A 72,089-nucleotide genomic window follows, 5' to 3' on the forward strand; every position below is an offset into this window, starting at 1 on the left:
CAAAACACCTGCCTCTGATTGGGAACCATATTAGGCCAAACATAGAAACAGACAAACTAGACACACAACATAGAATGCCCACCCAGCTCACGTCCTGACCAACACTAAAACAAGCAAAACACACAAGAACTATGGTCAGAACGTGACAATGTCTCATTGGTTAGAACACATTAGTTTGTGTATTATTCCAATAACCAAAATGGAAAGGTAGTGTATCAATTTAATGTATGTATAAAATTGAATGAGACAATGATATCCAATCAGTTAAGACTGGCTTGATATCCTACAGCATAACCTGAATTATTTCACGGAAAATGACTGCCGATTCCTCGACAGAGGTTACTGATAGCGCAAGCTGAGATCTCACAGGATTCCCGCCTGGCGCGGAAATCCACTATGAACAGAGGGGAAAACAAAAATGGCTGCTCCCCTTTGTTAGTTTAGCATCTGGCGCAATGCTTAGCTTTCCTTGAGCGGGGTTTCCACTCCAACAAGGGAACAGGTTTACTAGGTGACGTCTCATGTTCAACCCTTAAACTCTTCACGTTACCAAACGCGAGAGGTAGAGAGATAATGACTTCGCTTCGGTCAAACGAATATATCTACTCCAATTTCCGTAATGGCTGGCTCATATGTCCTCTGCTCTAGGAATTGCTTATGACCGAGTCAGATCGCTCCTGAAAGCGATTGACAGAAATAACACTAAGTTGGGCCCAACTAGTATTATTCTCAGAATGCCTGCATCGGCTGGTACATATGCCCTAGCTCGTAGCATTCAGTAGACCCCCCCTACACACTGGCTATCGTCAGATATACCACAGAAAATTTGTTTTTATTGAGTTTCTATTTTCCAAATGAACTCAAAGAATATCAGAATAGCGATTTTACAACAGTCGCTAATTAATCAATTTCCTCTACAGTCTCATTCTGAACGTCGCATAATCCGGGAATCTGCACAAACCCGGGTCCCACCAATGAGTTCGTACCACACCCATTTTAGTTGATTATTTATTTACTAGAAAGCTAAAATGATGATAAAAGATACACATACACAACGCAGTCTAGGCTATTGATTAGAACTTAGTATAACGGGCCAACACACTATGGCGCGTGTTGGCCCAAAATGGGGATTTAAAAGAGAGAGAAAAAAATAAAGTACACGAGAGAAATATACATTTGGGTTCATTTGTCAGCTATGCTTATTTTAACCCTTGCCCCGAACTGCCGCTCTTATGGGTCAGAATAAAATGATGTAATTACGTGTTGGAGGTCTCAGATGGGAAGCTCCGCGTGGGTCGTTTAGGCTTCTCAATGACGCACTTCTCCGGCGCAACTCTCTGGTTGTCCTCACAATGTCAGTGTCCTTTTGGCTTAGTGGTCTGATTCCTTGCCCTTGCTCTGAAAGGGGTCTTCTGAGGACAGACAGCTCTGTAACGCAGAGCTCACAGCGTAGGAATGAAACAGCGTAGATACCACGATTCGATGGGTGAGGAGACCAGGTGTTCCAGCTTGAATTCACCCGCATAGACACAGCTACTCATCCGTAGCATGGGTAGAAAAACGATTTCTTTGTCCTCAACCTTGTGTTGCGTTTTGGGTTCGTTGACTTTTTAGACCTTGGCTGCAGCTTGGGTCACTTAGTCTGATATGTTAACTCTTAACTCACATGTCTTATACCCTCAGATCAGAAGTGGGCGTAACCGCCTTTAGGGCAATTCTCTGGGCGTACCAAGTTAAGAGGCAAGGTCTAGATTTTACTCAAATCCAATTTTAGACAACTAACTTCACATTTCATCTTTACCAAAACATTCTCATTGATTTGGACATTTTCCACACAACGTACAATGTATAAACATCAAGCATATACTGGGAAAACTCTTAAAGTTACAATGTTTTCATAATAACGTCATCTATTAACCTTTAATAACATAACAAAAATGACATACATTTTCATATTCCATCTATAGTCATGACCACCATTGTGGCTGACAGAAACCATTGTTCCAAAGTCCCTTTATTGCATGTTTAATGTTCTGAGGCTGGTTCTCCATAGTGAGAGGACAAAGGAATTTTGTCTGTGGCCTAAGATTTACCATGGGTGTGAGGGGTAAAAAAAAAAACACACATCTTCAGACCCCTAGATCTCTCCTCCTCTATTGGGGTTGAGAGATAATCTGTAGGGTTGTGGTCTCCTGTAGCCTGACCTGATCAGGACAGTCATGACAGACAATAGAACTCACAGGGCTGAGCTTGCTTTATGCATTTTTGCATCATGCAGGCCTATGCAACTGTTGGCCTAATTGAAAATTAACTCAGTCTGTCATCACATTTACATTTAAGTCATTTAGCAGACGCTCTTATCCAGAGCAACTTACAAATTGGAAAGTGCATACATATTCATCCTGGTCCCCCCGTGGGGAATGAACCCACAACCCTGGCGTTGCAAGCGCCATGCTCTACCAACTGAGCCACACGGGACTACCCGTGTGGTAGTCACCATTACCCGTGTGGTAGTCACCATTATGTTCATTCCAGTTAAGACATTCAAATCGCTTTGAGCCCCTGTACCAACTGTCTTCTGCTGGGGGCTTGGGTGTTCCCTCTATAGCTGTGGATGCCCCTCCAGATCTTCTCCCTGTCCTAGTCAATCAACTGCCTGGGCACAGCCTGGACCACCGCGGCACCCCTCGCTGGGCCGTGCTCTCTGGATCAGAGCTCTGTCCCTTTGGCTGTTGTGGCCTCCACGCAGCCGGCATCTCAGCAGCCCTCTTCTCAGGTGAGTTCTGTCACGCTCTGGCCTCGCAATCTGCTTCGAGACACGGCAGAGGCCCGGATCACTCCGGCGATTGTGATAGGGAGTTCGATGGTGAGGCATATATCGGTATCTGGGGCAAAGAATTTGTGTTTTCCTGGGGCAAAAGTTCAGGATATCACCAGGATGCTTCCCAAGGCTGTGAGTCAGTCAGCCGGGGCTGATAATGTCATGTTTCATGCGGGGTCAAATTACATTATGAAGGGCAGCTCAGAACAGCTGAAGATGGATTTTAAAGAACTGATTGGGTCTCTACTTGACACCAACAAATGCCCCATAATGTCTGGCCCTCTGCCCTCCCTAAATCGTGGCACTGAATGGTTCAGCAGACTTTTAGCCCTCTATAACTGGTTAAGAGACCATTAGAGCTCTGTTGGTGTAACATTTATTGACAATTTTGATACCTTCTGGAAACAAAGCTCATATTATAAAGAGGATGGGATACACCCAAATCATTTGGATTCCTGGTTCCTTCACAGCATTATAAGGTTGCATTGAGACAATAACTTATCAATGACTCAAGTCCAGCTCATTTAATCCCTACCATTGTGTCGCTGAGTTGTCATAATGCTTCAGCAAATGTACATTATCCAAGGGTCGTTGGAAGACACAATGTAAGTAACCTAATTTATGTCCCTCTTACTGCCCGGAATGCCTCTGCTGATCCATCAGCTATTGTATTCACTAATCATATGCCTATGAACCAGAGTAATACTGAAGCGGTGTGCCCTAGTAGGAAGTCCACTGTGTGCAGCTCACCCTGCACTAATACAAATAACCAGAGTATGTCTACCTCTGCTAAGCTTCCCAGTAAAGCAAGTCAAATAATCAAGCATCCCAGAAAAAGGTTAAAAATAGCCCATGTTAACATAAGTAGCTTAAGAAACAAGGCTCATGAAATCAATAATTGTCTAGTAACAGATTACATTCATATTCTGACAATCTCTGAAACTCGCTGTGATAATAACTTTGAACATACAGTGGTAGTTGCGGTCTATATTCAGAACCACATTCTTGTAAAGCTTAGAGAGGATCTAATTTTAAATACTGTTGAAGTAATATGGCTACAGGTTGACTTGCCTCACCTAAAGCCCATTCTTGTGGGAAGTTGCTATAGACCACCAAGTGCTAACAGTCAGTATCTGGATAACATGTGAGAAAATGCTTGATAATGTATGTGATATCAATAGAGAGGTATACGTTCTGGGTGATTTAAATATGGACTGGCTTTCAAACAGTACAGGAATGAAATCATCAACATGTATTGATCATATCTTTATTAATGCTGCAGAAATTTGTTTGAAAGCAGTATCCAACTCCATCGGATGTAGTGATGACAATATAGTAGCCATATCTAGGAAAACAAAAGTCTAATATTGTCTATAAGAGGTCATACATTACGTTTTGTAATGATTCCTATATTGTTGACTTTAAGAATATTTGTTGGTCCGTGATGTGTAATGACAAGCACCTTAAATTAAATTTAAATCAAACTCTGCTCCATCATTCATTGAATCAGAGGGCTCATTCACCACAAAACCCACTGTTATTGCCAACTACTTTAATTATTTTTTCATTGGCAAGATTAGCAAATTTAGGCATGACATGCCAGCAACAAAAGCTGACTACACATCCTAGTATATCTGACCAAATTATGAAAGACAGGCATTGTAATTTTGAATTCCGTAAAAGTAAGTGTGGAAGAGATGAAGAAATGATTATTGTCTATCAAATATGACAAGCCACTGTGTTCTGACAACTTGGGTGGAAAATTACTGAGGATAATAGCGGACGATATTGCCACTCCTATTTGCCATATATTCAATTTAATCCTACTTGAAAGTGTGTGACCTAAGGACTGGAGGGAAGAAAAAGTAATTCCCCCACCTAAGAATAGTAAAGCCCCCTTAACTGGCTCAAATAGCTGACCAATCAGCCTGTTACCAACCCTTAGTAAACTTTTGGAAACAATTGTGTTTAACCAGATACAATGCTATTTTACAGTAAAAAAATTCACAACAGACTTTCCGCATGATTATAGAGAAGGACATCAACAAGAACAGCACTGATGATTAACTGATGATTGGCTGAGAGAAATTGATGATAAAAAGATTGTGGGGGCTGTTTTGTTAGACTTCAGTGTGGCTTTTGACATTATCGATAATAGTATGTTGCTGGAAAAACCTATGTGTTATGCCTTTACACAACCTGCTATATTGTGGATAAAGAGTTACTTGTCGAACACAGAGGGTGTTCTTTAATGGAAGCCTCTCCAACAAAATCCAGGTAGAATCAGGAATTCCCCAGGGCAGCTTTCTAGGCTCCTTACCTTTTTCAATCTATACTAACGACATACCACTGGCTTTGAGTAAAACCAGTGTGTCCATGTATGCGGATGACTCAACATTATACACGAAATGACAGCAACACTTAACAAAGAGCTGCAGTTAGTTTCCGAATAGGTGGCAAGGAATAAGTTAGTCCTACATTTTTCAAAACTAAAAGCATTGTATTTGGGACAAATCATTCACTAAACCCTAAATCTCAATTTAACCTTGTAATGAATAATGTGGGAATTGAGCAAGTTGAGGAGACTAAACTGCTTTGAGTAATCCCGGATTGTAAACTGTCATGGTCACAACATATTGATACAACAGCAGCTAGGATAGGGAGAAGTCTGTCTATAATAAAGAGCTGCTCTGCATTCTTAACAGCACTATCAACAAGGCAGGTCCTACAGGCCCTAGTATTGTTGCAACTGGACTACTGTTCAGCCGTGTGGTCAGGTGCCACAAAGAGGGATTTAGGAAAATTGCAATTGTCTCAGAACAGGGCAGCACAGCTGGCCCTTGGATATACACAGAGAGCTAACATTACTAATATGCATGTCAATCTCTCCTGGCTCAAAGTGGAGCTGTCTGTTTGAACTACTGGCACACAGCTCGGACACCCATGCGTACGCCACAAGACTTGCCACTAAGAGGTCTCTTCACAGTCCAGAACAGACTATGGGAGGCGTACTGTATCTACATAGAGCCACGACTACATGGTACTCTATTCCACATCAAGTAACTCATGCCAGCAGTAAAATTAGATTTTTAAAAATATATAAAAATACACCTTATGAAACAGCAGAGACTGAGAAGCAACACAAACATAGACACATTCATACAAACACACAATAACATACGCACTATACACACGTACACATGGATTTTATTTGATAGATATGTGGTAGTAGAGTAGAGGCCTGAGGGCACACACTTAATATGTTGTAAAATGTGTTGTGAATGTATTGTAATGTTTTTAAAATGTATAACTGCCTTAATTTTGCTGGACCCCAGGAGGAGTAGCTGCTGCTACAAATCTGAATCTGAATAACTCTCCATACCCATTTTTTTGGTTTCATGTAGTGTATTCAACATTCCAATTTATGCAAATATTAGCTGACTTACTCGTATATTTGACGCATTTCTGGCTAGTTATCTAGCTAGCTCTGTTTATAAATTCAACATGAGTAGCTAAGAGTTTGCTAAATGCTTGAGCTAGCTAGGTTGCTCTGATTAGCTTAGCATGTTGCTGCTAGCTTGGTATATTTTAAGTCAGGAGACCAGTTGTGTCTTAGAGATATTGTACCATTTAGGTAACACTTTACTTGACACCCAGCGTCATAACACGTTATGACTAGGTCATAACCATGTCATAATATGTCATAACAGCTGTCATAACTTGTCACAACCTGTTATAATATGGGTATAACACTTTCATGAGACATATATTTAGACCTGTTGTGACATATAATGGATTACTATATGGCTGATAATGAGACCTACATAACAGTGTAAAAACCCGCAAAACCTACCACGGTAGTTATTTTATGGCTGGTTATGACACCTACATAAGAGTGTCTATGCCCACAAAACCTACCACACAAGGCAAAACATTCCATTACACCACTTTTTACAGTCCCGCACCCGTTCAAACATTCCACCTCCAGCTGCGTACCTCCTCTAGCACCTGGGTCAACACACTCTCAAATGTTTTTTTGTTGCCATCATTGTAAGCCTGCCACACACTCACTATACGATACATCTATTAAACATAAGAAAGAGTGTGAGTTTTTGTCATAACTCGGCTCGTGGGAAGTGACAAAGAGCTCTTATAGGACCAGGGCACAAATAATAATATAATAATAATCAATAATTTTGATCTTTATTTAGCCATCTTACATATAAAACCTTATTTATTCGTAAAAGATTGTTAATAACGCACCACAAGTTAATGAGAAGGGTGTGCTTGAAAAGATGCACATAACTCTGTTGGGTTGTATTGGAGAGAGTCTTAAATCATTTCCCACACACAGCCTGGGCCTGTATTTCGTTTTCATGCTAGTGAGGGCCGAGAATCCACTCTCACATAGGTACGTGGTTGCCAAGGACATCAGTATCTTAACAACGCGATTTGCCAAGGCAGGAAACTCTGAGCGCAGCCATCTGGCAGTGGCTTCTGATTAAATTACATTTTCATGGCCTCCCGGGTGGCGCAGTGGTCTAGGGCACTGCATCTCAGCGCTAGCTGTGCCACCAGAGTCTCTGGGTTCGCGCCCAGGCTCTGTCGCAGCCGGCCGTGACCGGGAGGTCCGTGGGGCGACGCACAATTGGCCTAGCGTCGTCCGGGTTAGGGAGGGTTTGGCCGGTAGGGATATCCTTGTCTCATCGCACTCTAGCGACTCCTGTGGCGGGCAGGGCACAGTGCGCACTAACTAAGGGGGGTGGGTGCACGGTGTTTCCTCCGACACATTGGTGTGGCTGGCTTCCGGGTTGGAGGCACGCTGTGTTAAGAAGCAGTGCGGCTTGGTTGGGTTGTGCTTCGGAGGACGCATGGCTTTCGACATTCGTCTCTCTCGAGCCCGTACGGGAGTTGTAGCGATGAGACAAGATAGTAATTACTAGCGATTCAATACCATGAACATTGGGGATAAAATGTATTTTAAAAAAATACAACAAAAAAATTATAATTACATTTTCACAGAACCGCTTGCAATTTCGATGAGGCTCTCTTGTTCAGATATTGGTAAGTGGACTGGAGGCAGGGCATGAAAGGCATAACGAATTCAGTTGTTTGTGTTGTACATTTCGGGAAAATACCTGCGTAATTGCGCACCTAGCTCACTCAGGTGCTTCGCTATATCACATTTGACATTGTCCGTAAGCTTGAGTTCATTTGCAAACAAAAAATCATACAATGATGGAAAGACCTGCATGTTGTCCTTGTTTATGCAGACAGAAAAGAGCTCCAAGTTCTTAATCATAGTCAAAATTTTGTTGAATATAGTTGCGGAGAGTCCCTGTAATCCTAGATTCAGATCATTCAGTCAAGAAAAAACATCACCCAGATAAGCCGGACGTGTGAGCAACTTGTGAGAAACAAAAAAAAATGTGTCAATACTTTGCCCCTTGATAACCAGGGCACTTCTGTGTGTTGTAAAAGCGTTACATGGTCGCTGCCCATATCATTGCATAATGCCGAAAATACATGAGAGTTCAGGGGCCTTGCTTTAACAAAGTTAACCATTTTCACTGTAGTGTCCAACAGGTCTTTCAAGCTGTCAGGCATTCCCTTGGCATCAAGAGCCTCTCGGTAGATGCTGCAGTGTACCCAAGTGGCATTGGGAGCAACTGCTTGCACACGCGTTACCACTCCAATATGTCTCTCTGTCATGGCTTTTGCGCCATCAGTAGAGATACCAACACATCTTGACCACCAAAGTCCATCTGATGTCACAAAGCTGTCCAGTACTCTAAAAATATCCTCTCATGTTGTCCTGGTTTCCAGTGGTTTGCAGAAGAGGATGTCTTCCTTATTTGACCTCCCATATACGTAAAGGACATATACCAGTTGCTGTGCCAGGCCCGCCACGTCTGTTGACTCATCCAGCTGTAACACATATAATTCACTGGCTTGTATGCGAACCAGTAATTGTTTCAAAATATCTCTTGCCGTGTCACTGATGCGTCGTGAAACAGTATTGTTTGATGAAGACTTTGTCTGTATAGTTTTTGGGCCTTTTCCCCCAGCATTGTCCCAGCCATATATGCGGAAGCAGGAAGAATTAAGTCCTCCACAATAGTATTTGGGCTTGCCTGTCCTAGCCACTCGGTAGCTCACCATATATGACTCTTCTAGTCCCTTCTTGTTAATGGTATCTGTTGCTTTAAAACATGTCTTACTACTCGAAAGTCATCTTTATTCTTGTTCTAAAAACTCCTGTGGCATATTTTTTTAATTGTCATGTTTCGTTTCTAAATGTCTGAAGGTCAAGAGTGAAGGTTTCCCATGAGAGAGTAATGTTTGATGTGATTGGATGTTCATTATTTGACTAGGCTACCTGTATTTGACATTATGTTGGTATTTCGCCGAACACTAGATGTTTCTTTTTTTAGAAACAAGACTACTCAGGGGAGAAAAAAAACTCACCCAAATATATAGCCCCGTTGGAAAATATAAATGTACTGTTTGAAAATGTGAATAATATATATATATATTTTTTTAATGTGAATCACATATTTATTTGGCGTACCCCCAACAGCATTGTGCGTACCCCCAGTACACAGTTTGGGAATACCTGCATTACACCATAACCTATGTGTCAACCGTATGTTTATGTTATATACAGGACCAGTCAAAAGTTTGGACACCTACTCATTCAAGGGTTTTTCTTTATTTTTACTATTTTCTACATTGTATAATAAAAGTGAAGACGTCATAACTATGAAATAACACATATGGAATCATGTAGTAGCCAAAAAAGTTTTAAACAAATCTAAATATATTTATATTATAGATTCTTCAAAGTAGCCACCCTTTATCCGCCAACCCGGATAAAGCACTAAATAAACTTCAGCTAGTGCTAAACACGGCTGCTAGAATCTTGACTAGAACCAAAAAATGTGATCATATTACTCCAGTGCTAGCCGCTCTACACTGGCTTCCTTTTCTTTACTGCTAACCTAGCTTCATTAAATAGTATCCACAAAACACCAGTCTCAACGTCAACAGTGAAGAGGCGACTCCGGGATGCTGGCCTCCAGTGTCTGTGTTCTTTTGCCCATCTCAATCTTTTTTTTGGGGGCCAATCTGAGATATGGCTTTTTCTTTGCAACTCTGCCTAGAAGGCCAGCATCCCAGAGTCGCCTCTTCCCTGTTGACGTTGAGACTGGTGTTTTACAGGAACTATTTAATGAAGCTGCCAATTGAGGACTTGTGAGGCACCTGTTTCTCAAACAAGACACTCTAATGTACAGTACTTGTCCTCTTGCTCAGTTGTGCACCGGGGCCTCTCACTCCTCTTTATATTCTGGTTAGAGCCAGTTTGTGCTGTTCTGTGAAGGGAGTAGTACACAGCGTTGTACGAGATCTTCAGTTTCTTGGCAATTTCTCGCATGGAATAGCCTTCATTTTTCAGAACAAGAATAGACTGACGAGTTTCAGAAGAAAGGCCTTTGTTTCTGGCCATTTTGAACCTGTAATCGAACCCACAAATGCTGATGCTCCAGATATTCAGCTAGTCTAAAGAAGGCCAGTTGTATTGCTTCTTTAATCAGAACAACAGTTTTCACCTACATTTACATTTAAGTAATTTAGCAGACGCTCTTATCCAGAGCGACTTACAAATTGGTGCACCTGTGCTAACATAATTGCAAAAGGGTTTTCTAATGATCAATTAGCCTTTTAAAATGATAAACTTGGATTAGCTAACACAATGTGCCATTGGAACACAGGAGTGATGGTTGCTGATAATGGGCCTCTAAATGCCTATGTAGATATTCCATAAAAAATCGGCCGTTTCCAGCTACAATAGTTATTTACAACATTAACAATGTCCACACTATTTCTGATCAATTCTTTCAAAAACAAAGACATTTCTAAGTGACCCCAAACTTTTGAACGGTAGTGTATGTCATAACAAGTGTAAATATATGGGTCATGACAGTGTTATGACCATATTATGATAGGTTATAACAAGTTATGTCATTTGTTATTACATATTATGACATGGTTATTACAGTGTCATAATGTGTTATGACACTGGGTGTCAAGTAAAATGTTACCAACATTTGTCTGACTAATGTAACACAAGAATGATTTCAAAATGATACAATTTGTAACTCAGGAAGGTTTTATTTACAACATTATCAGGTCAAACCGACGCCATGTTTTCAAAAGTTGCGCATCTGTTAAACTCCGCCCAATAACTTTTTTAGTAACCTATCGGATTTCTTCTGCCCTATTAAATCAATCAGATTATCTCTGCCTTTAGAACAAAGTTGACTACACTTTATGTCAAGCTGCAAGCCGGGAAGACAGGCTATGTGCACACTGCCCACAAAATGAGGTGGAAACTGACATGCACTTCCTATCCTTCTGCCAAATGTATGACCATATTAGAGACACATATTTCCTTCAGATTACACTGACCCACAAATAATTAGAAAACAAATCAAATTTTGATAAACTCCCATATCTATTAAGTGAACTATCACAGTGTGCCATCACAGCAGCAATATGTGTGACCTGTTGCCACAAGAAAAGGGAAACCAGTGAAGCACAAACACCATTGTAAATACAACCCATTTTATCTGTTTATTTATATTCCCTTTTGCACATTGTTACAACACTCTACATATCCATAATATATAATCTGGAATGTCTCTATTCTTTTGAAACTTTTGTGAGTGTAAACTTTACTGTTAATTTCTGATTGTTTATTTCACATTTGTTTTTGATCTATTTAACTTGCTTTGATAATGTAAACATATGTTTTCCATGCCAATAAAGCTCTTTAAAATTAAAGTTAGAAAGGGAGTGGGAGAGAGATTTAAGGAGGAGGGAGAGACAGATTCTTTATTTCCCACATCTTGGTATATTTGTCTGGGCCCCGAGAGAGGGAGTGGCTGTGGAGAGGGAGAGAAAGGATGTCCTTACTGAGAGGTTGTTTGGGGACACCACGCTGTGTGTGTGTTTGTGTGTGTAGTTTTATAGCCAATCTCATGCTATTCTACAAATTTTTTCATGAGGCTAAGAGAAAATGGTGCTGTTTTAAAGTACATTTCCTGTAATTTCTAAGCATTTTTGCCATGGTTTATGACATGTTCATACACTATCTGGGAAGGGGGAGCGACCTCCAGGGGGCCCCCAACTCCTTGCGAGGGCTGCGGGGGTGTATGTGTACATCTATTGAGAAGCTACACATACACACGCATTTCCATTGAGAATGGTATACATACACACACTCTACCAAATTCCCCTACTGTAAGCCTGTAATTTCCAGTCCGCATGTGCTGAAACAGAGGCCTGATTCAAACAAAACACATCTTGAGTGAGTTCGCTCCAGCCTTATTCCTGTGAGTGCCGCTATCATTCTCACAGCCTCCTCGCAGCTTAATGTCCCAGGCACGACCACCACAAAGCAGCCTAATCTGCTGGAGTGTGGGGGAGGGACAGGAGGGTGTGTGTGTGTGTGTGTGTGTGTGTGTGTGTGTGTGTGTGTGTGTGTGTGTGTGTGTGTGTGTGTGTGTGTGTGTGTGTGTGTGTGTGTGTGTGTGTGTGTGTGTGTGTGTGTGTGTGTGTGTGTGATTTTGGTTTTACTATCCTTGTGGGTACCAGAAGTTCTCACAAGGATGGTAAAACAAGGAAAAATTCAGAAATGTTGCCGATCACAAGGAAACCTACTATTTTAGGCTTAGAGGTTAGGTTTCGGGTTAGGGTTACAATTAGGCCTAACATTAGGAGTTTGGAGTTCAAATCAAATCAAATCAAGTTTATTTTATATAGCCCTTCGTACATCAGCTAATATCTCGAAGTGCTGTACAGAAACCCAGCCTAAAACCCCAAACAGCAAGCAATGCAGGTGTAGAAGCACAGTGGCTAGGAAAAACTCCCTAGAAAGGCCAAAACCTAGGAAGAAACCTAGAGAGGAACCAGGCTATGAGGGGTGGCCAGTCCTCTTCTGGCTGTGCCGGGTGGAGATTATAACAGAACTATGCCAAGATGTTCAAAATATTCATAAGTGACAAGCATGGTCAAATAATAATCATGAATAATTTTCAGTTGGCTTTTCATAGCTGATCATTAAGAGTTGAAAATAGCAGGTCTGGGACAGGTGGCGGTTCCATAACCGCAGGCAGAACAGTTGAAACTGGAATAGCAGCAAGGCCAGGTGGACTGGGGACAGCAAGGAGTCATCATGCCCGGTAGTCCTGACGTATGGTCCTAGGGCTCAGGTCCTCCGAGAGAGAGAAAGAAAGAGAGAATTAGAGAGAGCCAAGATTTTCAAAATGTTCATAAATGACAAGCATGGTCAAATAATAATCAGGAATAAATATCAGTTGGCTTTTCATAGCCGATCATTAAGAGTTGAAAACAGCAGGTCTGGGACAGGTAGGGGTTCCATAACCGCAGGCAGAACAGCTGAAACTGGAATAGCAGCAAGGCCAGGCGGACTGGGGACAGCAAGGAGTCATCATGCCCGGTTTGCCGTGACGTATGGTCCTAGGGCTCAGGTCCTCCGAGAGAGAGAAAGAAAGAGAGAACGAGAGAATTAGAGAGAGCATACTTAAATTCACACAGGACACTGGATAAGATAGGAGAAGTACTCCAGGTATAACCAACTGACCCTAGCCCCCCGACACATAAACTACTGCAGCATAAATACTGGAGGCTGAGACAGGAGGGGTCAGGAGACACTGTGGCCCCATCAGAAGAAACCCCCGGACAGGGCCAAACAGGAAGGATATAACCCCACCCACTTTGCCAAAGCACAGCCCCCACACCACTAGAGGGATATCTTCAACCACCAACTTACAATCCTGAGACAAGGCCGAGTATAGCCCACAAAGATCTCCACCACAGCACAAACCAAGGGGGGACGCCAACCCAGACAGGAAGATCACGTCAGTAACTCAACCCACTCAAGTGACGCACCCCTCCCAGGGACGGCATGAAAGAGCACCAGTAAGCCAGTGACTCAGCCCCTGTAATAGGGTTAGAGGCAGAGAATCCCAGTGGAGAGAGGGGAACCAGTGGAGTTAGTGGAGTGGAGTTAGAGTTAGGGTTGGGAGTTAGGAGTGGAGTTAGGGTTAGAAGTTAAGGTTAGGTTTAGGGTTTGGGGTTAGGGTTAGGGGAAATAGGATTTTGAATTGGAATCAATTGTTTGGTCCCCACAAGGATAGTAAAACATGCATGTGTGTGTATGTGTGTGTTTGAATATGGTCTATCCCAGCAGTTTAGCGGAGCCTGAGAAAAGTGGTGTCTCCCAGGTTTGTCCCAGGTGCTCTCCACAGTACATGTGCCCTTCAGTGGGAAATTTGCTGTGTTGTAACCACCAGTTTCATAAGGTCTCCAAATACTGTTTTGGTTTCAGTATTCGCCTGCTTGGCAACCAAGACAAAACAAGGCAACGCTCAAGAGTCTCTCTCGGTGAGCCACTACACAGAGCAGACATAATGATCAAAATTCATATGAGCAGGATATTGACAGCTTATGAAGTGTTCACTAACAAATACCAGGCTTCATTACAGGTCATAGACCAATGGCAAATGGCAAATGGCAAATGCTCCACAAAACACAATAGATCAAATAGACTATGCTGTGCTGACCAGACATTTTTAACTGGGGTTGCTTCTCCTTCTAATAATGGCTAGTTTCACGCTTGTTCTATAATGCAACTGGCAACCAATACAATAATTTACCAAGAATTTACCTAGATAAAGGGTGTACATATAGGTAACTACCAAAATATAGGAATCACTTGAGTAAATGTGGGATACAAAGTATATTGAAAGCAGGTGCTTTTGTACGTGTGAAGTTTTTGGTGTAAGTACAGCACAATGGCTAAAAGAGGGGTCCTCAAAGTACAGACCATTTCCAATGCATATTTGGAGTTTTGTGGACATGGACCATATCCAACACAAATTCTGAATCCAGATGTGTCTGGATATATGATATTGGGATTACTCTGAGTATCACACATGGACATTTCTTATGGGAGATATGTGACATCCTATTTTCTCTCTTCATATTGACAAATACTGACTCTCTACATAGCATATAAGTGTTTTCTCAGCACATTCAAGATAGAAAGCTATATTGAGTCCAGATATGTGGCATCTCGTGGCTGAAGTCCATATGCGGATCTTGATATGCTTTTGGATATAATGAAAATAAGAACGGTTTCTGAGTTTTCAGCACATGCTAAATATAATATTTGACAAATATGAAATCCATCCTTTTGGGTTTTTAAGCTGGGTTCTATATAAGCACTTTGTGGCATCTGCTGATGTAAAAGGGGATTTATACATTTGATTGATTGATGTTTTCTTTATCTTATAAATCAAGAAAGATAGCTAATTTGGCCAGTAGCCAGTAGGGCTAACGTTAGCTTGCTAGGCTAGCTAAAAACTAACAGGTAGCCTAGCTAGCTAACAAATAACGAAAAAGCTTGAAGCCTAAAGCTAACGTTTTAAAATGTTTAGGCATATTTTGTATTAACATTACTTTGTAATATAAGCTAACTTGCTAGCTAGATAACTAACTAGCAACTTGGCTAGCTAGCTAACATTATCTGATTCCAGTTTGTTTTCTTGTCATGAATGAAGCAGGTACAGTAGCTACATTGTAGTATGGTTATTTGAAATTACAATATTTTCTTGCAATATCGACACAGTTTTGATCATTGATTTATGCATTGACAGTTTGGAGTGGACACAGACCAACACTCTACCACGGCGTTGGGTCTGGACTGCGAGGGACTGCCGCAGATGACCCAATCTGCACCCATCAAATTGTCCACAACAACAAACTGGGCATGTAGGGGTATTGAGGGTGTGCAACTTTTATTTTCTGTTAAATATATATATTTTTTTAATTCGCAAACATTGGCCTTCTTTCCAGAAAACATGTGTTGTGGATTTGCTATGCTGCATTTTTCCCGTTGTTTGCCTTTACATGCCTTGCCTACTACTGAATATTGTGTAAATGTATGCATAGATATGTCACCTTAATGTGAAGAAGCACGATGATTTTCAGCGCCTTAATAACAGGTCAAATAATTTTAGCCCATTTTCGATCAGACATACCAATAAGGATACATAAATGATCAGGTATGACTACAGATAAGATACATTTCTGAATTCGTTCACGTCTGAATATAAAGGCTTAGATATGTCAGCATGCTGACACTTCCCCTTTCCGGAGTTAGAATATTCTACAAATATGTAAGCGGGTGCACGCCTATCAGGTGCGTGTGTTGAACATATCTCACCCCAGATATCTCCCTGGGAGATTTCAGAAGTCCAGATTGGATCATGTAAAAACTATCCCATTAAAGAGAATATCCTAGCTCCATATATCAAATTAAGGACATACATATCTGGAGCATGTGTACTCCAGTGGAGGCTCCTCAGAGGAGGAAGTATAAAATACAGAAAAATAATGAAACATGAAAAAGGTTTTACTTTTTAGATAAAACTATACGAAATATATTCACGTCACCAAATACCTGATTAAAACACACTGTTTTGCAATGAAGGTCTACAGTAGTCTCAACAACATACTCTAGGCTAGCACCATAGTGTAGCCAGAGTACAGCTATTTCCCGTCCTTGTCTAGCTACATTGACTTCAATACAAAACCTAGGAGCCTCGTAGGCTTAACCCTCTTCAATAGACCTACATGGTAATTATAACCACTTCCGGAGGACTTCCTCCAACCAATCAAAGATTTTGCAGTATGAACTGACATGTTGTCCATCCAATCATATGATTAGGGGCAGAGAACGAAACTAGTGTGGTGTATTGGGGTTGTGTCACAGAGCATTATGGGGGTTCTATGTGTTCAGAAGATTGGTGAATTGGTGACATATTGGATAGAGATTGAGAGTAAAGCATTAGTTGAGCATAGTTGAGCATTTTTAGGATATTATTTGAATATAATTATTTTCTACAAATTACAGGAGCTGAAGGATGGAGATGATATTGTTTTCTTGGTTTTAGAACTTTATTTGTATGTGGAGTTTTCAATTTTTTTCAATTTGCCTTGCTAACTTTAGTGGCAGGTAGCTAGTTACCAGAGTTTTCTCCACCAGAATGGCTAGCTAATGCTGACAACAATGTAGTGGATTTTTTGTTGAAGAACCCATTTCATTGCTCACATCATATTCAAGCTTCTTGGAAAAAGCAGCATTGGTCATATAATGGATGAACGTCTGCATATTCAAACTGCGCAACATAAAAAGAAGGTAAGAAGAAACAGGATCACAAGCAGTTTATCGGCAAAAGTTGGCTTTTACTTAGGGGCATGATGAGAGGGAAAGTTCAGCTAACAAGGGCAACTACAGGGAGCTTACAGTGGTAATTGCACGTTACGATGCTTTACTTGCTGAGCATGTGGAAATTCCCACTGTCTTCTCTGGGATGTTGAAATCAATTCAGAATGATTTGATCGCTTTCATTACATCATCCAATAAAAGTGAGATTAATAAGAAGACAGGCCACATATTTTTGCACGTGCCCAAGTAGGCTTTCCACTTCCCTTTGGTATGTATTTAGCCAAGGTGATAACACAATCACCCAGGACAGACACAAGCAAAAACTTTTTACATGCATTTTACAGCAGCCTAGGCTACACCTTAACATTAGAAATCTGACATGCTGTATGGGATGAAAACGGGATGATTTTTCAGTTTGATCAACTGTCGGCTACTAATAATAACAGCTGCATACAGCCTGTCCATCTGGCCTATGGTAAACAAATTGGTAATGTTATGTATTTATAGTCCATTTGTTTGTCAGGAGAAAAAGTGAATGTGATCAAATTTGGTTTATATTCAAACTTGGACTGGCTAGGCTGCCTATGCCTTTTCAATAAAATATGATTAAAGATGCCAATAGTCTCATAGAATCCGTATTCAGTTCAAGGCACTTGCTCAAATGTTTTATTTCTTCATGAAGAGTAATAATCCTTTCTTCAGCTGCATCAAGTTCAATACATTTTTCACAAATTAAGATACCCATCAGACCATTCCCCGTGACAACAACGAACATGTTGCAGATTATAAATATAAAATATAAAGCGAGAGAGAAGCGCATGGGGGCAGGTGATGTCTGAGTCGGTTATCAGTGGCAGGTCGCTGGCTGTTCCTTGCTACACAGCGGCCCAGCTGCGTGTTAGTGTTCGGTGTAGCCTCTCAGAGCTGATTCAGTGTTTAATAGTCACATGTACAGGGTTGCAGGTGTGCTTGCAGGGTACAGTGAAAATATTAGGCTCCGAGCTCCAAAGTCGATGTCACACGAAGCAATCTGGATGTTTATTTCTGTTGCTTGCAACAAAGTTGCATCTCAGTTGCTTTGTGTTTCACCCCCCCAAAATTGGCCAAAATTGCTTGCAGCTACGTTGCGTTGCATCGCATGACATAGAATTAAATTATATTTCACGCATCTGCTTGTATGCAATGTCCAATCGGTGAGCAGAAAAAGTAGCTAACATGACATGTCATATATGACCGTTGAAACATTATCTACGTTTAACTAGCTAACTCTCTATATACTTATCAGTATTCATTTGTTGGCTAGTATAATAATGGCGAAAATGAGCTGCCGTTGTCAGGACCTGGTTACGAACTCGGGTCTCCGGTGAGAGAAACAGTCACTTAGCAAACTGAGCCACTAATAGTCGGCAGAAGCAAGAAGATGAGGCAGACACAGCAGTACTTGAGACGGTGTTTTAATAAAGTAAAAAGGAAAGTTCTTCAGGCAAAAATATAAATCCACAACGTCAAAAGAAATTCCAAGAGAAAAAGCTAATCCTCCAAGTCAAAAGGTAAATCCAAAAGGTGGTAGGTACAGCAGAAAAAAGCCTCAAAAGATAATCAAAAATAAATAAACGAGAACAAAAACAGAGTACCACAAGAGAGTCCAACTGGAGCAACAAATGTTAACAGCATCGCTAGGGCTGGGTGCTAACATTCAAACACAGAGCAAAGAACTGAGGAAAACTAAGGGTTTAAAAACATTCAAGGGAAACGAGGCACAGGTGCAAATAATAACTGGAAAAAAGAGAAAACAAAAGGGTCAAAAAAGCACAATGGGGGCATCTAGTGGCCAAAACCGGAACAATCCTGGCTAAATCCTGACAGAATCCCCCCCCTAGGAACGGCTCCTGATGTTCCTACCAGCTTTCTCGGGGTGGAGGGCCACTGCCAGTCTATCATCAGGGTACCACCCCCGGAGTCAAACGGCCAAACCGAGAGGATGAATCAAGAGCTGGAAACCGCCCTCAGATGTATGGCCTCCAACAACCCGTCCACATGGTCGTCCTTCATTGTTTGGAGGAACTGTCGAATGAGGTCAGGGTCCAGTATGTCTTTGGCAGGAACCCAGGAGCGCTCCTCGGGACCTTAGCCTTCCCAGTCCACCAGATACTGCCAGGACCGCTGCACCCGGCGGGAATCCAGTATCCGATGGACGGTATAAGCCGGCTGGCCTCCGATGACACGGGGCGGAGGGGGAGGTCTGCCTGCCGGGACAAGGGGAGAAAAAACAACAGGTTTTAATAAGGAAATGTGAAACGTGGGATTAATCTTAAGGGATCTGGGTAAGTGCAGGCGATATGTAACGGGGTTCACTCTCCTGGCAACCTTAAAGGGACCGATGTATTTCTGGGACAGCTTGCGAGACTCCACCCGTAGCGGTAAGTTTTTTGTGGAGAGCCAGACTCTCTGGCCGGGGCGCAGGGTAGGCCCGGGACGGCGACGTCTGTTGGCTTGTCGTTGGCACCGCTGTGAGGAACGCAGAAGATTAAGACGAGTCTTCCTCCACGTAAGCCGACAGCGTCTGATGAACTTCAAGGCTGAAGGCACTCCGACTTCTGCCTCCTGGTCCGGGAACAATGGAGGGGCATAGCCAAACTGACTCTCGTGCGGGGACATACCAGTGGAGGAGGAGCGCAAGGTGTTGTGCGCGTACTCGGCCCAAACAATGAAGGACGACCATGTGGACGGGTTGTTGGAGGCCATACATCTGAGGGCGGTTTCCAGCTCTTGATTCATCCTCTCGGTTTGGCCGTTTGACTCCGGGGGTGGTACCCTGATGATAGACTGGCAGTGGCCCCTATGAGTTGGCAGAAGGCCTTCCAAAACCTTGAGGCGAACTGGGGACCTCTGTCGGAAACCATATCTTGAGGAATGCCGAAGACTCGGAACACATGGTTAATTACCAACTCAGCCGTTTCCTTGGCAGAAGGTAACTTAGTCAAGGGGACGAACCTGGCCGCCTTAGAAAACCTGTCGATGATGACTAGGATAGTAGTATTACCATGGGACGGAGGAAGGCCAGTAATAAATTCCAACGAGATATGGGACCAGGGTCGATGGGGAATAGATAAAGGGTGAAGGAGTCCTTGAAGGCAGAGGTGAGAAGATTTGCCCTGGCAGCACACGGGACAGGCCTTGACGAAAGTGGCAACGTCTTCTTTTATGGTGGGCCACCAGAACTTTTGCTGGATGAACTCCAAGGTGCAACCTACGCCCGGGTGACAGGTGAGGCGAGAGGAGTGCCCCCACAGAAGGACCTGGGTCCTCGCTGCCTTGGGGACAAACAACCGATTGGCAGGACCTCCTTTCGGACCCGGTTCGATAGCTTGAGCTCGTCTCACGGTATCCTCAACTTGCCACGAGAACGGGGCCACAATCTTAGCGGCAGGAAGGACAGTCATGTCAGTATCTTCTCGAATGGCAGGAGCGTAGACTCCTGGGCCAATAGGTCAGGATAAACTGGAATCGATTGAAGAAAAGAGACCATCGAGCTTGTCTGGAGTTCAACCGCTTCGCCTGCTGGATATACTCCAGATTTTTGTGGTCCGTAAGCACTTGAAATGGTTGAGAAGCCCCCTCGAGCCAGTGTCTCCATTCCTTCAATGTCATCTTAACCGCTAGGAGTTCACGATCCCCCACATCGTAGTTCCTCTCGGCCGGGGTAAGCCGGTGTGAGAAGAAGGCGCATGGGTGGAGCTTCTTGTCTTCACCCCTCTGAGACAGGACAGCTCCAACACCAACCTCTGATGCATCTACCTCCACCACAAAAGGTTCATCCGCAGTCGGTAGTGTCAGGATGGGAGCAGATAGGATGCGCTGCTTGAGTCCTTGGAAGGCCATCTCAGCTTCTTTTCCCCACAGAAACCTTGCGTTGCCACCCTTGGTTAAAGCTGAGAGAGGGGCTGCCACCAAGCTGTTCTTGATGAACTTGCGGTAAAAGTTTGTGAAGCCCAGGAAACGCTGAACTTCCTTAACGGACTTGGGGGGGTGGGCCAATCCGCTACCGCCCCTACCTTCCTGGAGTCCATTTGGACTCGACCGGGTTCCACTACAAATCCCAGGAATTGTACTCGGGAGGAATGGAATTCACATTTTTCCGGCTTAACGTACAAATGGCTGTCTAGGAGGCGTTTGAGTACTTGTCTGACATGCTTTGTGTGTTCTTGAAGGGAGCTCGAAAAGATGAGGATGTCATCCAAGTAAACGAACACGAAGATGTTAAGCATATCCCTAAGCACATCGTTTATGAGCGCTTGGAACACAGCCGGGGCCGAAGGGCATCACCAAGTATTCGTAGTGACCAGTAGGCATGTTGAAAGCGGTCTTCCACTCGTCACCATGTCTGACCCGCACAAGATGTTATGCGTTCCGCAGGTCAAGCTTAGTGAAGACAGCTCTTTCCTGGAGCAGCTCAAATGCTGTGGCCATAAGGGGTAGCGGGTAGCGGTTATGGACGGTTATGGCATTGAGTCCCCGGTAGTTGATGCAAGGACGTAATCTACCGTCTTTTTTTGGCCACAAAGAAAAACCCTGCTCCCGCGGGCGAGGTGGACGGATGAATGAGGCCTGCTGCCAGAGCGTCCTTGATGTAGGTATCCATAGCAGCTCGTTCGGGAGGATATAGGGAAAAGATCCGGCCCCTGGGGGGACAGGTGCCCGGAAACAGGTCGATGGGGCAATCGTAAGGTCTATGGGGTGGTAGCATGGTGGCCCTCTGTTTGCTAAATACCGGTTTGAGGTCATGGTAACACTCGGGAACTCGGGACAGGTCGATGGATTCTAGAGACTCGGGAGGAGAACTCGGGGAACTCGGGAAGATACAAGTGGCTTGGCACGTAGGACCCCACTGCTTGACAGTGCCCACAGACCAGTCGATGTGACGGTTATGGCTGTGAAGCCAGGGGTAGCCAAGGACGAGAGGGAACTCGGAACAGGGGATCAGATGAAAGTTCATCACTTCCTGGTGTTGGGAAACTGAAAGTCGCAAGGGGGTAGTGACGCGAGTGACAAGTCCAGATCCCAGAGGGCTTCCATCCAATGTAGTAACCCTCATGGGGTCCCTTAGAGGTTCAGAGGGGACGCCATTCTCCTTCGCCCAGATACCATCCATGAAGTTTCCTGCAGCTCCAGAGTCTACCAAGGCTTGAAGGGGAAGCTTGTGGTTGTCCCAGGAAAGGGTGACTGGAATGAGCAGACGGGAGTTGGACGGATGGGAGGAGGTTATGTTTCCCGTTACAGGCCCCCCAGGCCTGCACGGGACAGTGCGTTTCCCTGGAGCCCAGGACACGTGGAGCGGAAATGGCCCGGTTTGCCGCAATATAGACAGCACCACTCCCTCATCCGGCGGTTTCTCTCAGCCTGGGCGATGCGTCCAATCTGCATGGTTTCCGTTGAAGCCAGCGAGGATAAAGGTGGGGACTCGGAGCTGGGACCGATAGGAGCTAGGGCGAGAGGTCTACGGTTGAGTTCTTTCTCTCTCAGACGCTGGTCTATGCGTGAGGCCAATTTGATCAGGGACTCAAGGTTGTCCGGTGGTTCCCGAGTGGCCAGTTCATCTTGGATGGTGTCGGAAAGACCCTTCAGAAAGCACACTGTGAGCCACTCGCTGCTGCCACCGTGCGGAACTGGATGGCATAGTCCGTCACGGTGCGTCGACCTTGGCGGAGAGTCAGGAGCTGTTTGGCTGAGTCAGGACCGCTGGTAGGACCTTGAAACACTCGCTTGAATTCCTCAGCAAAGGCAGAGTAGCTGGCACAGCAGGGACTTTGGGCATCCCACACAGCAGTAGCCCAGGCCAGGGCTTTTTCCGACAGCAGGGTGATGATATATGCGATCTTGGACCGGTCGGTCCACATCAATGATGTTATGGAAGATGACCAGGGGCCAGCGGGCAGTCATCCTCCTGCAGCTGTAAGTTCCAATCACCTTGTCCAGGTTGTCCACGCCTCCTTTGTTGTGGTTGTAGTCCAGGATGATGGCTGACTTCCTCTCCTCACGATCACTGATCTCAGCCATTTTGTGCAGTGTGGTCAGGAGGACCACATTCTTGTTCCTCTGTGGGAGGTAAGAAACTTGAGTGGTGGTGGGGGTGAAGGCAAACTTTGATGAGAAGGCCTCTCTCCCCCTTGTTGCGAGGTGTGCAGGGGGGAGCTCAGGCTTGTTCTTTCTAACTTTGCCAACCATGGTGATCTTCCTCTTCAGGACCTGCTAGCTGAGTTCAATCAGTAGCACACATAATCTCAATTTCTCATTGTGTGTGTGTGTGTGTGTGTGTGTGTGTGTGTGTGTGTGTGTGTGTGTGTGTGTGTGTGTGTGTGTGTGTGTGTGTGTGTGTGTGTGTGTGTGTGTGTGTGTGTGTGTCTTTGTGGTTTTTGTGGTGTGTAAATTATTTTATAACTGCTGGGTCAAAATGACCCTATGACAATCTTTGTTCCCTGGTGATGTACAGCTTTCATGGAAATATGAACAAAGGTGATGTTTCACTTTTTCTAATGTTGGGGTCACTCTAGGAAAAGTCATCAAATTTCAAGGTGAAAAAATATCATTTAGGGGCTTTTCTCTGCTGTTAAACATAGTGGCGGGTAATTTTTGACCCATAAGACAAGTGTTAAATAATTTTCCAGAAACAGTCTGTGCCTGTATTTAGTTTTCATGCTAGTGAGGGCCGAGAATCCACTCTCTAATAGGAATGTGGTTGCAAAGGGCATCAGTGTCTTAATAACATTGTGATTTGCCAAAGCAAGAAACTCTGAGTGCAGCCCTATCCAGAAATGTGTCAGTGGCTTCTGATTAAATTACATTTTCACAGAACCGTTGCTGCAATTTTGATGAGGCTCTGGTGTTCAGATATCGGTAAGTGGACTGGAGGCAAGGCATGAAAGGGATAACAAATCCAGTTGTTTGTGTCGTCCATTTCGGGAAAGTACCTGCGTAATTTCGCACCCAGCTCACTCAATGTGAAATGTCAAAATAATAGTAGAGAGAATTATTTCTTTCAGCTTTTATTTCTTTCATCACATTCCCATTGGGTCAGAAGTTTACATACACTCAATTAGTATTTGGTAGCATTGCCTTTCAATTATTTAACTTGGGTCAAACATTTCAGGTAGCCTTCCACAAGTGTCCCACAATAAATTGGGTGAATTTTGGCCCATTCCTCCTGACAGAGCTGGTGTAACTGAGTCAGGTTTGTAGGCCTCCTTGCTCGCACACACTTTTTCAGTTCTGCCCACAAATTTTCTATGGGATTGAGGTCAGGGCTTTGTGATGGCCACTCCAATACCTTGACTTTGTTGTCCTTAAGCCATTTTGACACAACTTTGGAAGTATGCTTGGGATCATTGTACATTTGGAAGACCCATTTGTGACCAAGCTTTAAATTCCTGACTGATGTCTTGAGATGTTGCTTCAATATATCCACATAACTTTCCTGCCTCATGATGCCATCAATTTTGTGAGGTGCACCAGTCCCTCCTGCAGCAAAGCACCCCCACAACATGATGCTGCCATCCCCTTGTTTCACGGTTGGGATGGTGTTCTTCGGTTCGCAAGCCTCCTCCCTTTTCCTCCAAACATAACGATGGTCATTATGGCCAAAGAGTTCTATTTTTGTTTCATCATACCAGAGAACATTTCTTCAAAAAGTATGATCTTTATCCCCATGTGCAGTTGCAAACCGTAGTCTGTTTTTTTATGGCGGTTTTGGAGCAGTGGCTTCTTCCTTGCTGAGTGGCCTTTCAGGTTATGTCGATATAGGACTCGTTTTTCTGTGGATATAGATACTTTTGTACCTGTTTCCTCCAGCATCTTCACAAGGTCCTTTGCTGTTGTTCTGGGATTGATTTGCACTTTTTGCACCAAAGTACGTTAATCTCTAGGAGACAGAACGCGTCTCCTTCCTGAGCGGTATGATGGGTGCGTTGTCCCATGGTGTTTATACTTGCATGCTATTGTTTGTACAGATGAACGTGGTACCTTCAGGCGTTTGGAAATTGCTCCCAAGGATGAACCAGACTTGTGGAGGTCTACAATATTTTATCTGAGGTCTTGGCTGATTTCTTTTGATTTTCCCATGATCTCAAGCAAAGAGGCACTGAGTTTGAAGGTAGGCCTTGAAATACATCCACAGGTACACCTCCAATTGACTCAAATTATGTCAATTAGCCTATCAGAAGCTTCTGAAGTTATGACATCATTTTCTGGAGTTTTCCAAGGTGTTTAAAGGCACAGTCAACTTAGTGTATGTAAACTTCTGACCAACTGGAATTGTGATACAGTTAATTAAAGGGTGAAATAGTCTGTCTGTAAACATTTGTTGATAAAATGACTTGTGTCATGCACAAAGTAGATGTCCTAACTGACTTGCCAAAATTATAGTTTGTTAAAACTTCTTCGGGATCGGTGTCCCTTCCATGGGACGGTTGAGCTAACATAGGCTAAAGCGATTAGTATGAGGCTGTAAGTAACAAGAACATTTCCCAGGACATAGACATATCTGATATTGGCAAAAAGCTTAAATTCTTGTTAATCTAACTGCACTGTCCCATTTACAGTATGTTTTACAGTGAAATAATACCATGCTATTGTTAGAGGAGAGTGCACAATTTTGATCATGAAAAGTTATTAATAAACAAATGAGGCACATTTGGGCAGTCTTGATACTAAATTTTGAACAGAAATGCAATGGTTCATTGGATCAGTCTAAAATGTTGCACATACACTGCTGCCATCCAGCGCCAAAATCTAAATTGCACCTGGGCTGGAATAATACATTATGTCCTTTCTCTTGCAAAACAAAGATGATGGTACAAAAAAATACAAAAGAACAGTTGGTTTTTCTTTGTATTATCTGTCACCAGATCTGTTGTGTTATACTCTCCTACATTCCTTTCACATTTCCACAAACTTCAAAGTGTTTCCTTTCAAATGGTACCAAGATATGCATATCCTTACTTCAGGGCCTGAGCTACAGGCAGTTAGATTTGGGTGTGCGATTTTAGGCGAAAATTTAAAGAAGGGGCGGATCCTTAAGAAATTTGTGGAGTGGTTGAAAAACAAGTTTTAATGACTCCAACCTAAGTGTATGTAAACTTCTGACTTCAACTGTAGTTGCGGAGCATCCCTGTAATCCTAGATTCAGATCATTCAGGCGAGAAAAAACATCACCCAGATAGGCCAGTCATGTTAGAAACTCGTCATCATGCAAGCAGTCAGACAAGTGAAATTTATGGTCAGTAAAGAAAACTTTAAGCTCGTCTCTCAATTTAAAAAAACGTGTCAATACTTTGCCCCTTGATAACCAGGGCACTTCTGTATGTTGTAAAAGCAATACATGGTCGCTGCCCATATCATTGCATAATGCCGAAAATACACGAGAGTTCAGGGGCCTTGCTTTAACAAAGTTAACCATTTTCACTGTAGTGTCCAAAACGTCTTTCAAGCTGTCAGGCATTCCCTTGGCATCAAAAGTCTCTCGGTAGATGCTGCAGTGTACCCAAGTGGCGTCGGGAGCAACTGCTTGCACGCGCGTTACCACTCCACTATGTCTCCCTGTTATGGCTTTTGCGCCATCAGTAGAGATACCAACACATCTTGACCACCAAAGTCCATTTGATGTCACAACGCTGTCCATTATTTAAGAAATATCCTCTCATGTTGTCCTGGTTTCCAGTGGTTTGCAGAAGAGGATGTCTTCCTTAAAACTTCTTGTGGCTGAGATCCCGTTAACGGGATGGACTTGACAACAGCCAGTGAAAGTGCAGGGCGCCAAATTCAAACAACAGAAATCTCATAATTAAATTTCCTCAAACATACAAGTATTTTACACCATTTTAAAGATAAACTTGTTGTAAATCCAGCCACAGTGTCAGATTTCAAAAAAACTTTACAGAAAAAGCACACCATGCTATAATCTGAGTACAGCGCTCAGAGACCAAACAAGCCATACAGATATCCGCCATGTTGTGGAGTCAACAGAAGTCAGAAATAGTATTATAAATATTCACTTACCTTTGATGATCTTCATCAGAATGCACTCCCAGGAATCCCAGTTCCACAATAAATGTTTGTTTTGTTCGATAACGTCCATAATTTATGTCCAAATACCTCCTTTTTGTTTGCGCGTTTAGTTTCAAAATCCAAATTGATGACGCGCAGGTCAGACGAAAAGTCAAAAAATTCCATTACAGTTCGTAGAAACATGTCAAACGATGTATAGAATCAATCTTTAGGATGTTTTTAACATAAATCTTCAATAATGTTTCAACCGGAGAATTCCTTTGTCTTCAGAAATGCGATGGATTGCAGGTCGCTGTCACGGGAGCACGCATGATTAGCTCATGCCAGACACCTGACTCAGAGAGCTCTCATTCCCTCATTCCTCACAGTAGAAGCATCAAACAAGGTTCTAAAGACTGTGGACATCTAGTGGAAGCCTTAGGAAGTGCGATATGACCCCATAGACACTGTATATTGGATAGGCAAACCTACAAACCTCAGATTTCCCACTTCCTGGTTTTATTTTCTTCTCAGGTTTTGCTTGCCATATGAGTTCTGTTATACTCACATACATCATTCAAACAGTTTTAGAAACTTCAGAGTGTTTTCTATCCAAATCTACTAATACTATGCATATATTAGTTTCTGGAACTGAGTAGCAGGCTCTGGGCACCTTATTCATCCAAGCTACTCAATACTGCCCCCAACCATAAGAAATTAATTGACCCCACATAAATGTAACGGACATATACCAGGAGCTGTTCGAGGCCCTCCACATATGTTGACTCATCCAGCTGTAACACATATAATTCACTGGCTTGTATGCGAAGCAGTAACTGTTTCAAAACATCTCCTGCCGTGTCACTGATGCGTCGTGAAACAGTGTTGTTTGATGAAGGAATTCTCTGTATAGTTTTTTTGGCCTTTTCCCCCAGCATTGTCCCAGCCAGCAGGAAGAATTAAGTCCTCCACAATAGTATTGGGGCTTGCCTGTCCTAGCCACTCGGCATCTCACCATAAAAGACGCTTCTAGCTCCTTCCTATTAATGGTATCTGTTGCTTTTATACGTCTTACTACTTGAAAGTCGTCTTTATTCTCGCTCAAAAACTCCTGTGGCTTATTTTTGAAATGGTCATCTTTCATTTCAAAATGTCTGCGCAAGAGTGAAGGTTTCCCGTGAGAGAGTAACGGTTAATATGATTGGATGTTAATTATTTGACTAGGCTACCTGTATTTGACCGTGTGTTGTTATTTCGCTGAACACTAGATGGCGAGAAGAAAACCTCACCCAAATGTATAGCCCAGTTGGAAAATATAAATGTACTGTTTGAAAAAGTGAAGAAAAATAAATAAATATGTATATATATATATACAATACTGTGCAAAAGTTTTAGGCAGGTGTGAAAAAGTGCCTTAAACTAAGAATGCTTTCAAAAATTGACATGTTAATAGATTATATATATCAGTTAAGTACATGCAAAGTGAGTGAACAGAAGAAAAATCTAATCAAATCCATATTTGCTATGGCCACCCTTTGCCTTCAAAACAGCATCAATTATTGTAGGAACACCCACACAAAGTCAGCGATTTTGTAGGCATATAGTCAGGTGTATGATTAAACAATTATACCAAACAGGTGCTCATGATCAAAAATTCATTATGTAGGTTGAAACACAATCATTAACTGAAACAGAAACAGCTGTGTAGGAGGAATAAAACTGGTTGAGGAACAGCCAAACTCAGCTAACAAGGTGAGGTTGCTGAAGACAGTTCACTGTCAAAGTCATACACCATGGCAAGACTGAGCACAACAACAAGACACAAGGTAGTTATATTGCATCAGCAAGGTCTCTCCCAGGCAGAAATTTCAAGCCAGACAGGGGTTTACAGATGTGCTGTCCAAGCTCTTTTGAAGTAATACAAAGAAACGTTGAGGACCGTAGACGCGGTGGTCGGCCAAGGAAACTTACTGCAGCAGATGAAAGACACATTATGTTTACTTCCCTTCGCAATCGGAAGATGTCCAGCAGTGCAATCAGCTCAGAATTGGCAGAAAACAGTGGGACCCTGGTACACCCATCTACTATCTGGAGAAATCTGGTCAGAAGTGGCCTTCATGGAAGACTTGCGGCCAAAAACCCATACCTCCGACGTGGAAACAAGGGGAAGACACGTAACTATGCACGAAAACACAGGAACTGGGGTGCAGAAAAATGGTAACAGGTGCTCTGGACTGATGAGTCAAAATTGGAAATATTTGGCCGTAGCAGAAGGTAGTTTGTTCGCCAAAGGGCTGGAGAGCGGTCCACGAATGAGTGTCTGCAGGCAACAGTGAAGCATGGTGGAGTTTCCTTGCAAGTTTGGGGCTGTATTTCTGCAAATGGAGTTGGGGATTTGGTCAGAATGAAGGAATGGTCTCCTCAATGTTGAGAAGTACAGGAAAATACGTATCCATCATGCAATACCTTCAGGGAGGCATCTGATTGGCCCCAAATTTATTCTGCAGCATGACAACTCCCCAAACATACAGCGAAAGTCATTAATAACTATCTTCAGCGTAAAGAAGAACAAGGAGTCCTGGAAGTGATGGTATGGCCCCCCCACAGAGCCCTGATCTCAACATCATCGAGTCTGTCTGGGATTACATGAAGAGAGAGAAGCACCTGAGGCTGCCTAAATCCACAGAATCTTGGGCCAACCTACCTGCCGAGTTCCTTCAAAAACTGTGTGCAAGTGTACCTAGAAGAATTTATGCTGTTTTGAAGGCAAAGGGTGGTCACACCAAATATTGATTTGATGTAGATTTTTCTTTTGTTCACTCACTTTGTATTTTGTTAATTGATAAATATAAACGATTAACATGTATATTTTTGAAAGCATTCTTACTTTACACAATTTTTTACACCTACCTAAAGCTTTTGCACAGTACTGTATGTATTTATAAACAAAATGTGAATCACATTTGTATTTGGCGTACCCCTGACGGCATTGCACGTACCCTGGGGTATGCGTACCCAGTTTGGGAATACCTGATCTAGACCAATAGCAGAGTGATAGTCCATGGCCTATGATGTTGTTCCATGGCATATGGACTTCTTCATATGCAGTCAGGGGTAACAGCCATGCTGGTAGCTAACAGCTTCTGTTGAAGTAGTCACACAGCTCCAGAACTGCCTAATTGCCTTGGCCTCTTGGGAATGGTGGATCCCATCGTTGACTCTCACTGATGGTAGAGAGGCCTTTTTGCACCACTGACCAGGTATGATTACACCGGTCTCCAAATCTTCACAATCTACCATCTCTGGTGGTGTGTAGACCAGCCTGGATACCTTCTGGAAGCAGAGGTAATTGTGTAGCGCAGTCACGGCAAGGACAAGATCCCTAACCTTCTATGGATCCAAATTGATGGTGGTCCTGAACACACACCAGCGGTTTGCAAACACTCCAAATGCATTCTCCACACACCTTCTAGCCCTGGACAATCTGAAATAAAAGTAGTCATGAGTATACATAATAATACACAGTATATAGTGAGCATAAACTACACATTTTTACTAGATTTAGGTCTGTTTTTTATTTTTTGCATAAGAGCTTTAAGAAATATCTCTGTGGTCTCTGAGGCCAGTTGGCCCCTTGGGTATGCCTTCAGGATGTTCTTGTTCAAGCCGAAGCTTCATCGGTTACTACCACATAGTGGACAGGTGTAGTCCACGATGGGAGGGCAGATGGTGGAGGGATATTTAGGGACTCGTCCTGTAGTGCCTGGCCGAGGGAACACTTGTTCCAGACCCCCCATCACTCACTCTACCAATGACGCCGACATCCACATAAGTACATTTGAGGTCTGCATCCACTAGAGCCATTAGTACAATGGAGTGGTTGCCCTTGTAATTGTGGTACTGGGATCCACTGTGCTCAGGGGGTTGGATGTTGACGTGTTTCCCGTCCAAAGTGCCTATGCAGTGTGGAAATTGCCAAAGCTCCTGATACTTCTTTGCGACGCCCTGCCACTCTGCCTCGGTACGTGGCACTGACAGGTAGCCACCTTTTAAGCACTTTGTATAGTGCTTGCCATGTTTCCGTCACTATTTCAGAAAGGGCTTGCCAACTGATTCTTAACATGAAGGACCGGGAGATTAATGTCTCCCTGGTGGCCAAAAATCTCAAGATGCTGGGCTGATTGCTTCCCTCATGACTGTGTCTTTCTTTTTAATTAGAGGTGTCACCATCATCACAAACGCCTCAAAACTTCCCAGATCCATCCGCATCCAAAATCTCAAAAACAAACAAACAAGAGATACATGAGTTATGATCATTGTTTTATTTTGATGATATCACTCAAGATTAAACTAGGTGGATAGATGGAGTTCAAGTAGGCTTAAAACAACCTTGGTATGTAGCTAGTTGGATCCTCCTCTTTAAGCTCCAGTAGAAGATTATTGAAGCACCCTTTTTCATCCTACCTTCTAAGCCATCTCCACACCCATTCCTTTCTTTTCTTAGGTCTGTTCCCTTGCTCTTCCATAATGTCTATTAAGATTTGTGCACTTCGTGCACACTTCTTCTGCACTCAACATTGTTAATCTTAACCCACAGCACCTGTCTGATTGCTTGTTGTAACAGATTTGAACTGTCATGGAACACTACATATGTCATAATTCATGTGATATCCTATGCTTATTTTTAATTAGATAATGCTTGAAGTTATTACACTTTTAATTGCAAACTAATTGCATTCAAATTGCATAGTGTAGCAGTCAAATTGCATGCAATCACATTGCTTCGTGTGGCAGGCTCAACATGCAGGACTAAGTTAAATAAAATAATGAAAATGGTCATAAAAAACAACAACAATAGAAATAGAAATAGCACTATATACATCATAACTGTAGGAGTGAGGGATAAATACATGTACACTGGGGTGGAGGCAGAGTAAAAGTCAGTTGGTGGGGTGGGTGGAACATGTCCATAGCATGTAAGCATGTAAGGTATGTGACCGTTGAAGGAGGTGGTGGGGGGGTGTCCCTAGGTGAAGCAGCAGGGAAGGTAATTGACCTTTGAGGGGATTTGAAGCGGGAAGAACAGAGCATGGCTTGGGTCACCCTCCGAAGCGCCTTGCAGTCTGTGGCGGTGGAGTTGCCATACCAGGCTGTGATGCAACCCGACAGTATGCTCTCAATGGTGCTCCTGTAGAACACTGTAAGGACACTCGGGGACAAGCTGAATTTCTTCAGCATCCTGAGGTTGAAGAGTCGCTGTCGTGCATTCTTTACCATGGTGTCCGTGTGGTTAGACCATTTCATCTTCTCTGAGATGTGTACGCCGAGGAATTTCAAGTTATTGACCATCTCCACGGCGGCCACATTGATGAGGATGGGGGTGTGTCCAGCCTGGATCCGCCTGTCGTGTCATCAGTGAACTTGATGATGGAGTTGGAACTGTGTAAGGCCAAGCAGTCATGGGTATACAGGGAATACAGGAGGGGACTGAGAATGCACCCTTGTGGGGCCCCCGTGTTGAGAATCATTGTCGAGGAGGTAACGTTGCACACCTTTACCACATGGGGGCGGACCATCAGGAAATTCACGACCCAGTTGTTTAGGGAGGAGTTAAGACCCAGGGCTGTGAGCTTTGTAATGAGCTTATAGGGCACTATGGTATTGAAGGCCTAGCTGTAGTCGATGAACAGCATCCTCACATATGCATTCCTTTTGTCCAGTTGGGTAAGGGCATATTTCAACGCAATAACGATCGTGTCGTCCGTGGATCTGTCAGGGCGGTAGACGAATTGGAGAGATTTGAGTGTGTTTCATGATGATGGAAGCACTTCATGATGACCGAAGTGAGTACTACTGGTCGGTAGTCATTCAGTTCAGTTACTTTCCCTTTCTTGGGCACAGGGATTATAGTGGACATCTTGAAGCAGGTGGGTATAGCGGCCTGAGCTAGGGAGAGATTGATAATGTCAGAACACATGCAGAGCACGGCTAGGGATGCCGTTTGGGCCGTCAGCCTTAAGAGTGTTAACACGTTTGAATGACTTACATACATCCTCCAAGGAGACTGTGAGTGTGTAATCCACGTTGTCACCCGGGGCTCTCCTTTGCAACTCAGGGTCATTGTACTCAAATCGTTAGAAAAAGGTGTTTAGCTCCTCCGGTAGGGTGGCGTTGGTGACTGCAATGTGGGCAGATTTTTTTTGTAATCCATTATTGCCCCAGGGGAAGCCACGTAAGATGTTAAGCTAAATAGAGCTAGTTCAAATCAAATCAAAGTTTGTTTGTCACGTACGCCGAATACAACAGGTGTAGTAGACCTTACAGGGAAATGCTTACTCACAGGCCCTAACCAATAGTGCAAAAAAGGTATTAGGTGAACAATAGGTAGGTAAAGAAATAAAACAACAGCAAAAAGACAGGCTATATACAGTAGCGAGGCTATAAAAGTAGCGAGGCTACATACAGACACCGGTTAGTCAGGCTGATTGAGGTAATATGTACATGTAGATATGGTTAAAGTGACTATGCATATATGATGAACAGAGAGTAGCAGTAGCGTAAAAGAGGGGTTGGCGGGTGGTGGGTGACTGGACACAATGCAGATAGCCCAGTAAGCCAATGTGTGGGAGCACTGGTTGGTCGGCCCAATTGAGGTAGTATGTACATGAATGTTTAGTTAAAGTGACTATGCATATATGATAAACAGAGAGTAGCAGCAGCGTAAAATAAGCGGTGGGAGGGCACACAATGCAAATAGTCTGGGTAGCCATTTGATTACCTGTTCAGGAGTAAAAACTGTTGAGAAGCCTTTTTGTCCTAGACTTGGCACTCCGGTACCGCTTACCATGCAGTAGTAGAGAGAACAGTCTATGACTGGGGTGGCTGGGTCTTTGACAATTTTTAGGGCCTCCCTCTTGACACCGCCTGGTGTAGAGGTCCTGGATGGCAGGCAGCTTAGCCCCAGTGATGTACTGGGCCGTACGCACTACCCTCTGTAGTGCCTTGCGGTCAGAGGCCGAGCAGTTGCCGTTCCAGGCAGTGATGCAACCAGTCAGGATGCTCTCGATGTTGCAGCTGTAGAACCTTTTGAGAATCTCAGGACCCACGCCACATTTTTTTTTGTTTCCTCAGGGGGAATAGGCTTTGTCGTGCCCTCTTCTCGACTGTTTTTGTGTGTTTGGACCATTCTAGTTTGTTGTTGATGTGGACACCAAGGAACTTGAAGCTCTCAACCTGCTCCACTGCAGCCCCATCGCTGAGAATGGGGGTGTGCTCGGTCTTCCTTTTCCTGTAGTCCACAATCATCTCTCTGTCATGGTTACGTTGAGGGATATGTTGTCATTCTGGCACCACCTGGCCAGATCTCTGACCTCCTCCCTATAGGCTGTCTCGTCGTTGTCGGTGACCAGGCCTACCACTGTTGTGTCATCTGCAAACTTAATGATGGTGTTGGAATTATGCCTGGCCATGAAGTCGTGGGTGAACAGGGAGTACAGGAGGGGACTGAGAACGCACCCCTGGGGAGCTCCAGTGTTGAGGATCGGCGTGGCAGATGTGTTGCTACCTACCCTCACCACCTGGGGGCGGTCCATCAGGAAGTCCAGGATCCAGTTGCAGAGGGAGGTGTTTAGTCCCAGGATCCTTAGCTTAGTGATGAGCTTTGAGGGTACTATGGTGTTGAACGCTGAGCTGTAGTCAATGAATAGCATTCTTACATAGGTGTTCCTTTTGTCCAGGTGGGAAAGGGCAGCGTGGATCAGTGGATCTGTTTGGGCGTTATGCAAATTGGAGTGGGTCTAGGGTTTCTGGCATAATGGTGTTGATGTGAGCCATTGCCAACCTTTAAAAGCACTTCATGGCTACGGAAGTGGGTGCTACGGGTCTGCAGTCATTTAAACAGGTTGCCTTTGTGTTCTTGGGCACAGGGACTATGGGGGTCTGCTTGAAACATGTTGGTATTACAGACTCAATCAGGGACATGTTGAAAATGTCAGTGAAGACACCTGCCAGTTGGTCAGCACATGCCCAGAGCACAAGTCCTGGTAATCCGTCTGGCCCCGCAGCCTTGTGTAGGTTGACCTGTTTAAAGGTCTTACTCATGTCGGCTACGGAGAGCGTGATCACACAGTCGTCCGGAACAGCTGATGCTCTCATGAATGCCTCAGTGTTGCTTGGTTCGAAGCGAGCATAGAAGTGATTTAGCACATCTGGTAGGCTCGTGTCACTGGGCAGCTCGCGGCTGTGCTTCCCTTTGTAGTCTGTAATAGTTTGCAAGCCCTGTCACATAAGATGAGCGTCGAAGCCGGTGTTATATGATGTGTGTGGAGTACAGGTGATCTTGAATTGTTTTTCCCTCTGGTTGCACATTTAACATGTTGATGGTAATTTGGTAGAACTGATTTAAGTTTCCCTGCATTAAAGTCTCCGGCCACTAGAAGCGCCGCCTCTGGGTGAGTGGTTTCCTGTTTGCTTATTTGCTTATACAGCTGACTGAGTGCGGTCTTAGTGCCAGTATCTGTCTGTGGTGGTAAATAAACAGCCACGAAAAGTATAGCTGAAAACTCTCTAGGCAAGTAGTGTGGCCTGCAATTTATCACAATATACCCTACTTCAGGCGAGCACAATCTAGAGACTTCCTTAGATTTCATGCACCAGCTGCTGTTTACAAATATGCACAGACCGCCCCCCCCTCGCCTTACCGGAGTGTGCTGTTCTATCTTGCCGGTGCAGAGTATATCCCGCTAGCTGAATATCTATGTCGTCATTCAGCCACGATTAAGTGAAACATAGGATATTACAGTTTTTGATGTCCCGTTGGTAGGATATTCGTGATCGTACCTCGTCTAGTTTACTGTCCAATGATTGCACATTGGCGAGTAGTATTGACGGTAACGGCAGCTTTCCCACTCGCCTTTTCTGGCTCCTGACCAGGCATCTGGCTCTTTGTCCTCTGTACCTGCGTCGCTTCCTCTTGCAAATAACTAGGATGTTGGCCCTGTTCGGATGTTTGGAGAATGTCCTGTGCGTCTTGCTTGTTGAAGAAAAAATCTTTGTCTAATCCGAGGTGAGTGATCGCTGTCCTGATATCCAGGAGCTCTTTTTTGCCGTAAGATACGTTTGCAGAAGCATTATGTACAAAATAAGTTACAAATAACTTAAATAGTTGGCTAGTAGATAGCAATATCTTACTAATGTCGAGTTTTAGAATTAAGCTAGCTAGGTCTCAAATATATCAGTATATCAGCTCCCACTTACAATGAGTGTACCAAACATTAGGAACACCTTCCTAATATTGAGTTTCTCCTCCCCATTTTTCTCTTAGAACGGTCTCGGTTCGTCAGGGCATGGACTCTACAAGGTGTCTAAAGCGTTCCACAGGGATGCTGGACACAGGGATGCTGGCCAACTTGTGTCAAGTTGGCTGGATGTCCTTTGGGTGGTGTTATTTGGGTTAACCTCTTAATTAAGAATCGGACCCCTTTTTTCAATTTTGACTGAAGATTACTGAATGTAAGTACATTATTTACCTTCAGAGGTGAATGTATCAAGCCAGTTGCTGTGAAAAAAGTTTTTTGCTGTTGTGCACTCCTCAAACAATAGCATGGTATTTTTTTACTGTAATAGCTACTGTAAATTGGACAGTGCAGTTAGATTAGCAAGAATTTAAGCTTTATGCCCATGGGAAAGGTTCTTGTTACTTACAACGTCATGCTAATCACATTAGCACTCGTTAGCTCTTAGCTTAGCATTTTACATTGCTGCCCCAGGGGCAGCATGACTGACCATCCCCGTTTTATATAGATGATTAAATTTAACATTTCAATAAAGCAAATGTTAGCTAACTTACTTGTATATTTAACACCTAGTTAGCTCTATTTATTGCTTGCTCTGATTAGCTTGCTACATAATTATCTTGAGTTTTCTCATGATTTGGTTTGGTCTAATTGTGTTGCTGTCCTGCGGCTCTGTGGGGTCTGTTTGTGAACAGAGCCCCAGAACCAGCTGGCTGAGGGAACACTTCTCTAGGTTCATCTCTTTGTAGGTCAGGGTTTTGTTATGGAAGGTTTGGTTTGGTTGTAGAACTTACTGGCTTTTCTGGATTTTGATCATTAGCGGGTATTGTCCTAATTCTGCTCTGCATGCATTATTGGGTGTTTTACGTTGTACACAGAGGATGTGTTTGCAAAATTCTGCATGTCTCAATTTGGTGTTTGTTCCATTTTGTAAATTCTTGGTTGGTGAATGGACCCAGCCCTCACAATCAATGGGTTCTATAATTTATTCAAGTATTTTTAGCCAGATTCTAAAAGGATGTCGAATTTTATGTTCCGTTTGATGGTGTAGAAGGCCCTTCTTGCCTTGTCTCTCAGATTGTTCATAGCCTTGTGGAAGTTACGTGTTTCTGATGTTTAGGCCAATATAGATATAGTGTTTTTGTGTGATCTAAGGCATCGTAACCAGATGGGGTGAATACATGCTCTGTTGTGCGGTAGTTTGTTAAAAAGCCAATTTGACATTGATTTCACTGAGAAAATGTAGTAGTCTGCTGTTAATGATAATGCAGTCCTTGATCTCTCTCTCTCCTATCCCAAATCTTTTTTTATTTTTTTATAAACAATTTATATATAGGTGCTACCATGGCATGTGAACTCTGTGGTATCTGAGTAATTATGAAGTTAACGGAAGTTAAAGGGCACTTAAATGTCATTGCCAGGCCGACCTGTGTGATGAACTTATCGTTAGGAGGCATGGTGACATTTGCTGGTGTAAAGCAACACGGGCAAAATGTATGCTGCCTGTGTACCTGTGTGTGTGTGTGTTTGTGCTTCTGCTTGTGTATGTGTGTGTTCATGATTCTGTGCATGTGTATTCACAAGGGCAATTCCCCATTTGCAATTGCAAAACAAATCTGCTACCAAATGATCTCAACAGTAGACAACAACTCACGTCACAATTAAATACTGGCACATACTGTTCAATATTTGAACTTTGAGGTCGAATGGTTCTCATAAGAAATAGTGTACTTATTTCACAAAGCCAGTGGCCTTTAACAGCCTGTTAGATCCATGAAACCCAATGTTGTGGTTCGGGGGTCCAGTTTCAAGTACAATTAGTTTGACCACAGACTCAGCAATGAATAGGCTCTAATAGGGAGTGATCTAACCTTCCAGACCAAACTCAACCTGTAAAAAAAAACATTATTAGTCAATTACGTGGGAGAAATGTGTTAGCGGTGTGCTAGCACGGCGTAATTCCACTTGTGAAAAATCCAATTACAGGCACCTCGAAATGAGCTTTACGAGCTCTTTTACACATTTACCATTTCTTTGCGCCTCACGGTGGTTCGTATGTAAAACAGTCCTGTTCCGAGCTGGACTGAACATAGGAGCATTTCACCAACAGCATATGAAGATTTTGGCCTGATGAGTAGATACCTCTGGCATAAGGTACAGTAATGTTACCCGGTTGCACGCCTAACTGAACTACAACCCAGGAAATCTTTAAATCAGATTTTCCTATCTTTTGGCAGCACTGTGGTCATTTAGCTTCTGTCAAGAAGATATTGTGTTTGCACAAGCCAGATCTTGTATGTAATGTGGCGTGATTGTAAATCCAGTATTTCTATATCAAAACGAGTTATTGTATTAATATACGGTTAGGTTTTAGAGAACATATTAAGATTTCAGGCTTTATAGTTTAGCCCAGATTTTCTGCCAATATAGCCTGAGAGAGAGAAGCCAACAGGCTTGGAACTGGCAGTAACCTGTGTTCGCTCTTTCTACTCACTGTATAACCACTGGTCCTAGGCAAGCTAAATCATTGAGCTCATGATAGGTAAGGTTGTGGTTTGAATGGAGGAGCGGCTCCTGTATGAGTATAGGTCTAGGTTGAACTTCAGTTGGTTTAGCTGACCTGCCAGCTTTGTCCAATGCATATTCTCAAGCTCCTCCACTTTAACGGTGGTACATTTATCCGTTGGGCCCAGTCATTACCTTTCTTTGGCCAGAGTAGTCACTTGGTGGTGGTATCCCATGCCCTGGGAAGCGATAATTTAAGCCTATCAGCGGTGTCACACTCTGTTAGCGTCAATCTCACCACGACGCCCTGCCGTGGGCCGACCCAGTGCCTTACGACCTACCACTCTGTTATGTCTAAGGTCACCACCCAGCGTCATCATCCAGCGTCATCAAGGAAGGGTAAAACTAGAACCAGTAGAATGGACTACGCATGAACTAGAATCAATAGAATGGACCTTCCAACTGAAAGCAACATATTCCTTGGTGACTGGACTGGTGGCCATTTTGGGTGTACCATTTGGAATGGTTCTAATTCTATGGCTAAATGACACCTGTAATTCTCCCTAACCTGGTAACACATGCACAATAAACAGGCAACCGTATGAGTTAGGACCTTTGATTGACATGACAGGGTTCATGCTGGAGAGATGAGGGACACAACAGACAGTCTTCCACTTCAGGTACAACATCAAATTCTGTTGAATCGTCCCTTTAAATCTTTCAAGACTTCCCAGTGAGTGAAGGTCTTGTCTGGACTTAACCAGGGAGTACATTTTTGCTAGAACCACCTAGAACCAATCTCCAATGTAAAGCCGAAAAAGTAAGCTACCATTATGTCAGATCGTGAAATGCGCATTCAAAAACATTTTTACCCATCCAAATGATTAGATCACCTGCAAAACAAAACAATAAGATGTTTATTTTTAACGCACTGCAGAAATGAGAGGGGACCAGAATGTATGCGCTCTCCCCACTAATAATTCTTTCTGCAGTCAGAATTATTTTGTAACTTATCTGCAGATAATAGTTACAGTATGTTGAGCTCAAAATGCAGTAGTAGCAAACTGTTCTCAGGGGGTACAATCTGGAGAAATTCAGGGTGAGTGGTTCAGTTCAACCTGCGGTCTGACCACACATTCCCTTTATGGAAATACAGTAGCTCAAGGACGGTTTAAATGGCTTCAAACTAAAAAAACAGAAAAAAACGACAAATAAATAAAGACAGCAGAGCAGACTGTTAGTTGCTCAATACCTCTATGAAAACGTGTTGAGAGGGAAAGAAAGAGAGAGAACCCTTCTGGTGATGACAACTCTCTCATGGTCTGATAGAGAAGGGTTGAACATCATTTTTTTTTTACTGCGTTCCCAATAAAAAATAGTTCACATTGTGTATGTTTTAATTTTGCCTGTGGGGTAAACTGTGTAGTCATTGATGTTCTCTTTTTCCACCTGGTTTATCACTTGAATAAAAGTTTCCCTCGGTTTCCCCCTATTGTGCTCTGATATTTTTGTATTTTTACCTGCGATGTCGAGGGGTAAAATGGTAGAGTACTGTGGGCTATTATTTGCTAATGTGCTGTTTTTTATTAGAATTTTTGTCTGGCTATTAATGTCACATTCATAAGGCTGTCATCAGGAGCACAACAATGGAGCACATACGGTAACACAGCCAGAGGTTGCCAAGGGGACAATGATACACACACACACATGCAAACATTCTCACACACAAGCACATACTCGCATGCACACTCTGACACACCCTTGTGTACACACAAATGCATGAAGATAGGCACATGCACACGTTCACATGCACACATACACTCTAAGGTGGCAACTGAAGCAAGTGTTTATGTAAGGGATAAATGCCGACATTCTGTACATTACCTTGGAAATAATGGATGACACAGTGGGATAAGGCCCTAGCCAAATCTCTCAGCGGAGTTAATTAGTTCCAAGTGTAACAGTATAACTTTAGACCGTCCTCTCGCCCCGACACGGGCGCAAACCAGGGACCCTCTGCACACATCAACAACAGTCACCCACGAAGCGTCGTTACCCATCGCTCCACAAAGGCCGCGGCCCTTGCAGAGCAAGGGGAACAACTACTTCAGGTCTCAGAGCGAGTAACGTAACCGATTGAAACGCTATTAGCGCGCACCACCGCTAACTAGCTAGCCATTTCACATCCGTTACACAAGGTAAAGTATGGAACGCAGGCGTTTATCCCGCTTTACCACAGTTGCCAAAGAAAACAATACTTGTGCACATGTTTACCTGTAGAAATTATATATTTTTATTTATTTTTTATTTTTTTCTAAGTAAATTCATATCATCCGCCCACCAAACCTGGCTGTTAGCCCATTGCCAGAGACACAACCCAGTTGTTAATTATTTTTGTTTTATATCTATGTACACGACCCAGTAGTTTGTTCTTTTTGTTCCATTTCAATGCTTGCTGGCAAAGTTCTTATCCCTTGCTTTCTAGAAAATACTTTTGCAAGCAAAGGTCAAATTGAAAACATTATTGGCATTGTTGAATTTGATTTTCAGAATGGCAAGCTAGGACTGATAGTTTGGTTAACTAAACTAGCAAGTCTGTTTGTTTGGTTACCACAACAACTACTGTAGCTATCTAGTAAACTTGCTAGCTACTTCAGTGGATGTTGAACATATTTCTACCGTCAAATGAACAGATTTCTAGTGGCACATTTGTTTAATTATAGCCATGGCATAATCAACTCGGGGATCTATGCTATCTCTGGAAAATAATGCAACTCCTTGGAAGGCTAGTTCCACTCCGTTAGCCCGTCGTCGAACACACCTTCCACATAGTTCATAGCCCCTCGTTGATTATCCCTTAATTATCCACCTCATTTTTGAACACTTTTAAAAAATGGAAGCCAAATGCGGAAACTATGGGTACAACTTCCTCCGTGCTCACGCATTATCATAACAATTTGTGTACACTAGCACATGGTAAATTGTGGTAAATTGCACTTGCTCGTGGTCGTGCTGGCAGCATAAGGCAGTCTATAGCAGCAGTTCGGCTGTCCATCAAGAATTCAGCATACCGGGTTTTTATTAAGTTATTAAATGGGTAAATAGTTTAATCAATTATTTTGATTATAATTCACTGTATCACAATTCCAGTGGGTCAGAAGTTGACATACACTAAGTTGACTGTGCCTTTAAACAGCTTGGAAAATTCCAGAAAATGATGTCATGGCTTTAGAAGCTTCTGCATTTCACATTCTTAAAATAAAGTGGTGATCCTAACTGACCTAAAACAGGGAATTCTTACTAGGATTAAATGTCAAGAATTGTGAAAAACTGAGTTTAAATTTATTTGACTAATGTGTATGTAAACTTCCGACTTCAACTGTATATGTGCACATGGATCTATCTATCCAATATTAACATGATTTGTTATAAGAGATATTATACTTTAGTAATCCACAATGACCTGCTGATGTAAACATCTAATAATGACATTATCTTCCATATTCGTACAGAAACTGTACCTTACAACTGGAGATTCCTTCAAAACAATTGCCTACAGTTACCCTGTAGGGCACTGCATGGTTAGGTGACCAGGGCCATCAGGGACTGCCTCTTGGGGGAATTCAGGCGTGTGTGAAGCCTACCTGGGTCCCACGAAACATCATGAGGATTGACACGAGGACCAGGAGGGGACCTACAGCTCGCCGTCATGTGCCAGAGGATAGGTCTGCTGCTCTGCAGGATGTTGCAAGGATGGGGGCCAACAACGCAGCACGAGAGGCAACACCATAGACTACACTATGCACAACTAAAGGGTATTTTAAGAGCCACCTGTCACGCCCTGACCTTAGAGATCCTTTTTATGTCTCTATTTTGGTTTGGTCAGGGCGTGAGTTGGGGTGGGCATTCTATGTTCTGTGTTCTATGTTTTGTATTTCTTTGTTGGTTGGCCGGGTGTGGTTCTCAATCAGAGGCAGCTGTCTATCGTTGTCTCTGATTGAGAACCATACTTAGGTAGCTCTTGCCCACATGGGTTTTGTGGGTAGTTGTTTTCTGTCTCTGTGTCTGCACCAGACAGAACTGTTTCGTGTTGGTCTATTTTTGTTATTTTGTCTTAGTGTTCTGAGTTAAAATAAATATTAACATGGACACTTACCACGCTACGTTTTGGTACACTCCTTCTTCCCAGGACGATCGTTACACCACCCACATTGCAATAAGTGCATTCTTCCATTTATTTAGCGACAGTTGAAGTCGGAAGTTTACATACACCTAAGCCAAATACCATTAAACTCAGTTATTCACAATTCCTGACATTTAATCCTAGTAAAAATCCCTGTCTTAGGTCAGTTAGGATCACCACTTTATTTTAAGAATGTGAAATGTCAGAATAATAGTAGAGAGAATGATTTATTTCAGCTTTCATCACATTTCCAGTGGGTCAGAAGTTTATATATACTCAACTAGTATTTGGTAGCATTGCCTTTGAAATTGTTTAACTTGGGTGAAACGTTTCAGGTAGCCTTGCAAAAGCTTCCCACAATAAATTGGGGGAATTTTGGCCCATTCCTCCTGACAGAGCTGGTGTAACTGAGTCAGGTTTGTAGGCACACGCTTTTTCAGTTCTGCCCACAAATTTTCTATGTAATTGAGGTCAGGGCTTTGTGATGGCCACTCCAATACGTTGACTTTGTTGTTCTTAAGCCATTTTGCCACAACTTTGGAAGTATGCTTGGGGTCATGTCCATTTGGAAGACCCATTTGCGACTAAGCTTTAACTTCCTGACTGATGTCTTGAGATGTTGCTTCAATATATCCACCATTTTTCTCCCTCATGATGCCATCTATTTTGTGAAGTGCACCAGTCCTTCCTGCAGCAATGCACCCCCACAACATGATGCTGCCACCCCGTGCTTCACAGTTGGGATGGTGTTCTTCGGCTTGCAAGCCTCTCCCTTTTCCTCCAAACATAATGATGGTCATTATGGCCAAACAGTTATATTTTTGTTTCATCAAACCAGAGGACATTTCTCCCAAAAGTACGATCTTTGTCCTCATGTGCAGTTGCAAACCGTAGTCTGTTTTTTTTATGCCGGTTTTGAAGCAGTGGCTTCTTCCTTGCTGAGCGGCCAAATCAAACATTTATTGTGGAACTGGGATTCCTGGGAGTGCATTCTGATGAAGATCATCAAAGGTAAGTGAATATTTATAATGTTATTTCTGACTTCTGTTGAATCCACAACATGGCGGATATCTGTATGGAGTGTTTTGTGTCTGAGCGCTGTACTCAGATTATTGCATGGTGTGCTTTTTCCATAAAGTCTTTGTGAAATCTGACACAGCGGTTGCATTAAGGAGAAGTGGATCTAAAATTCCATGCATAACAGTTGTATCTTTTATCAATGTTTATTATGAGTATTTCTGTAAATTGATGTGGCTCTCTGCAAAATGACCGGATGTTTTGGAACTACTGAACATAACGCGCCAATGTAAACTGAGATCTTTGGATATAAATATTAACTTTATTGAACAAAACATACATGTATTGTGTAACATGAAGTCTTATGAGTGTCATCTGATGAAGATCATCAAAGGTTAGTGATTCATTTTATCTCTATTTCTGCTTTTTGTGACTCCTCTCTTTGGCTGGAAAAATGGCTGTGTTTTTCTGTGACTAGGTACTGACCTAACATAATCGGGGGGAGACCCATGATGAAATCCAGGGATATGTGGGACCAGGGACGGTCATGGACAGGCAGTGGTTGCAGAAGACCAGCTGGAGCTTGCCGAGGAGTCTTGTTCTGAGCACAGACCGTTTAGGCGGCAACAAACGCAGCGACATCCAGAACCATAGTAGGCCACCAAAAGCGTTGTCGCACGAAGGCCAGGGTCCGACGGGAGCCCGGGTGGCAGGCAAGCCTGAAGGAATGGGCCCACTCCAGGACCGCGGAGCGGACAGCATCAGGCACAAACATCCAGAACACTGGGCCCCCCTAGGGTTCGGCTGGGACCGTTGGCTCTCCCGGACCTGTTAACCCTATACCCCAGCTGAGTGCCGTCACCAGGTACGAGGTGGGAAGGATGGTCTCGGGCTCCGGGGTGGTAACAGTGGGGCTATAGCGGCGAGACAGGGCATCTGGCTTGACGTTCTTGGACCCCGGCCGGTAAGAGAGGGAAAAGTTGAACCGGGTTAACAGCAGGGCCCATCTCGTTTGCTTGGTGCTCGGAGGTGTGGAGATACTCCAGGTTTTTGTGTTTGGTCCACACAATGAATGGATGTTCAGCCCCTTCCAGCCAGTGCCTCCATTCCTCCAACGCCATCTTTTCACAGCGAGAACCTCTCGATTTCCCACATTGTAGTTCCTCTCCGTGGCATTGAGGCGGTGGGAGAAGAAGGCGTAGGGAGGCAGCTTAAGGTCCAGGGCAGAATGTTGGGACAGGACAGCCCCCACTCCAACATCCGAAGCATTGGCCTCCACCACGAACTGATAGAAAGGGTCAGGATGAACCAAGATTGGAGAAGTGGTGAAGCGGTGTTTGAGGTCCCGGAACACCCGGTCAGCAGCAGAGGACCACGTGAATGGAACCTGGAGCGGCTCGAAGGCCGAGGAAATGAGTGGTAGCGGGTAACGGTTCTTAACAGTAATGTCATTAAGTCCCACGGGCTCATGGTCTTGTCCTTTATCTCCACGAAGAAGAACCCTGCGCCGGGAGGAGAGGAAGAGGGATGGATAAATCCTGCAAATAGGGAGTCCCCAATGTAGGTTTCCATAGCCTTGGTCTCCGGTCCCGACAGAGAGTACAAAAGTCCCCAGGTGCTAGTGAGAAGGTCAATCCCGCAGTCATAGGGTCGGTGCTGCAGAAGTGAAGTGGCCCAGGCCTTGCCGAACAACTCCCGGAGGTCTTGGTACTCCGCGGGGAAGGTGGAGAGGTCCGGGGCAACTTTCCGAGCCCCCAGGAAGACGTCCCGGAGCAGGTTGCTCTGACTTCAGACAGTGGGCGTGGCAGAACAGACTCCAGCCCATGATGGCACCTGTAGACCAGTTGATGAGGGGATTGTGTCGCTGGAGCTAGGAGAATCCAAAAACCACAGGAATCTGAGGAGACTTGATGAGCAGAAATTGAATAGTCTCGCTGTGATTCCCTGACACCCATAGGTTGATGGGAGTGGTATTATGAGTGACCCGGCCTTAGAGCACTCGTCCGGCGCTCTAACATTCATGGGAATGGAGAGGGGCTGAGTGGGAATGTTCAGCTCTGAAGCCAGGGTAGCGTCCATAAAACTCTCATCGGCCCCAGAGTCAATGGAAAGATTTAGACTGGTTTCCCCACAGCAGAATGGCATGAAATGGGGTGCGAGCAAGGGAAGCAGAAAAGTTCTCCATATGGCCCACCAGAGTTCTCGCTCATACCGGTGAGCTTGGTCTTTTTAAAGGATAAGAGGACACAAAATGACCAAGAGTCCCGCAATACAGACAACTCTTCGTGTTGATCCTGTATTGCCGTTCCGCTGGCGACAGCCCAGCTCTGCCTAGTTTCATATGCTCGGGAAGCGGTGACTCGGCCATCTTTGGCAACTCTCAGGGGGGGGGGCAGGAAGCCTCAGGTTCTCTCGGCAACGGGACCATCGGGGACTTGCGGGATGACTTGGAGGCCAGATATAATCCCTGGACGTGCGAGCGAAATCGAATTTCCTTTCCCTCCGTCATTCCCATAATCGCCCATCAATGCAGGTGGTCAACGTGATGAGGGAATCGAGATCCGTAGGTAACTCCTGAGCAGCAAGCTCGTCCTTGACCTCCTCCGAGACGCCGTGCAAGAACATATCGAACAGTGCTTCCTGGTTCCAAGCACTCTACCCTGCCAACGTGCGGAAATCCACTGCATAGTCTCCCACAGTGCGGTAGTCCTGCCGAAGCTGGATTAGCTTCTGGGCAGCTTCTCTCCTGGAGAACGGGGCATCAAAAACCTTCTTCACCTCTCCCACGAACCCTTCCAGACTAACGCATATGGCCGACTGTTGTTCCCATACAGCAGTAGCCCAGGTGAGAGCCCTTCCGGACATCAGCGTGATGAGGTAGGCTATGTTGGAGTGATCTGAGGGGAAGGAGGAGGGCTGAAGCTTGAAGACAAGGGCACATAGAGCTATAAACTCCCAACAGGTGCTGTGCTCTCCATTGAAGCGTTACGGGGAAGGTAAGCGGGGCTCCCGAGAAGGTGGAGTGACCGATGAGACGGCGCTGCTAGCAGCTGAGTTACCGAGGGGCTGTGGGGTTACCACTGTGGTAGACTGCCTCCCAGACAACCCACGGTATTGCTCCAGCAAAATGTCCAATGCCCGGTCATGGCGTTCAGCCAACATTTGGACCCCCTCCATAAGGCCACAAAGCAATTCCTCGTGCCTACCGATGGTGGCTCCTTGGAAGGAGATGGTGTTGCGCAGCTGACTCGGGTCTGCTGGGTCAGTCATGACCAGTTCATACTATCACGTTTCAAGGTAAGACCCAAATGCAGACAACGTCGAATTAACAACAGTTTATTAACTTCTTGCCGCACGGATCCCTTTAGCGGGATCTTTTTCGTAAACAACCACTGAATTGCAGAGCGCCAAAAAAATAAAATAAACTACAAATATTTATAGTCATGAAATCACAAGTGAAATATACCAAAACACAGCTTAGCTTATTGTTAATCCACCTATCATGTCAGATTTTGAAAATATGCTTTACAGCGAAAGCAATCCAAGCGTTTGTGAGTTTATCAATCACCAGACAAAACAGTAAGAACAGCTAGCCTCAAATTAGCTTGGTCACGAAAGTCAGAAAAGCAATAAAATGAATCGCTTACCTTTGATAATCTTCGGATGTTTGCACTCACGAGACTCCCAGTTACACAATAAATGTTCTTTTTGTTCGATAAAGATTAGTTTTATAACCAAAAACCGCCATTTGGTTTGCGCGTTATGTTCAGAAAACCACAGGCTCGTTCCGGTCCTGAAAGGCAGACGAAAATTCCAAAAAGTATCCGTAATGTTCGTAGAAACATGTCAAACGTTTTTATAATCAATCCTCAGGTTATTTTTAACATACATAATATTTCAACCAGGCGGGAACCTATTCAATACTACAGAGAAAGAAAATGTCGAGCTACATCTCTCGCGCGCAGGAACTAATCAAAGGACACCTGACTCATTTTTCAAAATAAAAGCTTGAAACTATGTCTAAAGCCTGGTCACAGCCTGAGGAAGCCATTGGAAAAGGAATCTGGTTGATACCCCTTTAAATGGAGGAGGGGCAGGCTACGGAACAGGGATTGCTCCAAATAAAAGGCACTCCGGGTTGGATTTCCTCAGGTTTTCGCCTGCAAAATCAGTTCTGTTATACTCACAGACAATATTTTGACAGTTTTGGAAACTTTAGAGTGTTTTCTATCCTAATCTGTCAATTATATGCATATTCTAGTATCTGGACCTGAGAAATAGTCTGTTTACCTTGGGAATGTTATTTTTCCAAACATAAAAATTCTGCCCCCTAGCTGAAAGAAGTTAATCTAAATGGGGTAGGCAAAAGACAGGTCCAGGGCAGGCAGGGGTCAGTAATCAAGATAGGTGAGGCAAAGGTAAAGCACGGCAGGAAGGCTCAGGGTCAGGGTAGGCAGAGGTCAGTAATCCAAATACTGTAGGTGGGGCAAAGGTACGAGACGGCAGGAAGGCTCAGGGTCAGGGCAGGCAGAAAAGGTCCAAACCGGAAAAACAAGAAAACAGGAACAATCGAGAGACAGGAACAAAGGGAAAAATGATGGTAGGCTTCACGAAACAAAACAAACTGGCAACAGACAAACAGAGAACACAGGTATAAATACACAGGGGATAATGGGGAAGATGGGCGACACCTGTAGGTATGTTTTGATGTCCCGTCATCGCCACCTCACCCGCTCTACGATAACCCTTGGGCCAATTGGGGGCCCAAGGCTTGTTAAGAGACACCGCGAGAGACACTATTATGTAATTGTAATGACCTTAAAGAATATGAAGCTTAGTAGCACTGTAATTTATTAATCATATGCTGCTTTCCCTGCTCCTCTGTTCTTACCTCTTTCCCTTTCTGTCTTTTACACTCTTTCTTCCTCTGTTTTTATCATGCACAACAGATGTGCATTGAAGTATAGATTGAACTTGTATTTATAATATAATATTACAATTATAAAATGTATAATGCATGTAGTATGTATTTATAACACTTGGATAATGAACTTCTTTCAATAAAGCTTTTCACATTCTCTACTGGAATTGGTTTACATTCTCTACTGGTTGAAATGGTCTCCTCTGATTAAATATTACACCTATCCTGTGTCCTCAGATCAGTACAGATGAAGGAAATTAGATATTGAGATTAACCCATTTTAGAGTATTTACATGATGCATAGGAAGTGTAGTGTACTGTTTTTAAAACTCTGGTTCTGTATATATGAATTCCAAATCAGTTTTTAACTAAATAAATAATGTGTTTTAGTCTATTGCAGAGTTACACTGTGTAACCATTGATGTCCCATGACAAGGATTGGTAAACGCTGTTAAAGTGTATAATTGTAAGACATACATGCATACAGTGGTGTAAAGTCCTTTAGTAAAAATACTTGAAAGTACTACTTAAGTTGTTTTTTAGGATATCTGTAATTTACTTTACTATTTACATTTTTGACAACTTTTACTTTACTACATTCTTAAAGAAAATTGTGTACTTTTTACGATATACATTTTCCCTGACACCCAAAAGTACTTATTATATTTGAATGCTTCGCAGGACAGGAAAATGATCTAATTCACACACAAAAGAACATCCCTCATCATCCCTAGTGTCTCTGATCTGGTGGACTCACTAAACAGTGTGACTGTTGGAGCGTGCCCCTGGATATCAAATTAAAAAACAAGAAAATGGTCCTGTCTGGTTTGCCTATTATAAGGAATTTTAAATGATTTATACTTTTACTTTTAATATGTAAGTATATTTTAGCAATTACATTTACTTTTGATACTTAATTAAGTATATTTAAAACCAAGTACTTTTAGACTTTTACTCAAGTTAGATTTTACTGGGTGACTTTCACTTTTACTTGAGTAATTTTCTATCTTATCTTTACTTTTACTCAAGTATGACAATTGGTACTTTTTCCACCACTGCATGCATCATTCAAAGACTGGAGTTTGATACTCCTGGTATTGGATATAATTGAAAAATAATGTCTCACAGACATTGATAGCTGAAGTCACCTTTATTTGCCAAGGTACAGTAGATTACATGATCAGTGAATATATTCAATGTACAGGCTACAATGTCGGGAACTCATGCTTGGTAATAAGACTTGCATCCTTGGCACAATAAAGTAAAATTATATTCTACTCAATTCATTGATGCCATTCAGACTGCCTTGAAGTCGATACAACCGGCTATGATAGCTGAGGTTCATAGCTAGGTTCATAGCTAGCTAGCTAATATTGACATGTAACAGTCATGTGTGTAACAGTCATTTTCTGCAATTTATGATTAACTGTTGGGAGCAATTAAATCCACTGTTCTGAACTAATATTTATACCAAACGTTTTAGAGCCCATACACAGATCGGCTACATAGCTAGCTACATATCCATAGGCATATAGGTATTTTTATCCTCCACTACACAATAAGCAAGAAAATAGTTAGCTAGCTAAGTTACTTAAGCTGCATTGCATGGCAAATATCAGCAAGGCAAGCTTACAAAATTGTACATTAAATTTGCAGTAAATGCTTTAGGTAGATTATTTACATTCACTGTTTCACAAGACGAAAACCTGGTTTGATGGTTTTCTCAGGAGTCCATAAAACATGAAAAAACACGAATTACAATTTCATACTCACGTCAGAACGCCCATAAAGATAGCTGAAGAAAGTCTCCAGCGTTGGGTCACTTAGTGTCAAATTCGTCACAGGAACCACTCGATATGATTGGTCATCACCCAGCGTTCACCGCTAGTGATTTGCATAACATTGGGAAATGCAAATCTTTTTCATCGCCTCCCACGCCTCGTAGCGGGCAGCCCAATGTTCCCTGCCCTCTCCGCTCCTCACTGCTTTTCTTCCTTTGGGGGGTGATTCATGCCAGAATTAAGCCTCGTGAAGCTGCTGATACCTTTCACCAAGTCACCTAACGTCTTCTTAGCACCATAAAATAATGCCATGAATTAACATGGACTGTCAATGGAGACAAGTTTGTTGACAAGATAAACCTTTTTTGTCATTTTGCCCAAATAAGGCAGTTAACCCACTGTTCCCCGGGCGTTGAATACGTGGATTTCGATTAAGGCAGCCTCTCTGATTCAGAGGGGTTGGGTTAAATGCGGCACATTTCAGTTGAATGCATTCAGTTGTACAACTGACTAGGTATCCCCCTTTACTTTTCTTTGTTGGAGGTAGCCTAGGTCTCTAGTGGCGCATTCAAAACAACTCGGAAGTCAGCAATCTCTGACTTCCGACTTCAGTGCGTTCAAGACAACTGGGACCTCTGAAAAAAACGAGCTCAGACTGGGATTTTTGTTTCGTTTTGAACAGTCATTCAACTCGGAATCTCTGGCATATTTCTCTGACCTGAAAATCACTGATGTCATGATTTGACCTCGTTTCCCCCCCACTTAACCGGATTAACAGACACAATCAGTCACCATGCAATCCTTCGTCTATACATTTCTGTAGAGATGTTTTATGGTTAAAAGCAGGGGGCATGTGAGGATATAGGCCTAGTTATAGAGACATGCAAAAAGTATATGCTACCACTTGTTTTCTTAGCCATAGGAACAACAATGGTCCAAAACTCCACGATTATTTCCGTAGTCTACTAGCCTATCGAAGGTCTTGCGCAGCCTAAACATCACAGGAAAATGTGGTTGGTTTCTTAAATGCTCTGCAATGTAGATCTATGCCTAATGCAAAATACCAAAACGTTAGAATCGGTATGGGTCTATGCATTGACCAAACAGTTTATCAGATAAAAACACTTATTATTCAGGAGAATCCCATTGAATCAGGCTATTAATTTCAGTGCAGTTGCGTTCTTACGCATATCCTTAGACTAAATGCAAACGAAAACACCCCAGCCTGTTTTGATCACAAATCATGATGAAGCCTCAACATTTATGCTGTTTGTCATTGATTTAGCCCACAATTGCCTACAGATTTGATAGACATGAAGACCTATATTTAATCTGGAATTGACAAACAAAAGTCTGACTAGGATCCCGACTTTCCCCCACATCATATTTATTACCAATTAGGCTAAATGTATTCCTATTAATTTGCATAGGCTAACCATTGCGATTAATTTAATATCTTCTATTTTTTATGAATAAACAGGCATCAGGGTAAACATAATATAATTTCAATGCCCACCACACACACATTGACGTTACTTGCCTTACAGATCACAAAGTGAGCTATTTTCCACTCAATTCATATTCAAATACATTTGATTCATACATTGGCTTGACTGGCCGGCGTGTTTTCATTTTAAACAGGCATTCCCTTACCTACACTGAAATAATTTTAGACCTCAATTATGATTAAAAACAAATCATAGCTCATTAGTACACCCTTGTGGTTGAATATATATCTATTGTATGTCTTACGATACAATTAATAATGTTGAACTAACAAATACCATCAAGGGATATGTTACAATTTTTAATAACGAACACCTTATGAAACAGCTGTGAAAACCAATCTAGCAATATTTTACATTTGAATACATAACCATTGATATTATTTTGGTACGTGTGTCAATTTACTTTCATATTTGTTGTATACTCACATGGCAATCATATTGAAATACAGAGTTCTGGTGTGTGGATTAGAGAGGAGGTGGGTATTGTGTGGCTGTCTGCCTGTCACTTGTTTTTCAACAGGTAGTGGACTCGAAGAGGGAAACTGCAAAGTCCAGGCGCTGCTGCCCTCTTTAGCACTGCAAACACTCAGAACAAGTGTTTGTAGCTAATCTGTGCAGCTCACATTATGTGCCCAGTATGATAGTTTTCCTGCTCTTTCTTAGCAGATAATGACACCTTGACAATAACTGTAGCTGATGTAATGAAAAGTTGGAGAGTGGTTGGTAATGGAGGACATCAGGTGGATCCATTTCTGGGTGTTGGGCAGAACCGCTAGGTCCTGGAGAACAGGAGCAGAGTAAAGGGAACAGGGTAGGAGACAGACATAAACAAGCAATGATTATCAGGTATGTAAAAATACAGTTATTTAATTGAAATGTTTGAATAGACATGCAATAATGTTAATGGCAAACAGAAAAGAAAGCATACCTGTCTAATTTTTGATGTCAGTGGGGTTGGTAAGGGATGGTCCTTGGGAAAGGTAGAGAGGTGAGTTGTGATAGAAACTCCAGGGTGGTGTCATGACCACTGCAGTGATCCACCTGAACAGTACCTACCTGGAAGTGGCGGTTACTTAACGTAACCCAGTGGTTAGCCTTGAGATTGACTATTTGGAGAAACCCCTGGGCCAGTGTTGGTACTGCTGACAGCATGGTGATGCCGCCAACCACGAGGCAGCAAATGCAAATAGTTATCATCTGAGATTTTTATATTCAACTTTAATGGATGTTGACCCCAGTTAGGAGACCAAGCTTTCCCCGATCTCGCCTTCCTTTTGTCCTTCTTCCAAGCCAAGTCATTCACCCAGATGTCGAATAACTTGGTCCCCTTGATTCTTCTCAGATGGCTCTCCTTCTCATGCACCCTGTCCATGTTCAGTCTCACTTTGACTGATGATATAAATAAATGCAATTATATGTCATATTATTACAAATACATCTCTTATATATCTCTTGGAAGGCCAGAAAATAAATTAACAGCGGACAATCATTTTTACCTGGTCAAAAACCTCCACATCCTTCTCAGTCTGTGACTGAAGGTGGTCTTTGAAGGTGGTCTTTGAAGGCGTTCTGATCTGGTTCAACAACTTCCACCACATCAGGTGGAGTATCACTGACCTCAAAGTACATTATACAAAAACAGCAAAAGAAAAACACCAAGTCAATCAAAAAAATGTATACTACAGTATATGCAATAATGTTATATACAATTGCATTGTTTACATCAGTTAACTGCCTCGGCTCCCCTCCATATAGCAGGCGATAGAGTGAATACTCTGGAGGCCTGGACACTGCTGTGTTGTGTGCAACGATAATTACCTTCAGATTGTCCTTCCACCATTCCTGGTACCCGTCAAGGGACTTGCCCATGGCAGTCCCGTTGGTCCGTTCATCCAAACGTGGAGTCACCATACATCTACACATTCACATTTTGAAAAAACTCTAAATTACTGGACCCCTATGCGAAACAATGCTACAACCATTACATTAAGCTGACATTGACTAAAACCAACTAGGCTAGAGCTAACTACTATAGCGCTTAGCCATGCTAGATTTGGTTAGCATCAAACTAGCGAACTGTTAAACGCTATTTCCGTACAAATATTAACACTAACACATTTCATTGTGACATCACATATTTACATACATTACCTAAAGTAAACTGAGCCTTTGTTGTGTCTCTGATCTGCTTGCCTCAATAAATTAATACTAGAACATTGGTAACCATGAATAGCTATTTCAAATCAAATCAAACTTTGTCACATGCGCCGTATACAACAAGTGTAGACCTTACCGTGAAATGCTTACTTACAAGCCCTTAACCAACAGTGCAGTTCAAGAAGAGTTTAAGAACATATTTACCAAATAAACTAAAGTAAAAAATAAAATAAAATAATAAATAATAAAAAGTAACACAATAACATAACAATAAAGAGGCTATATACAGGGGGTACCGGTACCGAGTCAGTGTGCGGGGGTACAGGTTAGTTGAGGTTATTTGTACATGTAGGTAGGGGTGAAGTGACTATGCATAGATAATAAACAGCGAGTAGCAGCAGTGTACAAAACAAATGGAGGGGGGTCAATGTAGCAGCAGTAGATCTAGTCTCCTAATAATTGCATAACGGTACAAGTTAGACACGTCATCTTTTGTTTGCATGTTTTTTTATTGAATCTTTATTTAACTAGGCAAGTCAGTTAAGAACAAATTCTTATTTACAGTGACAACCTACCCCGGCCAAACTCTAACCCGGACGACGCTGGGCCGATTGTGCACTGCCCTATGGGACTCCCAATCACGGCCGGTTGTGATACAGCCTGGAAACGAACCAGGGTCTGTAGTGATGCCTCTAGCACTGAGATGCAGTGCCTTAGAGTCCCAAGCATGTCTTTTTTGTTGGTCCTGTCAATGTTGAGTGATCACACATGCCTCAGCACAGATAGGTTACTTTGCCTACTTGCAAATGTGAGCTAAAAGTGGGGATGTTTCATAGTATTTCTGATTATCTTAACTCACCACCACCAATAATTTTTTTTTTCTCACAGATATCAAGATTATTCCGCTGTCCCCATAGGAGAACCCTTTTTTGTTCCAGGTAGAACCCCTTCTGTGTCATCTCTCTTCCTTTCAGACTTTTCTTCTCTTGACTTTATATTGCGATTGGCAACTTTCATAAATTAGGTGCATTACCGCCACTGACCTCGTTTGTCTTTCAGTCACCCACGTGGGTATAACCAATGAGGAGATGGCACTTGGGTACCTGCTTCTATAAACCAATGAGGAGATGGGAGAGGCAGGACTTGCAGCACGATCTGCGTCAGAAATAGAACTGATTTCTATTTTAGCCCTTGGCAATGCAGACGCTCATTTGCGCGTACGAGCAGTGTGGGTGCAATAATTGAATAACAGATTTCGATGCGAGCGGTGTAGTCAGCCTGTTATTGTACACTAGCCTACTCCGCTATCAACACAGTAAATAATATTGCCTACGTGCTTTCGACAATACGTTAACAAAAATTATTTATTTTCAAATAAACCACATTTGCCTTAACACAGTAGACCTAAATATTTACTAACGATATCACAGCTTAAATATAGCCTACTTACTCCTCAATTGGATCAAGGACATCTTGGTAACTATTTTCATCGTCTATAATAAGGAAACTATCTGGGGCAGACACTCGAAAATCGCTTCTGCCACTTGTATTAAAAAAAAACTAACACATTTTAACACAAATTAATGTCTGTGTTGCCGCCTAGCTCTCAAATACCGCGCCAGTCTCTCACTCTATGAACGGTCACTGCTATCCGGATTCCATGGGACGTCCTTACCCTGAACCCTAAACTAACACTAAACTTAACCAATTTACATTTATACTTGATAGCGGTATGGACATCCCAAGGACCCCGAATAGCACAGACCGTCTGGTAAAGTCTATGAACTGCTCTATTCGACTGAAGGGACATCCCAAGGATTCTGAATAGCACATATGAACTGAAAGTCGTGGACACAACTCTTATTGGTTGTCTGATGTGGAACTGGTAACAACACAGTCTGTGATTGGCTAACACCATTTAGATCTGTATACAGCTAGATAAGATAACATACCATGCCATGAGGTATTGAGATTGGGCATCATCTTTCCTAGGCCATTAGAGATAACAGGAAATACACAAGCGGTAGGCTACACTATAGTTCAAGGTGGCTACCTCAGAATGTCTGCTTGCATGGAAAAATTGTAAGGTTTCTAACATTTATGGTTGAGATTTAATTAATATAAATATAAACTATGCACAATATGACTTTCATTAACACGCGATGTAGGCGTCGTTGGTATCATGTCATGTCAGGTGGTACGGTTGCCTAGGCTTATATATGTCCCTTATCACCCCCCATATCTTCCATTGAAAATGAATGGTAAGCGGTGACAGTGTACACTGTCCTGCTAATGTGCCTGGACCTTGTAGGCTAAAATGCATAGAAAACCCCCATAACTGATACAAATGGTTGCCTAATCAGGATGCAGTTATTTCCAAATAAATATGCATTCAAAACGCCAGGCTTTTGAGTGCTTATTCAAATGACATAGCCTATTCACTGCAGTTTACTGCCTAGACTAGAATGTTGTACTCACTTGAAATCAATAATAACGTTATTCAATAAATTGTTGTATCCTAGGTAGGATACATTTCTTGTCCCTAAAAAAAGAATACAAAAGGGTAGCTTTTCGAGCTGCATACCTGGGTATTGGAAAAGAGCGCACTCAGCGCAGCCTCAGGAGCACTGATAGTGTAGGCTGACTATGATTTTCTTATCTGATAAAAAATATATATATTTCGCTGTGTAAATTAACTAGATATATTCACTGCAGTATTAATCCTGAAATTGAGTTTATGAATTATGGTCTAATATGCATACGCTTCTAATTTATTGGCTACATCTCAAGACTGTCTGTCTTCATTGTTCTGTTGCGCAATTACGCACCTGGCCTCTCAGCTGCCAAGGCTATTCTTATTAAGTATTGCGGAGTCCCAGAAAGCCAAACTACAAAAGCTTGTTCCAGACTACAAAAGCTTGTTGGACACTTATTTCGATGTATTTTCTTTAGCATACTAATAGCCTATTGAAGGAGAGATGCATGCTTGCTCTTGCTTGCTGGATTTAAAATAGACTACAGTATAACGGACTGGGAGTTGAAAAGGAGAATCCCATGTTTTCCTATAGTACTGTAGGCCTATCTTAACTTTTCATTAGGCCTACATGTACATTTAAGTATTATTTGCAGTTGTCACTGTGACAATGACACCCTGAAATCACTGAATGGTCTTGTGTTATCACCTTATTAATAGGCAGTGTGCAGTAGGATGCCTTGATCAGTTGATTGACAGGTGTAGGACTTTAGAACGATACACTTTCCTCTAGTGTGGATGCTCATCAACATTTTATAGTTATGTAGCTTATAAACTCAGCAAAAAAGAAACATCCTCTCACTGTCAACTGCGTTTATTTTCAGCAAACTTAACATGTGTAAATATTTGTATGAAGACAAGATTCAACAACTGAGACATAAACTGAACAAGTTCCACAGACATGTGACTAACAGAAATGGAATAATGTGTCCCTGAACAAAGGGGGGGGGGGGTCAAACTCAAAAGTAACAGTCAGTATCTGGTGTGGCCACCAGCTGCATTAAGTACTGCAGTGCATCTCCTCCTCATGGACTGCACCCTCCGATCCAACAGGTCCCAGACTTGCTCAATGGGATTGAGATCCGGGCTCTTTGCTGGCCATGGCAGAACACTGACATTCCTGTCTTGCAAGAAATCACGCACAGAACGAGCAGTATGGCTGGTGGCATTGTCATGCTGGAGGGTCATGTCAGGGCGAGCCTGCAGGAAGGGTACCACATGAGGGAGGAGGATGTCTTCCCTGTAACGCATAGCGTTGAGATTGCCTGTAATGACAACAAGCTCAGTCCGATGATGCTGTGACACACGGCCCCAGACCATGACGGACCCTCCACCTCCATATCGATCCCGCTCCAGAGTACAGGCCTCGGTGTAACGCGAATCCGACCATCCGTTTGATTTAGTTCTTGCCTGTTCATTGTACTGACTTCTCATGCAGTTTGTGTAATCTATTGTACCCACTATTAGTATTGTGGTGTTTTTCTGATCAGGTCATGCCAAGAACTTCCTGAAAAAGATAACAATTTCCAAGTAAACTATCAGGTGGAATATGTATGTTGAATAAGTTAAAATGTCTATAAATTCTCCCCATGTTTCCTTGCATCCAAGGCCTGACCATCTGTCTTGTTGTACTGATGATGACTCCCAATAGGTAAACAGATATGGAGATGGACTGTAGCTTACCTGGCAGTTAACATATTCAACATCTCGGCTCATGTTTTCACTGTTCAGAATGTCAGAGTTTGAATGGAGGATGGTCTCCATGGAGACATGACTGCAGGTTAGTGGTTGTATGTTTAAGTAGGCTCTTTCCATAGAGCTAGAAAGAGAGCTCCATAGAGCTAGAAAGAGAGCTCTAGATGGGGTCCCGTGTGGCTCAGTTGGTAGAGCATGGCGCTTGCAACGCCAGGGTTGTGGGTTCATTCCCCACGGGGGGACCAGGATGAATATGTATGAACATTCCAATTTGTAAGTCGCTCTGGATAAGAGCGTCTGTTAAATGTAAATGTAATGGATGAATCCTGCTTTAGCATGGCCACCATTTTAAAGTAATCATCTGGGTGGGACTTGCTATACTGTAGGATAAGGAAGGATCACAGAATTTCATCCTGGTCAGCAGGATGGTTCAGTCAATGAATTATACTTCTGACCAAACATTCAATAACTGCAGGTGGCAGTAAATCACCAACCTTGGCTTTATCCCTGTTAACACTATACACACTCCAGCATGGTAGTTGGTGGTATGCATCTTTTCAGTTAATTTACAAACTGATAATATTTTCAGTTTATTTACAAACTGACCATACACTCATAGAAGTATAAGAAGTAGACTGACTATTTTAAAATTAATATAGCCCTCAATGGCACTGCCCATGCTGTCACAGAATACATCATTAGAAATGTGCACTGTCTTTCCATAAGTGTGGGTATTTCTGACTGGCCATACAAACACTACATATGTTATTTGACACAGGTAGAGTATACTGTTACCTGTACACTTGGTGGCTAGGATTATTAGAGGCCAAGCCAGGCTCTTTATTGTATCTGTTTTTGTCACTTCATGGTTCTTTATTTCTTTGCTTAGCCTGTTTCAATCCCTGTCTCTGTTCTGTTTCTGTGCCTCTCTCCCAGCAAGCACATTTGGTTCCTTGTAAATTGTGGGAAAGTATGTTTTTGGTTTCACATTGGTTGCCATACATTTCCTGACCAGTAAAACGGAATGTATTTTTAAATGTTCTGAGAACAGAAGTGAACATTTAGCATGTTCTGGTTGCAGAGAGGTTCCCAAGAACATTTTACTCTGGTTCCTTGAAAGTTTTCCTGGTAGGTTTTATTAACGTTCTGAGAACATAAATCAATTTCCTTAGGCATTAATCACACAAACACATTCATTTTTTTATTGTGACACGGCATCAGTGAGATTCAAACCTATTATCTTCTTTTCTCTATCCATGGAATTATTAGTCTACTGTGCCACTAGGATGGCGGTAGCATGCCATGTTTTTTTACGCATACAAAGCTGTTCATTTTAGCCTATTCAAACAGACCACATTTCAATGGAAACAAGCACTCATTAATATCAGGTATGGCCAACTAGTGTGCGCAGCCAACACACTACGTATACATTACTGACAACGTAATGTAGAGGTAGTAATTTCTCGAAACATTAAAGTTTTCTTGTGTTTTTTAGAGAAAGTTTTCTCAATGTTCTCGGAACAATTTGAGAACATAACTTTAAATAGGACCATGGGGAAATCTGTAGGAAATGTTATGCTGAAGTATGGAAATTCCCACAAAAGGACTTTTATTTTAACATTCTCTGAACTATGAGAACATTCCCAATGTTAAACCAGTTGGAGAACGTTCCTAGAACATTACCAAAATTGAAATGAAATTAGAACATTTGAACTTTTAGGGAACGTTCTGTTAAAGCAATGAAATACCCCCCCAAAATCTGTTTTTTTGGTCAAGATCCTTAAATGTGCTGAGAATTTTCCAAAGCCAAGCAACTATCCTGCACCATTCCCAGAAAGTTGTGGAAGGTTTTATGCAAAATAACCATAGGACAACCTTCCCCCTCTAGGGCACTATCCTAAGTTGATATCTACATGATAAGGCTACAGTTGTAAGGCACTAGCTTCAGACAATCGACAGGGAAGACCTCTTGACATTTGGGGCAAAACTGTTGACTAATGGAGCTGTAGAGTAAAAGGGGCTTCAGGGTCTATTTACAACTTCACCAAGACTGGTATTTTGCTCGAACCCTTAAGTGATCCTAGTATAAATCCTTATTAAATGTTCCGTTGTGCATGTGTGTTTATTGCCAAGGGCAAGAAAACCAAGTATCCTGGTAGGCTGCAACCTGGGCAGAGTGAGTCTGACGTCATCAGATAATTTCCATGTCAATGGTCGTATGTCAGTAAGAATCGGTGCCAACCTCAAGCCATGTGCCAAGGAGACCTGTAGTTGTTTTACTACAAGTCAATGTGTCTTACACCATTGTAGTGGCGATTGGTACGAAGGATCTTATTCATAGCTATGTTATCCACGGAGGAGCTAACCTCACGACGGAAGTACTCTATTAGCACTGAAACAGTCGTGCGCGGTGTGATCATGGTTCATGACTTCTAATAACTTTCCTCCTGAATTGAGGGTTCTATTTATTAGCGGCATGTGTGTTAACCATCAGAAGTTTGTGTTTTGGAGATTCCCTTCCACGTGTTGCAATCTGATTGACTACTACCTCATCTGTCGCTGTTATCAAGGGCAATTAGATGTGTTAGGTGTCTAACCTTCTTACTGACTGTTGCTGGCATTGGTACCCCAGGAGACTAGCTACCCTACCGATTTATTCCATAATGTTATCTTACCGTAACACATGATTAGAGTATTTTACTATGATTAGCATTGTAGTTGAGACTAAGCATGGCAATGAATGATTATTGTTACCATTTTTCTTTTGTGACCACCTCACCTCACCTCAATCTTAGCTACAGTATCGCGTGACTCCAAGCAGGAGGGAAGTTGCTCACCCACAGAGACTGCTAGCTCAAAATCATGAAAATAATAAAATAATAGTCTATCAGGTTTGCTGATTTGCATGTGACGAGATATTGTAATATCTGATTGAGTCAGATTCTGCACCAAGAGGTATCAAAATAGATTTTTCCCAAAGGGTCCCGTCGACAGATCCTCCTTTGTGGATGACTGTGTTGCTGCCAGCTTTAGGACAAGACAGTATGGTCAGTGGAGACAGCACGGTTACTTGTGACCACAATTGGTTGTTTTTACAATCCATCAGTGGGACCAAACGATCTATCAAGTCTGCTCCAGGTAGCAGGTGTTCAGTGTTGAGGCTGGTAACATAGACAGGGTGAACAAGCGATACGTTTTGGAAGTGTAGTTTTAGCATGAGTTAGCATTGTGAGAGGCGAGATAGTTTGAGTGAAACCTCAAAGTTTAGTGTCACGTCGTTCCGTTTTTAACCAACGTCTAGCTGGGTTCACAGCCCTTTTGAGTTCATTGAACGATGTTTGAGAAATGAGCTATATTGTCGAGCCCGAATCAATTAGCGCATCACAGGTTCAGCAGTCCTCCAGGACTGTTTCCAGGTACTGACTTTCATAGTTGTGTTTTGTATATTTCCCACAAAGTGGAGTGATTGTTCGCGTATGGCGTAATGTGTCATTTGTGTTCATGGTGAAAACAGATTGACTTATCGTAGTTTGAGTGGTATTGGCTATTGCGATGTTGTTTACCTCGTGTGTTACGACATTTGTATCACAGTCTATTGTCAAAGCCCATGAGCTTGTTTCTGGATTGAGCGGGCAATAGATTGGGTTTCGAGTGAGCGCGGGGATTATTGGATTGTTTATGTCCTCATAAATGGTATACATTTTGGCGGATCTGTTCTCTGCCAATTCCACGCCTAGTCATGGCGACTTATCTTTTTTATCTTCCTCAAATTGTTGGCGCTTCTGTACTTCTCTTAGCAGAACTTCTGATCATCATTGAACCTTTTGTTACCCTTGTGCCCTGACACTTTGTGTGGGTTGGTTGCAGGAACGTAGCGATCAGGTTAATAGTAGCGGTAGTCGTTTCACTGGCGACGTTTTTTATAATTATTTTAACCGCGGTGGTTATTGGTGTCGTGGTTTCGTGGTAGATACCATTTTTGTGCTTCATCTCTCACCACTCCTATCTCACCTCACCCTCTAACTGGAGTGAGTGCTCCTGTTCAATATTGAAAACCGAGATGTCAGCGCTCTTAGCGCGGCTCACTTTTGATGCCTCAAAAGCTGTGGTCGCTTTCTGAGTTCTGTGATTGGCAAACCTACATAGGCTGTAGGGCCCAAGTAGTTAACCTCTCTGGCGCAGGCGTGCCGCTAGCGATCCACCTCGACAACATCCGGTGAAATTCTAGAGCGCCAAATTCAAAATACAGAAATAGTCTTAATAAACATTCATAAAAATACAAGTGTTATACATCGGCTTAAATATTAACTTCTTGTTAATCCAGCCGCTTTGTCAGATTTCAAAAAGGCTTTACGGCGAAAGCATACCATGAGATTATCTGAGGACAGTGCCCCGCATACAAAATCATACAAACATTTTCCAACCAAGTAGAGGAGTCACGAAAGTCAGAAATAGCGATAAAATTAATCACTTACCTTTGAAGATCTTCATCTGGTTGCAGTCACAAGAGTCCCAGCTACAGAATAAATGTTTGTTTTGTTCGATAAAGTCCATCTTTATATCCCAAAAACTCAATTATGTTGGCGCGTTTTGTTCAGTAATCCACTGGCTCAAAAAACTCATGCAGACGAATACATCCTAATAGTACCGGTAAGGTTTGTTGAAACATGTCAAACGATGTTTATAATTAATCCTCAGGTTGTCAATTGTCTAAATAATCGATAATATTTCAACCAGACAATATCGTATTCAATAGAAAGGAAAAACAACGAAGGGTGAGCACACAGTCATGTGCGCAAACCAGCACTGCATGCTTCCTCAGTCCACTGACAGAAAGGTCTCATTCTTCTTCATTTTTCAGAAAACAAGCTTGAAACAATGTCTAAAGACTATTGACATCTAGTGGAAGCCATAGGAACTGCAATCTGGGTCCTAACCCATTAGATACTCAATAGGCATTCAATTGAAAACCACCCACATCAAAACAATCCCACTTCCTGGATGGATTTTCCTCAGGTTTTCGCCTGCCATATCAGTTCTGTTATACTCACAGACATTATTTTAACAGTTCTGGAAACTGTGTTTTCAAAGAGTGTTTTCTATCCAAATCTACCAATTATATCCATATCCTAGCTTTTGGGCCTGAGTAACAGGCAGTTTATTTTGGGCACGTCATTCATCCGAATTTCCGAATACTGCCCCCTGTAACTAAAAAGTTAATGAAGTTGGGATACATGTTCGACAGAAACATTTGTTTGAATGGTAATTGCTCTTCCATTCCTGTTTCAGTTGACAGTGTTAGCCAGCGAGCTGTCATGTTTGCGAGTCGCAGAACCACTCAATTCTATTTTCAAAGCCGTGGCAAGTTTTGCGTAGTCGTTTTGCACGTGTTGCTGTTGTAGACGGATTAACCTTGTCACATGTCTAATCGACGTTCGCTTCAACAGGTAAAGCCTGTCAGTACACATTTGGGTAGCCATACAAGGCGTCCTCTATGTCTGATAAGAACGTATCAGTGTTGTTTGGCTTCCCTGGAATGGGGTCAAAGGTGTGGAAGTTTTTGATCATTTTGTCAAGGTGATCCGCGCTAAGAGCGCAGAGAGCATTGGCTTCATCCTGTGGGGAATTTTGGGCCGAAAGGCAAAGAGGAAAAGCCAAGCTTTGGCATTGTTGGCGAGGAGGTGCCATATTACTCTGTGCCGAAGGGCCAAGAGGAAAAGACTGAGGGACACCTGAGAGAGGTAAAGTCTGAAATCTTCTGTCGTCTTCACTCCTTTGTTCACCGAGCTCCGGTTGCGAGTTTGGTTGCTTTGTTGGGTAGTCACGCTGTAGCGTGTGACTGTTCCGGAGTTCCTCCAGGTGGTACCTAAGGGTGGTATTCTGCTGCATAGCAGAGTCCACTTGGGTGATTAGAGTACTTATTTTAGATGCGTGAGTGTCGCACTTTCTCCTTTCAGCCTCATACTTATCTGTCATGGTTTGCAGGGAGAGGTCTTGAGTGCGGAGCGAGAGATTCAGTGAGGAGATTTCCCCCGCTTGGTTACAGATCTTTTTTTCATCTTCCTCACCTGGGTTCTCTCATCAGTCATTTGGTCAGAGACTTCAATGCGTTTCGCTGTTTTGTCATCCAACTTCATCTTTGTGTTCATTAACTGATCCCTTTGGTCTGCAGCTTTTGGACTTGAAGATTATTGCTTTGAGTGACGTTCATCAAACTGCATGCATGCTATCAAGTTGCGCGCTCATGTCTGTAGCTAACTCGTCAGATTTATCTAGTTTGGCGTGGGCTTCGTCATATTTATTTTTGGCTATATTGAATTCTTCCTGTAGAAGACGATTTTGTTCAAAAGTTTGTGCTCGTTCTTCATGATAAGTTTTTTCCATTTCTTTTAAATGTTCCGTTCTCAAATGCAGTTCCTCGGGTAGCAGTATCTTTTATTTTTTGGCTTTTGTCATTAGTTTCCTGGTTCTCTCCACCTGTCCCTTCATCTCAACTGTTTCTTGCTTGTGCTTCTGCTGTGCACTCCGGTACTGGACCGATGTCAATTTCTGCTGGCGGCCATACTTCAGGGCCAAACTGGAGAGAACCTTTACAAGGCCTGCATCTGATGGTTTATTTTGAAGGGTGTTTGTCGCAATTTCTGCAGTTTTTTTGCTTATGGCATTGTGATCCAACATTCTCAGCCCTTTGGCATAGTTTGGGTTTATATCTTTTTTCTGTGGGTGAGGGTTCACTTATTAGTGGGGGCATGTGGGGCACTCCCTCTGATAGCTTGTTCATTATTACTATTATTTTGTTTTGTAAAGTTTGGGTTTTGACTAGAAACTGCAAAAACGATTTTAATGAATGTATAGACGTTAATGAATCATCAATACTGGATCAGTAATGTGGGAGTTGGACTTCAATGAACTTGCAAAAGCAAATTTAATTGATTTAGCAACTTTACTTATCCTGAAAGTGTCGCTGTATCTAGGTTAAGATGGAAAAGTTTCAAATGTCTTTTGGGTTGGAACAAATTAATTTGGTCCTTAGCCGAATGATCAACCTGGTAAAAAGGTTTGTTTTGCAATTTAACTTCCTTGTGAAATTGACAACGATTGACAACGATATAAAATCAGTTGTGATTGGTTGGATATTATGAAGTGTAACCAGTTGTTACAGATGTGAGAAGATGTTTTGCCCTCAAATTGGAATATATATATATTTTTTTAAATGTTGTTGGCGATTCTTCACCACAAGGGGTCACTGACCCCTGAAAACTGAAATCACACAGGATTCCAGCAAAGGCGGGACTTCCGTCGCCCAAAGTGCAGGATTTTCGCTATAAACAAAGACAGATGGCTTCACTCTGTTTGTTAGCTTAGCTTCTAGTGCAAAGCTAGCCTTTCTTGTACAAGAATGTTCACTTCAAGCACAAAGAAGTTGTTGGTGGTTCTTCACCATAAGGGTCACTGACCCTGAAATCTGAAATCACACAGGATTCCAGCAAAGGCGGGACTTCGGTCACCCAAAGCGTGGGAGGTAGCCTAGTGGTTAGAGCATTGGGCCAGCAACCTTATCGAATACCCAAGCTGACAAGGTAGAAATCTGTCATTCTGCACCTGAGCAAGACAGTTAACCCACTGTTCCCTGGGCTCTGAAGACGTGGTTGTCGATTATGGCAACCCCCTGCACCTCTCTGAATGCATTCAGTTGTACAACTGACTAGGTATCCTCTTTCCCTTTACACACTGTACAAATGTATGTAAAATAGTAATCTCTTATAGCTTCTCAAATCACATCCCTTTCTTAACAAAAACACTTTCATCATTTTACATATTACATGCATAACGCAAACTATGGAACTTCATATATGTAGTTGGTATACTTTTCAGATATAAAAATGTTATAAAGGAAATATTGTAACATCACAAAATAACAAACAAAAATTACATTGGTGTTCTATAGATCGTCTCTGACTATTCCCCACGGTCTACGTTCAAAATATTGTACCAGTAGTTGCTTTTGTACATGTTATGAGTTTCAGTGGGAAAACGGTCTGTTGAGACAAAGCACATTCCTTTGAATTTGGAGAGGGAGAGCCTGCATCTTCTCCCTTGATTTACAGCAGGACGTGAGTTGTTAATCCCCACTAGTTCTTTCCTTCCTCCTCTACGGGTGAGAGGGGGTCTGATTCAAGTTATTCAATGCAAACCTGATCTGACCTATTTGGATTCTCGTGGACAGTCATGACACAGCCCTCTCTATCCCTCTATCTATCATCCATGAGTTGCATCCCACTCCCGAATCACTTTCTTTGCCTCTGTCATTGTATCAGTCTGTATGTCACTCTGTCTGGCTATTTGTCTGGTCTAGCTAGACTAGTGTATGATAATAAACAGACTAAGCATGGATATTTTTTCTGCCTTCACTCACTGACCCTTCTATTGGTTGAATAGGCCCATTTCAGTCACCAATTTGACGTTGAAAACATCTTGCCATTCACCCACGTGCACGAGTGCACACACACACGGACACACCGACTTTGCTTACCAAACTGTGGACTTTCAAACTTGAATGGAAGAATTTGTCTGCTCCACGGATTGGGTTCAATATTATAAAAAAGAAACAGATCCCATTTTTGCAACGGGGCATGACATTAACCCTAAAAACATAATTTCTAAACCCATTTTTTATCCTTCTGAAATTTGTTAACTTTGTCAAGCAACTAGCTACCATAACAAAAAAAAATATATATATATACAGTGGGGAGAACAAGTATTTGATACACTGCCGATTTTGCAGGTTTTCCTACTTACAAAGCATGTAGAGGTCTGTAATTTTTATCATAGGTACACTTCAACCGTGAGAGATGGAATCTAAAACAGAAATCCAGAAAATCACATTGTAGGATTTTTAAGTAATTAATTTGCATTTTATTGCATGACATAAGTATTTGATCACCTACCAACCAGTAAGAATTCCGGCTCTCACAGACCTGTTAGTTTTTCTTTAAGAAGCCCTCCTGTTCTCCACTCATTACCTGTATTAACTGCACCTGTTTGAACTCGTTACCTGTATAAAAGACACCTGTCCACACACTCAATCAAACAGACTCCAACCTCTCCACAATGGCCAAGACCAGAGAGCTGTGTAAGGACATCAGGGATAAAATTGTAGACCTGCACAAGGCTGGGATGGGCTACAGGACAATAGGCAAGCAGCTTGGTGAGAAGGCAACAACTGTTGGCACAATTATTAGAAAATGGAAGAAGTTCAAGATGACGGTCAATCACCCTCGGTCTGGGGCTCCATGCAAGATCTCACCTCGTGGAGCATCAATGATCATGAGGAAGGTGAGGGATCAGCCCAGAACTACACGGCAGGACCTGGTCAATGACCTGAAGAGAGCTGGGACCACAGTCTCAAAGAAAACCATTAGTAACACACTACGCCGTCATGGATTAAAATCCTGCAGCGCACGCAAGGTCCCCCTGCTCAAGCCAGCGCATGTCCAGGCCCGTCGGAAGTTTGCCAATGACCATCTGGATGATCCAGAGGAGGAATGAGAGAAGGTCATGTGATCTGATGAGACAAAAATAGAGCTTTTTGGTCTAAACTCCACTCGCCGTGTTTGTAGGAAGAAGAAGGATGAGTACAACCCCAAAAACACCATCTCAACCGTGAAGCATGGAGGTGGAAACATCATTCTTTGGGGATGCTTTTCTGCAAAGGGGATAGGACGACTGCACCGTATTGAGGGGAGGATGGATGGGGCCATGTATCGCGAGATCTTGGCCAACAACCTCCTTCCCTCAGTAAGAGCATTGAAGATGGGTCGTTGCTGGGTCTTCCAGCATGACAACGACCCGAAACACACAGCCAGGGCAACTAAGGAGTGGCTCCGTAAGAAGCATCTCAAGGTCCTGGAGGGGCCTAGCCAGTCTCCAGACCTGAACCCAATAGAAAATCTTTGGAGGGAGCTGAAAGTCCATATTGCCCAGCGACAGCCCCAAAACCTGAAGGATCTGGAGAAGGTCTGTATGGAGGAGTGGGCCAAAATCCCTGCTGCAGTGTGTGCAAATCTGGTCAAGAACTACAGGAAACGTATGATCTCTGTAATTGCAAACAAAGGTTTCTGTACCAAATATTAAGTGCTGCTTTTCTGATGTATCAAATACTTATGTCATGCAATAAAATGCAAATTAATTACTTAAAAATCATACAATGTGATTTTCTGGATTTTTGTTTTAGATTCCGTCTCTCACAGTTGAAGTGTACCTATGATAAAAATTACAGACCTTTACATGCTTTGTAAGTAGGAAAACCTGCAAAATCGGCAGTGTCTCAAATACTTGTTCTCCCCACTGTATATATATATATTGTGTTATGTGTAATATGGAAGAATGAAAAGTTATCTCTTTACTAGCGGTGAACTAACACTCCCACTTGGATTCCCCCCCACTATGTTACGGCCGTTGTAAGAAGTTGACCAAGGTGCAGCGTGGTGAGTGTACATTATCCTTTATTTTGGAATGACGCCAACAAAACAATAAACAAAATAAACAACCGTGAAGCTTACAGGGCATTAGTGCCACAAACAAAGTTAACTACCCACAACGAAAGGAGGGAAAAAGGGCTACCTAAGTATGGTTCCCAATCAGAGACAACGATAGACAGCTGTCCCTGATTGAGAACCATACCCGGCCAAAACATAGAAAACAAAACATAGAATGCCCACCCCAAATCACACCCTGACCAAACCAAATAGAGACATAAAAAGGCTCTCTAAGGTCAGGGCGTGACACACTAGCTCTGACTTTACTGAAAAGTCTGTCTGTATACAATTGTTGGAAAAATGACTTGTGTCATGCACAAAGTAGATGTCTTAACCGACTTGCCAAAACTAGTTTGTTAACAAGAAATTTGTGGAGTTGTTGAAAAACGAGTTTTAATGACTCCAACCTAAGTGTATTTAAACTTCCGACTTCAACTGTATGTTGACACCACATTTCATGCATATACACGAAACAGGATTTGTTCTGTGGCACGTGAATAGGTTAATGTATTGTGACGTCTGAGAACAGTGATCGGAAAGATTGGTCGACCACTATTGGTTAACCTCCTGCGAATTTGTAATGAACCCTTTCCGAAATAATCTTTCCCAAATAATTTACTGTCAGAGTCTAAATCATTCTAATTACTCTGTCATGTGTGAATCTCTAAATCGTAAATCGTTAATTCAAATTCCTAATTTCTATCTCATTTGGGTGTTCTTCAATTAAAAAGATGATGGACGGGTGAATGAATGTGAATGAATTCTCTGTCATGTAGAGGGCATTGCCAAAATGCTGCAGGCTTTGAGTCAATCATTAGGTTTTCAATGGAGATTTAAAAAATCTGATGTCCTCATGCATCCAGGCAATGTTGCGGGTGAATAATGCAGTTTGCAACGTTCAGATTGATTTCTATTACATACTAATTATCATGGAAAGACAATCAATGTTTGAGATACATCCCTGGTCTTGAAGTGCAAAAAGGGATCAAATGAACCCAGATTTATGAATTAAAATTGATTGATGTTTATCTTGCCTGATTGGTGGTATTTGATGCAGGTGTAACGACTGTCTTCGGGTGAAAGAGAGGAGGACCAAGATGCAGCGTGAATATAATCCATATTTAATGGGAAATACTTAAACACCGAACAAAACAACAAACCGACATAAAAGGAACGAAGACGATACAGTCCCGTAACGTGAACACTAAACACTGGTACACTGAAACAGGAACAATCACCCACAAACAAACAGTGAAAACAGGCTACCTTAATATGGTTCCCAATCAGAGACAAATGACAAACACCTGCCTCTGATTGAGAACCATATTAGGCCAAACAACAAACTCAACATAGAAACACAAAACATAGAATGCCCACCCAGCTCACGTCCTGACCAACTAAACAAAGACTAAACAAAGGAAATAAGGTCAGGAACGTGACAGCAGGTTTCACAATATGGCAAATTGTGACAGAAATCATCTCCTGCATTGCAAATCTTAATGAATATTCCAAGTCTACCACAAAATAAGTTAAAACCAGCATACTGAACATCAGTCATCTTCATAACCTGCATCCCATTTTTTTTTTTGCATACTCTGGTTAGTAACCAAATGCTTGTGTGTGTGTGTGTGTGTGTGTATGTGTGTGTGTGATGTTGGCCTAGCCCTCCTTGTTCAAAATCACTTACTCACCCTGTCACAGAAGCAGCTTGCACCAAGCTCATTGTCACGGGGAACTTTAAATATCTGACCAGGACTCCATTTTGATCCTCCCTGCCTACAAACAAAGACTCAAGAGGGATGTTTCGGTGGTCAGGTCTGTACAACGCTGGTCTGACCAATCAGAATCGATGTCATTTATCAACGCATTTATCAAATCAAATCAAATCAAATGTATTTAGATAGCCCTTCTTACATCAGCTGATATATCAAAGTGCTGTACAGAAACCCAGCCTAAAACCCCAAACAGCAAGCAATACAGGTGTAGAAGCACGGTGGCTAGGAAAAACTCCCTAGAAAGGCCAAAACCTAGGAAGAAGCCTAGAGAGGAACCAGGCTATGAGGGGTGGCCAGTCCTCTTCTGGCTGTGCCGGGTGGAGATTATAACAGAACATGGCCAAGATGTTCAAATGTTCATAAATGACCAGCATGGTCAAATAATAGTAATCACAGTGAACAGGTCAGGGTTCCATAGCCGCAGGCAGAACAGTTGAAACTGGAGCAGCAGCACGGCCAGGTGGACTGGGGACAACAAGGAGTCATCATGCCAGGTAGTCCTGAGGCATGGTCCTAGGGCTCAGATCCTCCAAGAGAGAGAAAGAAAGAAAGAGAGAATTAGAGAGAGCATACTTAAATTCACACAGGACACCGGATAAGACAGGGGAAATACTCCAGATATAACAGACTGACCCTAGCCCCCGACACATAAACTACTGCAGCATAAATACTGGAGGCTGAGACAGGAGGGGTCAGGAGAAACTGTGGCCCCATCCGTTGATATCCCCGGACAGCGCCAAACAGGCAGGTTATAACCCCACCCACTTTGCCAAAGCACAGCCCCCACACTACTAGAGGGATATCTTCAACCACCAACTTACCATCCTGAGACAAGGCCGAGTATAACCCACAAAGATCTCCACCACGGCACAACCCAAGGGGGGGCGCCAACCCAGACAGGAAGACCACGTCAGTGATTCAACCCACTCAAGTGACGCACCCCTCCTAGGGACGGCATGGAAGAGCACCAGTAAGCCAGTGACTCAGCCCCTGTAATAGGGTTAGAG

This window comes from Salvelinus alpinus, chromosome 8 (assembly GCF_045679555.1).
Source record: "Salvelinus alpinus chromosome 8, SLU_Salpinus.1, whole genome shotgun sequence".
In the NCBI taxonomy this organism is placed as follows: Eukaryota; Metazoa; Chordata; class Actinopteri; order Salmoniformes; family Salmonidae; genus Salvelinus; species Salvelinus alpinus.